Source organism: Cataglyphis hispanica, chromosome 18, assembly GCF_021464435.1.
Source record: "Cataglyphis hispanica isolate Lineage 1 chromosome 18, ULB_Chis1_1.0, whole genome shotgun sequence".
In the NCBI taxonomy this organism is placed as follows: Eukaryota; Metazoa; Arthropoda; class Insecta; order Hymenoptera; family Formicidae; genus Cataglyphis; species Cataglyphis hispanica.
The window spans coordinates 208,606-268,972 of record NC_065971.1 but is presented as its reverse complement, the minus strand read 5'-3'; the positions used below and the strand labels follow the sequence as shown (position 1 = coordinate 268,972).

At 30.5% G+C, this 60,367-nt stretch overlaps 5 protein-coding genes and 1 non-coding gene across 23 annotated transcripts; 5 read left to right on the top strand and 1 right to left on the bottom strand.

Moving 5' to 3' along the window:
- Positions 1-4,695: 4,695 nt before the first annotated feature.
- On the bottom strand, positions 4,696-11,112 carry LOC126856421 (nuclear anchorage protein 1-like). Its single transcript, XM_050604890.1, has 8 exons — positions 10,851-11,112; positions 10,212-10,521; positions 7,850-9,881; positions 6,331-7,777; positions 6,019-6,105; positions 5,444-5,691; positions 5,216-5,299; positions 4,696-5,019 (listed from the first exon to the last, which is right to left on the bottom strand). Exons 1-8 carry the CDS (start codon positions 11,110-11,112, stop codon positions 4,696-4,698), a joined length of 4,794 nt encoding a protein of 1,597 aa, XP_050460847.1.
- A 1,633-nt stretch (positions 11,113-12,745) lies between these two features.
- Positions 12,746-16,783, top strand: LOC126856420 (paramyosin-like). The gene has a single exon (XM_050604889.1). It carries the CDS (start codon positions 12,746-12,748, stop codon positions 16,781-16,783), a length of 4,038 nt encoding a protein of 1,345 aa, XP_050460846.1.
- A 3,121-nt stretch (positions 16,784-19,904) lies between these two features.
- LOC126856437 (importin-5) lies at positions 19,905-28,339 on the top strand. The gene is made up of 14 exons (XM_050604916.1): positions 19,905-20,052; positions 21,321-21,470; positions 21,577-21,803; positions 21,885-21,981; positions 22,374-22,939; positions 23,347-23,455; positions 23,830-24,129; positions 24,259-24,441; positions 24,515-24,641; positions 24,791-25,156; positions 25,294-25,547; positions 25,620-26,140; positions 26,222-26,441; positions 26,522-28,339. The coding sequence occupies exons 1-14, from the start codon at positions 19,972-19,974 to the stop codon at positions 26,609-26,611; spliced, it is 3,291 nt and encodes a 1,096-aa protein (XP_050460873.1). The 5' UTR covers positions 19,905-19,971; the 3' UTR covers positions 26,612-28,339.
- LOC126856460 (small Cajal body-specific RNA 8) lies at positions 22,018-22,155 on the top strand. The gene has a single exon (XR_007688362.1). It is a non-coding gene; the product is annotated as a small Cajal body-specific RNA 8 (non-coding RNA).
- Positions 28,340-29,863: 1,524 nt separating the features above from the next.
- Positions 29,864-35,069, top strand: LOC126856449 (choline-phosphate cytidylyltransferase A-like). 12 transcript variants are annotated; one of them, XM_050604964.1, is made up of 10 exons: positions 29,864-30,310; positions 32,436-32,538; positions 33,056-33,089; positions 33,295-33,403; positions 33,551-33,667; positions 33,832-33,983; positions 34,100-34,321; positions 34,488-34,655; positions 34,718-34,839; positions 34,920-35,069. In XM_050604964.1, exons 2-10 carry the CDS (start codon positions 32,492-32,494, stop codon positions 35,023-35,025), a joined length of 1,077 nt encoding a protein of 358 aa, XP_050460921.1. In that variant the 5' UTR covers positions 29,864-30,310; positions 32,436-32,491; the 3' UTR covers positions 35,026-35,069. The 12 variants fall into 12 exon arrangements, with proteins under 12 accessions (XP_050460921.1, XP_050460913.1, XP_050460917.1 ...); XM_050604956.1 differs by having other exon boundaries at positions 29,866-30,310; positions 32,385-32,538; XM_050604962.1 differs by lacking the exon at positions 29,864-30,310 and adding an exon at positions 30,351-30,785 and having other exon boundaries at positions 32,385-32,538.
- Positions 35,070-37,736: 2,667 nt separating this feature from the next.
- Positions 37,737-54,170, top strand: LOC126856435 (protein ECT2). 7 transcript variants are annotated; one of them, XM_050604907.1, is made up of 18 exons: positions 37,737-37,794; positions 37,873-38,019; positions 38,124-38,501; positions 40,450-40,660; positions 40,820-40,958; positions 41,054-41,263; positions 41,513-41,659; positions 41,771-43,000; positions 43,569-43,703; positions 43,765-43,966; positions 44,171-44,307; positions 44,402-44,801; positions 44,890-45,330; positions 45,410-45,564; positions 45,734-45,819; positions 47,561-47,653; positions 49,058-49,232; positions 50,114-54,170. In XM_050604907.1, exons 3-18 carry the CDS (start codon positions 38,441-38,443, stop codon positions 50,225-50,227), a joined length of 3,936 nt encoding a protein of 1,311 aa, XP_050460864.1. In that variant the 5' UTR covers positions 37,737-37,794; positions 37,873-38,019; positions 38,124-38,440; the 3' UTR covers positions 50,228-54,170. The 7 variants fall into 7 exon arrangements, 6 of the variants coding, with proteins under 6 accessions (XP_050460864.1, XP_050460863.1, XP_050460862.1 ...); XM_050604906.1 differs by having other exon boundaries at positions 37,743-38,019; positions 38,272-38,501; XM_050604905.1 differs by having other exon boundaries at positions 37,743-38,019.
- Positions 54,171-60,367: the final 6,197 nt, after the last annotated feature.

Below are 60,367 nucleotides of genomic sequence, written 5' to 3'. Positions count from 1 at the left end.
AACAATACAGAACAAAGAAACTCGAGGCGTTTTAGCTTGCGTAGCTCGACCATGTGAGAAAAAAAGATTATTTCGAAGGTGTAACTCTCGTCTCTCAGCGCGATCAACGAATGAAGATCTGTGATATATGATTATGTAAAAAAAGACTATAATTTTAATTTTTTTTTAAATATAACTTTGATATATTTTTTTCTTCTTTTTTCTATCAATATTCAGAGTTGTGAATCGATGTCCTCTCTAAAAGTGATATCTGATTAATCTCCGAAGATAATATATGTGAGTGAATTTTTTTGTTACTTAATGTTAAAAAAAAAGTTATTGCGAAACACATGTAGATATGAATATATACTGCATAAAATACAAAAATTATTTTAAAAGTATTTTTTAAAGTTTCTTGCGTTTTACATAAAATGATATGAATTGTTAGTACCTTCAAAATGACGCAATTTTCTAGTATCTGATCAACTATATCCATAATTACTTTGCGGCTTATCGTCTCTATTTCCCTATCACTTTTTGGTTTTTTTCCGTTTCCTCTTTTTTTCTTTCTCTTTTTTTTCTCAATCGACTAAAATTGTACGACGAAAATTTCAAAAAGAAGAAAATATTAAAAGGAAATACTAAAGAGAGATGCGTTTTCCGCGTTATAACTAACTTATAACAAATCAATATAAAATAAAACATGTATGTGCTTTATGTGATATATATATTTCAATTTTTTAATTAATTGCCATAAAAATTTGTAAATATATATATATATATATATATATATATATATGTATATATATGAACACATCTTGTTTTTCAATTTTCCTAGCAATTAATCCTTCATATCCACGCATCCCGACATACCGAGCGCAGCTTTTTACATGCGCTTTGTGTTGCAACGAAATACAACAATTCAAGAAAAATGACAACTGCCAATGCATAAAAGCGCGAATATTAAAAGCTAAAAATTGAATTACAGAACAAGCCGGATTTAATTCGCGCACCCCGCGGGCAGTGAAAGTGATTTACGTGTACGCTGGCTAACCAAAAAAATCACACATGTGTACACGCCGGAAACGCATTCCATCGACATGGACATTTCAAATTTGAGAATATAACTGGAAAAATATAAAATGTTAACTCCTCTTCAGCTGCCTCTCTTTCAGCTTTATTTAAAAATTTCATAAAATATATATCACACTGAAAACAATTCTAAAATATTTTAACTGGAAACTTTTGGAAAAGGTTTTGCAGTGAGATTTCTCAAGATGTACCTTTTTCTATAATGATTCTATGTAATTTTTCAACTCGGCACATTATTATTTATATAATCAATCTTGTACATTACTTATACGAAATGCATATCGAATAAACGTGCTAGCATCGCATTTATTACAATTATGATGTATTTGCTAAAAGCGCAGGTGCGCAATAAGTTACTCTAGACGAAAGTTTATTGCTTCCGCAGCAAGTTTCTAGAGGATCACATTGTAAAGGGATGATGTTCGAAGAAATATTACACTTACTACATTACTCGAATAAGAAATACCCGAATGTCATTTTAATATTACAATCTTGTCATTTATCTCATATATGCATATAACTCTCAAAACGTGAATGATTAAAAACAGTTTAAAATTATTTCACTGAGTGAAACAGTGTCGTAAAAGATAGAAGAAAAAAAATATAAACACTGCATATTAATGACAGAGACATATTAATATTATAAATAAAACTTATAAAATGTTATCCATATAGAACAGATAAATATATAACAGATAAATATATCTCTGTATGTTGATCAATCTTGATTAATTTTTGTAAATTCTAGATTTGTGCTGTTATAGAAAGATAAGCAGAAATAAATTGATTGACGTGTTTATAAACAATTTTCTTGCATACAACTATTTACTAATTTTTTAATATTCCCACGATGCCAATCTCAGTCTTGTATGCTTCAAAACAAACATTTCGTCCTTTGAATACTGAGCTATGACAGCGCTGCTATTTAAACGTTATGATGCTTATTTGTATAGCATTCATATATTCAGCCTCTCTTTATATTTGCAAATATTAAATTTCTTGAAAGAAGGTCTTCTCTAACTTATATATGTACATACATGAAAATGAGATGTATAATTGTTTCAAGCGAAAAATATCTTGAAACAAAATAGAGAATTTTGCTATATATTTACTAATGCATTCCTTAAGTCATGTCCAAAGATATAGATAGTGTGTCAGGTTCACTAGCTTAATATCATTCTTTCTTAATTGCTCAGAATCGAAGACTTTTAGATCAGGATAGAGATAAACTGGATTCCCCCAAATTCATATATTAATATTTGTTGTTTTTTCGAGAAATATATTCTGGTGTTTTTTTTCTTTCCCTCTCTCTCTCTCTCTCTCTCTCTCTCTCTCTCTCTCTCATTCTATGCAAACAATTGCATTAAAATACTAATAAAAATTAAATATTTATAAAAAATAATTTATATTATTAATAATTACGCACATATATGATTTTCGTACATAAATTTTGTGTATGTGTGAAATTTTTCACAAATAATATTCTTCTACTGCTAATGCCCAGCTTTGCGGGATAAGATTTATAAGTACATCAACAATAATCGTGTCGTCACAGATTGTTTTACTTTCTGAATTCTATAAAACTCTATATAATGTCCATTTTAAACTTGACTGCGTCATGATCATTATTAAACATCCAAAAATACTTAACGAACCGCGGTATCTCTTTGATTATGTTTTTAATCATAGTTTTCAAATCGAAACGGAAGACCTTACGATTTCATTTATAAAATTGTTCTCCTCTTTTAAGGTATTCATTTCAATGTGTGGCGGAAATGCACAATTAGATTACGTCGATAGCGAATTTAGACGTCAGATCTCGATACTTGACGATCCCATCTTTGAGCACTATTTCGTTCAGATACCTCTCGAAGTGTTCGGAACAGTTCAGCAACAAGTGAAACATGTCCTTCAACTTCCCGGACGTGAAGATGGGCGAGAACCGCGTTCTTAATGGTCGTCATCTAACAGAGTCGATCTTGAAGAGGTGCAATGGACAGGGGTTCGGCCTATAAATTATGCATCAGTATATCAGAAAACGGGAATTACGTTAGAAAGTTTCTTCTCAAAGTTTCCGTGTGATCAACGCCTGCCCGGAAACTTATACGCCAATCCAACTTCATGTTAGAGAAGAAGAAGAAGGAGAGGTAAGTAGAGATATATAGAGTAAAGCAAAGGAAAAAAAGAGAGAGATATTCCCTCTTTTTAATTATTTAAAAGATACAATTATTGTGATTAATATACATAGCATAAAGAAGAAAACTATTATTAAAAATAACTATTTTTAATATTAATTATAAACTATATTTTTATGGAATTTTATCACACTTTACTTTATTTTATTTTATTTTTAATACTTTTTATTAAATAATTTAAATAAATTAAAGTAATTTCAAAATAAATGTACTGTAAATATACATTTTGACACAGTCCTTTGTGAGAAACAATATTTTTTAATCATAATTAATTAAATATTATTCGTCTATTTGCTATAATATTCTACTAATTGCCAAAAACTTATCTTTTCATAATTTTCTCATTGTCTCTCATCTTTGTGTCAGCGATTGAAATAAAAATGTCGCTAAAATTATATTCGTTTGTTATATCACAAAAGATTATGCAACATAATATCGATTATGCATCATAAATAGAATTCTGTAAAACATAAAATAGTTCAAGATGCAAAATTTTGAAATAACGGGACAAATATAACTTATAAATTGAATGTAAATAATTTGATTATCCATTTTAAACTAAAAAAAAAAAATAAATAAAAAGATATATCACAATATCTTCTGCGAGATGCGTTAATAAAAAATCTTCGCCGGTTTTTTGTCCCTCTCTCTCTCTCTCTCTTTCTTCTTTTTGTCTCTCGCAATGTATCTCTCTTTGGCATTTTACGAGTTTATTTCAATTCTGTGCGGTAGATACACATATTAAATGGATTTTGAAAATTCATTTACCGTTTGATCTAGCCGCGCATTTCAATTATATGTTTACTCTTTGTCGACAGCATTCGCCTTCCTATTGAACCCCGCGCGCGCATTCGACGAACCTGGTAAAGTCGTGGGAACGGATGCGGTACGCGGTACAATTGAATTAATCTCGATCGAACAACGCGACCTCCGAAATGAAACAGGAAATCACGTTATCGCACGTGCAGTGCGCACAAGCGTGTGCCGCGAAACAAGAGGCTCTCATTAGTTGTTATTGTTCGTTCGTGATTAGCAACAAAACCGTTGTTGCTGAATATGGGGCGTTATCGCAATTATATTGCCTACAAAATCATCGTAATCATTCGGATCGTGCAATAGGAGAGCACGGGAACAAATGAGGTCAGTTGAAAGCGTCATTTTATCTGACTCCTTTCGTTTTTCCCGGCACGCGTTACTTTAATTACGACACTACAACGTGTCAAAAAGATCAAACACTTTTAAAATTACTAAATTATTCTGAATCACATATAGTCCTTTGAATATTTTTCAAATCAAATTCCTGTATTGTCTTTTACTTCATACACTGGAATCGATGCGATAGAAATGAATATGATATATATCACCTCGTTGCTGCACAATAACTTGCTCGACGCAAGCATAATTATATATTAATCAAGCACAGAAAGCTTCAATCACTCATGAGATGGAGAGCCAAATTGCGTCTTCTTTCGAGATTCATCCGGTCGGAGATTTGAATCAGGTTAACCTGCTCGAAACGGAGAGATTGTCTTAATTCCTGCAGCTTCCACCCCGCTTCAATCTGCTTCTCGGCTATTTGCTTCTGCAAGGCGGCGATCCGCTGGTTTAAAGCGTCGTAATCCGCTTGCAGTGGATCGCCGCTGTAGTCCCAATTAATCGCCGATCGATCGGGACCGCTGTCTTGCTGCACCATGTTTGAAGTCAATAAACAAATCTTGTCGTGCAGCTCGGCCAATTGCGTCAGCGTTAAAGACTGAAAAATGCAAAACGAATCGTTCGCGTTTCAGAAAATTATATCCTAAGAATGTTCTCATATATCTATATACTTATTTGTCGTGTACGGTGTTTATATACATAGAAAAGAATCAACATGAGATTTAATAGATGTTTTAAAAGAAGAGAATGCTGGGAGATTAGCAAAATGAACTCTTATCACTATACGCACGTACCTTCAACCAAGATTCAGGGTCAAAAGCTGCAAGCTCATCGCCATTATCCACACCTGCAACCTTGGTAACTTCTACATCAAGCTCCTAGAAACGATTCATTTTCCACGTTAATATGCGCAAGTCAGAAATTTCGAATTATCCTCTTGATAAATTATCAAATAGAACCGCATATTAAACTAATGCTTTTATTATTCTAATCGATAGTTGTTTTGCTTTTATTATTCTAACCGATATATAATTCTTATTATCTTTTTTCCATTCGCTAAGCACTTCCAATAATTTATCAATGCTTTGCAATTCGATTTCCGCCTGATAAATGTTCTCGGACAGTTTTTGAGATTCTTTTAATAACTCTACGATGGATGGCACCCTCCAATGCAGGATGTCGAAGTCATCGTCCAGAGTCGTCGCCATTGCGGGTTTCGTCGAAATTTTACCGTCTATATAGTGTATGTAATCACGCATACGTTGCACAGCTATTAAAAGAAATACGAAACATCTTGTAGAAATTGTGTAATAAGATTTTGTTTTTGTTTCACGCTTCTTATCTCATACAAAATGTATTTGAATATGCCGTTTGATAATTATACAATGTAAAATTAACATCATATAATTAATAAAGGAGATATAATAATTTAATATTGCAAAATGTTGTTTTCAAATATTACAAATTTATAGAAATGTTAAATTTATTAAGATATTAATCTGACTCTCTAATTAAGAGCTATGAATAAGCAAATATGCAATGCGATAAAAACTGTCGAGGTGGCAAAACAGTTGGAAAGTTTTTATGCAACTTTTACCGTCATATTGCTTTTCAATCTGCTTCTTTAGTAATTCATTCGCCTTAACGAAGTCGCCGCATTCATCCGGTTTAATCACGCCAGCCTCTGGAATTATAAAGATGTCTTCTTTTTAAATGCGAGCGCGGCCAACGAATTCAATGGCGAGAAAAAGGCTCGTCGAAAACCGCGAATGAATAAAACGCATTACGCGACTAAATTATGCTCATTGATTTAAATAGCTACGCGATAAAAATGCTGAATATTTAATTATCTATAAACATGCAGTATATATAATATTAATCAATAAAAAAAATCCATATAGACACAAACCTTCAACAGAAGAAATAGAAGATTTTAGTAATCGAATGTTTTCATTCTGCAAATTGTCAAGCTGTTCGTTCAAATGCTTAATCTCTGCTTGACAACGATCCAATTCGGATTTAAGGTCTGCATTTTTGGTTTTCAAAATATTATTTTCAATTGTTAATTTCTTTAATTCGTCTCTTAGCTTATCGATGTCGTCTATATCGTCTATATGTTTTGTAAAATCGTCTTTCTCAATATCTTTTCTTAATATATCGCTTTGCACTCTAATCAGATCATTTTGCAACTCCTCTTTTTCTATCGTTAATTTTTTTAAATCTTGCTGCACTTCATCATGTTTTATCGATGGTCTCTCATCGAAGGTATCTTTCACTTTATCCAATTCGTTTTCAATCTCGGATTTTTTCAAATCTGTCTGTAACGCCAACATTTGATCTTCCAAAGTGGTTGACTTGATCGTTAGCCGCTCGTTCTCCTCTCGGCATATATTTAAATCATCCCGCAAATGAGCCAAAACATCTTTTAAGGCATCCAATTCCTTCAAGGCGGCGTTCCTACCTGTTTTCTCTGCATTAAGATCCTTAACTAAGTCATCGATTTGTGCTCGTGCGTCAGCCACTTCCTTTCGTAAACCATCCAACTCGCTCAAAAGCGCATTTTTCTCTTCTAGTAATGCATAATCCTCGTGATATTGTAACTTGTTCGTTTTGTCCGCATCAATCGATGCTTCCCTTAAATTATTTACTTCATCGTTCAGCTTATCATATGTTAGTTTAAATGCATCCAAATTTTTCTGCAGCTTTTCTAAATCCGCTCTCAATCTATCGTTTTCTGATTGACTAATAGATAATTCTGATCTAATTTGTTCCGATAATTTCTGTTCAGCTATCAGATTTGATGTCAAACTTTTAATTTCAGCTTTCTGTTTATCATCTTCGCCTTTTTGCTTACTATATTCCTCCTCAAATTTCTGTTGCTCTTTTGCGAAATTTATGTTTTTCAATTTTAAATCATCAATTTCGGATATTAGTTTTGTCGATTCATTTCTCAATTCATTGTTCTCAATTATTAATGCATTTGCTTTTGACTTTAATGCGTCATTATCAGCTCTCAAAGCTAATATCTCATTTTTCGTATTTTCAAGTTCTATTTTTAACGTTGATACTTGATATGACAGATTATCTTCTTTGTCTCTCATCTTATCGTTCTCCGTCCTTAATTTAGTCAATTCATCTTTCAATGCTTCAAGTTCTTCTTTCAATGCAATGATCTCATTGCTGACTTTCGCTAATTCTCCCACAGCCTTTTCTTTAGCAAATTTTTCGGCTAATAAAGTCTGGTTTAATTTTTCCAGTTGATTTTTAAGCTCTGTAATTTCTCCTTCAAGCTTAATCTTTTCTTCATTCTCAATCCTAAGTCTAATTATCTCCTTCTCTAATGATTGTCGCTCAACCTATGAATTTCAAAATGATTATTATCAAAAATAAACAATTAAACGCGAGGAATACGAATTAATTATCTCTACCTTACAGATGTTTAAATCTTCTTTTGCCTTTTCATTCGCAATGGACAACTTATCCACCTCTATCTTGATTTTGCAATTCTCTATTTTCCAATAATCTGCATCTTCTTCCAATTTAGATAACTGCGAGTGAAGTTCAGATATAACCGTTTTTAAATTATTAACCTCGCTCGCCATCTCAGCATTCGTAACTTTTAAATTCGACAATTTCTCGTTCATACTTAATAATTCTTTCTTGAGGGCATCTTTCTCTTCTTGTAGGTCATGATTTTGCACTTTCAATTCATCGATCCTCGAAATCAAATTTTTCATTTCATTCTTCAATGCTGTTAACTCTTGCTGAATGCCTCGTTTAGCAGCAGTTTCTGCACCAAGATCTAGTTTTAGTTTGCTGATCTCATTTTGCAAAACGTTGATCTCATTTTGTACCCTGTCCTTATCAGTCTGTAATCTAGCGATCTGAGGCTCGAGCAACTTAACCCGATTCTCGGCATCCTCAAGTTGTTTTCTTAATTTATTTATTTCATCTGTCGATAAGTTTGCTTGTTCCTTCATTTCGCTTATCTTTGTCTTTAGCTTATCATTTTCATCTTTATAATTATTCGATTCTGTTTTAGTAGCTTTGCTGTCTACTGTCATTCGGTTAACGTCTGCCCTTAGTTGTTCATTTATATCTTTCGCCTCCTTTAGTTCATTACTTAATCCAGCTGTTTTCTTACGCAAATCTTCAACTTCATTATTTACTCTTATTAATTCGTTACCTGAATTATCTAACTCCTTCCTCAGATTTTCTATTTTGGATAATAATTTCGTTAACTCTTCTTTCCCATCATCCACCTCTTGTAGTAATTTTTTATTCTCCAACTTTAACTTTGCCATTTCGCTTTGCAGAGCATTAAAATCTGAGAATAACTTATTATTATTTACACTAGCCTCCTCCAATTCTTTTGTAAAAACTCCATTCTTCATTTTGAACTCTTCCAATTCTTTTTCTGCGTCATTTAATGCTGAATCTGTCTTAGACAAATTGTCTTTAAGAAGAATATTCTCAGATTTTAAATTGTCTCTTTCGGCTTTAATAACAACATTTTCATCCTTTAGTTTGTCGTTATCGTTCTTCAATCTATTTATTTCTTCCAGTAATTTATCGAAACCGTCCTTTAATGCAGGTCTTTCGGATTTTAACCGATCCATCTCTACCACTCGCTTCTCTAATTCATTTCGTAGATGCTTATTATCAGATAATAATTGATCAACCTCCGTTTTAATATTATTATTTTCGTTTTTCGCAGATTCCAATTCCTTAATCATATTATCAAGATTATTTTTTAAGACAACATTTTCTTCTTTAAGTTCATTAATTTTCAATTGAGCATTTTCCAATGCCTTCTTCAAGAATTCATTCTCAGTCCCAAGACTATGCAAATTGTCTCTCGCACCCTTCAACTCCTCTTGCGCCACTTGAAATTTTTCTTCCTGGAGACGCAGGTTAACATTCAACTTATCGATCTCGTTTCTCAATTCGTTATTTTCATCTTTCATTCTCTCCAGTTCTTTTTGTGTATCTTTGACCGTCTCTATACGCCTGACGGTCACCTGATCCATATCTAATGCCAATTCGGCGGAAACTTTCTGCTCTTCAAGTTCGCTCTTTAAAGCCTCCGCGTAAGCCGTTTTCTCTTCTAAATGCGTTTTCAATTCAGCCAGAAGCTGTTTGCAATTCTGAAGACGGCTTTGTAATATCGACGTATCTATCTCTTCCTCATCTATAGATGGAGGAACGACATCGTCTTTTAAGATCGGTACAGCAACATCCTTGATCGAACGAATTTGCATTAACTCGGCTTGCGGACGCTCTGAGAGATCTGACATCTGCATTGATCTCTCGGCAACCACGGACACCTGTTGATCGGCTTTCTGACCATCTTTCATTAACTCGCGAAGCTTTGCCTTCAAACGGTTTATTGTCGCGTAGGAAGTATCCTCCTCGGCTTCCGCCAGTTTCATCTTAAAATGTGATATCGTATCTCGCATTCTGTCGAAACATTAACAGTTTACACGTAATTATATTAATGTCCTGCTTTTGAGAATGAAGATTGATAGTTTTCAAGGAAATATGAAGCGAGCAAGTGAACTGTGATTAATCCTTTTTCAAAGCTATATAACTTTGCAAAGTATAAAACAAAAAAAAAAGCCTTTTAATCATTAATTTCTAAACTATTAAGTTCATAATAAATTTATAGAGTACGGTCTTTTTTTCTACTTATTGTGTAAATACTTTTCTGCTTATTAAAACAAGAGTTAATGCGAAAAGAGAGACGCATTGCTGTCTTGACGAAATCTCATATTCAATTAGCAGTAGTACTGTTTCTTTTCGGCAGTGAAACGATCTCTCAGTGCTGCTATTTTTTCCTTCATGTATTTAACTTTCTTGCAAGGATCGTCGCAGCAATCTCGTTCGGCGAGGCTCTCCTCGAGGTTGTAAACTTTTTCTGCCAGTTCCTCATTTGCATTCTGCAGCCTTTCGTTTTCCTCGCGATAATGCACGAGCAGGGGATCGGGAGCAAGTATTTCGTCGAGCTTCGTACCTACATGAAAATTATTTGACCGCTCGAAATATATTCGTAATCCTCTTTTATGAGGCTTAAAAGGAGCAGAGTCTCTCTTGCGGTGCGCTGTGCATACCAATTCCACAGAATTAAAAGAATAGGATTTATAATATATATATATATATATATATAGTAGGATACACTGTCCACATCAAATTATATATTTAAATTAAAAAATTATTTTATCTCGATCAAAGTATGCAAAACTGATTGATATGAGAACGAATATTTTATTACAAAAGCTGTTATAGTAAAATTTATTATAATTTCATAAACGGAATATGACCGATTTAGTATTCTTAGTATGATTTGAACGATATATAAGAAACGTAATAATATATTAAAAGCAAAAGAGCGAAAAGTTTGGCAATATATATAGAGTGGAATATCGATACCGCATGATTGTAGGGATTGTTTCAGAGATCTATTTTCGCTCTCGAATTGCAATCGTTCCATGCGCCATTTCTTCATCTGGCACTTCATTATCGTCAGTTTTCGCAAGGCAAACGGCAAATCGTAGATCTCTGATTCTTTTGAATTGTCGCTGAAAGGATTGTATTCGCAGCAACACAGTTCGTGCGGCGGTTCGATCAATTTCAGCGGCCGTGGTAAATGGCATCCACATGAACAAAACGATGGTGCACATCGATCCTCCATGACCTCTGCATAATTTTGAGGACCACGTTTAACCTCCCAGCATGTAATGTGACGAAACGTAAATTTATTCTTAGAATGTCTGCGTTTCTGCAATCATTACGATGTGTAAAAACGCATCATACAAAAAAATTTAAAGATTACCTATTGTTAGCATCCAATTCCAAATTTATATTATATTTCTTCCAGCATTATCGGAAAACGAATTTATTTAGCTGAATCAATTCATGGATAATTCACAGTTATCGAGTGATCTAACATTGTTTGCAAAAAAGCTTCGCTGATTCTTTACACATAAAAATTACACAAAAAAATTCGTAAGACATCGGTCATATTTTTGGAATAGGTCAAAATTTTATTCTCGACGAGTTCAACACTGACAAGATCGATATAACTCGACTTATTAATATCGCTTTTTAATTAAACTTCAAATGATTTAATTACGAAATAACAATCAAATAACAACAAATAATTTGACGCGCTAAATCAACTGATTAATTTCTTCCACATTCCATGTCACGATATTTAAGAATATATCAAGAATTTTGTGTCACATGTCGAAAATCCCGCGTGAGATCCTATCGGTGTGGCTCTTGGCAGCTTTTGGATGGAGACATTAAGACACGCGCATTATTCACTAAGTTTCCTCTCGCGAAGTTCGCACATCGAGAAACCGGAAGTACCGGTTATGTACGACCCACATAATTAAGCGGTCGCTATAATTAAATTGCGCGCACAGTATACCCGGCGAGTCCTCGTTAGAACAGTCTTATTAGGTGTTCCGATATTGGGGGGAGTCGGCGCAGCGATACTGAACGCTTCTTAAGTTTCGAGAGTTTCGAGAGCGCTTGAACCACGGTTCGGTTCTGTTCAAGAACTTATCGAGAGGTCCCGTCATCAATTAAATCTGCGCGGTAATTGCAAAGAAAAGGGGAAAATACGGCGGTATACGGGATTCTGAACTTCACGAAACTTTGCGCCCCTTTTTGCTCGCCGTTGCTCATGCAAAATCATTATTTCGTTAATCGAATTGGCGAAACAATGGATCGAGACTGTTACAAGATGTATTATGAATATAAATATGTTGTACAAATGACATACTGCCACGTGACACGTTGTCACATTCTGACAAATTTTGAAACAGATTGAAGATATCTCTGTTTATATTTTTCTGTCACGCCGATGTAAAAATCGATTTCTTGCCTTCGGATGCCTTCGCTCTGATTCGCTCCTTCTCTCACAGCATTTCAATATACTTACAAAAATTTTCAAGTATTAATATTTCAAATATTGACAAAACGTTTATAGAAGTTTTCAACATTTCTGTAATAAAGTTCGCATACACGTTACAATGAAAAATACTTAACGATATTTATGCCAACGATAATCACGATGCTTATATTAAATTTGTAGACAAGCAACGTTAACCTCAATAAAATTAATTAATATTATTTCAATAAAACTAATATATAAAAAAGGTAATTGTCTAAATTTACTAAACATATATATTTAAAAAATTCTAATTTTTGAAAACTTTTTCTGACATTAAAGTTCAGCGAAATTATGTTATATTACATGTTACGTTTATTATGTTATTTACATGTTACATAATCCCCAGAAAATTTAAGAACCGACAATGAGTGACGGATACTTCGACGATTACTTGCCAGTAATCGCGATTGACATCGCCATCGAAGAGAAGACAAGAATCGCCAAGATGGCTGTTGCAGCTTTGCATAAGCTTCACAACATGATGCGGCAGATAAAAGATTGGCGAGACGATAGCGCAAAACTGAAGAGCAATATCTGGCAAATGAAAATGGCTTTGCGCGACGATGACAAGAATGAGAATGATAATCAGCAGATCGACCCTTTGATCGTACATCAGAAGGCAGAGATTATCCGATTGGAGCAAGCAAACGACACTTTAGAGAATGAAGTAACGAGTTTGAAAGACACCCTGATGAAAGCTGAAGAGAATATCACGCGTGTCGCCGTCTGCGAGATAAGCGATAAGATCGCTAGGATCGAAGACGCGTTCTCAAACGAGAATGGACGTCTGAACAACGAAATTCTGCACCTGAGGAAACAACTAAAGGAAGCCGAAAAGGGTGAGACGAGTGTTGTGCTCAAGCAACTCAGGGAGAAGCTGAACGAGTACGAGAGAGGCGATCGAACGATAGAAGCGGTGTTCGCGAACGCGATTAGCAAAATCGTCGAGACGGTCGTCGGTCTCTCGGAGGAGCTCGTGAATGTTAGCGGGAATCTGTATCGATTTAAGACAAAAAATAGAAACTTGCATCTCAAGCTGGACAAATTGAAGGCTATGCTAAGGTTGAGATGCGGTGGCAACGCGGAATACTGCAAGAGAATCGGCGAATTGAACAATCTTGCGGAACAATTGATGGGAGAAATTGGCCGATTGAAAGTTATTCGCGAGAATGCGAACTGTGGCGAAAGTTCAAACGCCACGGATATTCCAGGCGTTGTTAGACACGTGGAACGCTTGATGAACGACTTGAAGGACAATCTGAGGAGCGATCGTGAGGCGATCATTGCCGCTGGCGATCCAGATTGTTTGAAATACATGAAGAAAGTGGTTAATCTGAAAATAAACCTAAAAGTGTTGTCTGTAGAACTTAGACGATCGAACGTGCCGATACATAAACGATCGTGTCAGAATGCTCAGTATAAGAAATATTTAGAAACAGCTTCATCATTAAATGATTTCTTAAAGGAAATAGATGTTGAGATTGGGAAATTAAGAATAAATCCGATGGACAAACATTGCAGAATCGGTGGCATTAGCGGCTCGCAATATATGACAAAAGTCGTGGAACTTGAAAATTTAGTTAAAAAATCGTCTGCGTTAACGGCGATTATAAAACAGAGTCCGTTAGAAATTATAAACACTAATGGAAAAATACTGGAAGAACTCGAAGACTTGATCGATCGATTGTGTTGCAAAATAAAAGATCTCGAAATTCTCGACGATCGCGCGAGCTTATGCGAAAGAATCGTACAACTTGAAACTTTGATCATAGATCTGAAATTGAAACTGGTGGAGGGAAGTGAGCGTATAAATGCACTCAACAATGAATATGTAAGCGTTAAATTATCATTAGAGAGAAATGGTAAAAAATACGAGAGGATCATCAATGACATACGGGACGAGAACGAAAGTTTTCGAAAAGATATAAAGAATAAAAAACAAGAAATATTGGAACTGTCGCGTGAACGCGAACACTCCGAGCAGCGCATTGTGGAAATGCAACTGATGAAGGTTGAAATTGACGAGGTAAGAAAAAAATTGCAGACTCTTCACGATGACAAAGAGGCGCTATTAGGGGAAACAGAAAAGATGCGTAATATTCTCCGAGAGAGGGACAAGGAAATTGAGGATATTATTATTCAACGGAATGCGCTAAAAGGGATCCCCGGGGCCGAGGTGGAAGACCTGAAGATGAAACTTGGGATCGCTTCCGACGAAAATGTAAAATTGAGACGTATAATTGAGGGACTTGGGAAACAGGAGAAACGCGAGCGACTAGACAAATTGAAAAGTTCCGTGGAGGAGAGCGAGAACAAAGACAATGGCGAATATTCGCGAGAGCGTGCGCGAAACCTCAGGGATGAAGTAGAGCGCTTGAAAACCGAATCAAATGAGTCTGAAATAAGCCTGAACGAGGCAAAGGAGCGAATCGACTATCTGAAATGCGCGCTGGATATAGCAGTCGACGACAAAGCAAGACTGGAAAATGAAATTTCTGATTTAAAATCTAATGAGCAATTGTTGATGTATCGATTGAACATCCAGACAAGCGCCGACAAGGAAACACTGGGAGAATTCGATAATGCGATGGCGGAGAACAAAGCGTTAGAGAGTAAAGTCAAACAGCTTCAGAACGAGAAAGAACAACTTGAGACGAAGTTGTCGAAGTTGAGATCCGAAAAAGGATTACTAGATAGGTTGATGGCCGATGCCAATAACAAGTGCGCCGCGTTGCAGGATCGAGTTAACAAATTTAAGTCCGAGCGTAACGGCCTGCGGGAGAAGATAAGCGAGCACGAAACTGCCGCGGAGAATTTAAAGTTTGAGTTGAAGAAGGCACGAAAGGATCTCGAAGACGCGGCTGTTAAAACAGCGCAACTGCAATCGGAGAACTCGAGAATCGTCGGCGATTTGGATGCGCTGTCTGTCCGAACTGCCGAGACCGAGGACCGCGTACGAGTGGTGTTGACAGAAAAGAACGAGCTGGCGACGCGTATTAACGAGCTCGACGATGAGAATGTCGCCCTACGAGAGCGCTTGAATAAGGCGAAAGAGGAGAATGAATATTTTTCCGTGGAATTGAATAAATCAAGAATCGAATATGACAAAGCGAAGGCAAAGAATGCTCTCCTGCAGGTTACCTGCGACGAGAGGAAGAAGGATAACGATGAACTGACGAGAGAAAGGAATGACGCGAGGGAGAGGCTTAATAAAATTGATAACGAGTACAAAACACTCGGTAATCAATTGAGAATCCAGCGAACAAAGTATGAGGCGCTGCGTTTTGCCACAGCTGCGTTACATCACAAAAATCGCAATCACTTAAATGAGATCGATTTGCTGTATCCGTTTGCAATGGATCACGAGGGAGGATTCGCGGACATTTATAACAAGGTTAAACACAGACAGGATTACTCGGATGCCACACGTACAAGCATAAAGATCGAAAGTGGCGAGCAGAGGCACGAGGAAACAGAATTCAAAGTAAAATCTGATACATATACAGGCCATGATGACAAAGCAAAGATCAAAGACAAGCCCAATAGTGAATTAAAGAGACTGAGAACCGAGAATAAGGCTTTGAAAGTGGAGCAGGCAAATTTGAGATTCGAAAACTCCGAGATTACGATGGAACTGGCTCGCACAAAAGATGAATTCGAGAGTTCGCTGAAAACGTGGCCGAAAGAATTTAACGATAAAGAAATTATCGATTCTATTTTGAGGAAATTTGACATGGTAAATATCTGGTATAAAAAAGAGATAAGCAATTATTTGGACGATTCAAAGATGTTCGATGATAAAGACAAGTCTACGGTAGCTATCGATCAGCTCGAAATCGAGAATAGAGCGCTGAAGATGAAAGCAGATATTCTGCGTGATAGTCTCAACTTCAGCCTGATGAACGGCGAGAAAACGAAGACTGACTTTAGTAGAGCTACGGAGGAGATCCAGGCTTTGAAATTCGAGCTGATGAATCTAAGAGACGAGAAAGCAGCCTTGAGGTCACAGCTCGAGATGTTTGAGAAAGAATTAAATGCATTAAAATCCGAGAAGATGGCTTTAAAGGATGAACTCACTGCTTCGAGAAAGTCGAACTTCGATCTTAGACTCAAAGTGAACGGCTTACTAAATGTTAACGAAAAGTTAAAGGAAACAAATGTAAGATTAGAGAATTGTCTGCGGGACACATTGAGAGAAATGAATGAGCACACCGCAGTGTTGGTAGCACCGGAAAAAAGCTCAAAGAATAATTTTGAAAGCACATTAAATGATGATCTAAAGATATACAACTTTCCAAAAAGAAATTCACGTACGATCAATCGACTCGACTATGCTTTCTCCAAAAATCCTGAACTACAATCCATTGAAGAATACCTACGGCATATAGAAGGACAAAAATGAAAAAGTTAAATCTTTAAATTGATAGATACATGATATATGATTTATCGAATTTTATCCGCATAATTATTTAATTTACATTATGAAATTATGATAATTAATCAAAAAAGCAAGTTTGATCGTGAAATTATTTGTATCTCAGAATAAAAATATATAGCTTGTAACGTGTTAGATTAAAGGATGTACAAGTACAGTTTTATTAACGCTCTGATAACTTGTCTTGCTTTGAATATCTTTGTATACTTTATTTACTCCTTTACTTGATAAAGATTTTACGTAAACTATCGTAAACGACAGTTCTTCTAAAATTCATAAAGGTAACTCGTATTCTCTTAGCAAGCACCAAAGAATCATTTTAAAAGCGACTAACAAAACCTCCTGAAAGCGCGCAGCTACTTAATCTTCAGCGCTTTTAGGACGACGAGTAGTTAAAGCCAAACAGGACAATGACAACAGCGGCGTGACGACGATAAGGACGAAGTGCGGTGTCGGTGGAGCGCGTAATAATGCATTTTAATCGCGTGCGCATGTCGAGCCATTATCGCATACTCTACGACCACGGCATCACGTTGAAAATTCTCATCTGAGATTATTTCAGCAAAAAGCTGAAGCTCGCTCTGCGGCATAGTTGCTCTGCTCATCTATCATTCTCCTAGACTGCTAGAGTGCAATGTGGCACTTGCAAATAAGTGCGGAGCATTCCTGCACACGTACCTATCCTTTTTTATACCTCTCTTTAACTTCCAATTTTGATCTCTATGAGAGAGAGAGAGAGAGAGAGAGAAATGTTATAATAATTAGATTACAATTAAATATTCACCAAAAACAATAATGCTTCCTTTTTTACTGAGTTGACGAAACATATCGATCTTATTTTATCACAATATTTAATTTGTTCATATTCTTTTTTAATGTTTGTTTGTTTAGAAACCGTATTTTTTATAACACCGTATTTATTGCGCAAACTGTGTATATGATTTTTATTCAAACTCAAATGCTGAAATTTCATCGCAAGAATTGAATATTTTATCTCATCCTTTGAAACATCCCTGGTGTCTACTGTGGTTACTCAAAAGTGTTCTCGTACGTAAAATATCGTATTATTGCTTTTTGTGGATTCTTTCGTTAAATTCTTCCTTTCGTATCCAATAAAAATTTCACACTGCATATTCGCTTAAACGGTACAAGAAATAAAATAATAAATTTTAGTATACTGCACTTATATAGGTATTCGGCTGTTAAATTTTCGTCAAATTACATGTATAGTTATATAAATTGTATTATTTTACTAATTCAATATAAAAAATATATATTTTTAATCAAAACTTTTCATTATTTTCGCTTATTTATATAATATTTATACCAATATACCAATATTAAAATGAAAATTACATACGGATAAGTTTCAATGCAAAGGAAATAATACTATTACTTTATGTAATAATACTATATATACTGTATATAATTGGATATAATTGTATCTTATCATATTTATATCTTCTTTTGTTTTTATCTGAGTATACTTATAAAATAGATCTTGAATTCAAATACCTGATAAAATACCTAATCTGATAAAAATTAAAAACTACAAATTGTTTTTATTTTTTATTAAGTAAAAAAAATGACATCTTATTCTCCATTGGTGCACAGTTGTGATAAAATTAGTTTATGAAATAAACATTTCTTAACACCTTTAATTCAACTTTGCACAAACAAAAAAAAAGACATTCAGCTAGACAATTTATCCAAATCTTTACATAAAAAAGATGTTTTTCTCAGAATTTATCACACAAATCTCAGAGAATGTGAGTTTCGTTCTTCTAATCCTTTTCAATTGGCATGTCTTTGAAATTATTTTTATTATAATCATTCGTAACACGTCGTAGGCACACAATGAGCAGGTCGTTGCAAATAAAGCGCAATGCGTCGAGTTGCACAGTCAGATTGCGTTTCGCAAACGCGGTCCACGACAAACAGACTTTAATTGTGGAAAATCACCGTAATCACGAAACGTGCTAGCGTAAGCTCGTTTTTTTCTCACCCTAATCTCATCCTCAATGTCAACGAGAGCGACTATAGTAAATTAAGGCTAAAAGAAAAAGATAGAGAGTAATTTCGCAAAAAAGTGTACATAATTGTGTACATAATTATGCAATATTTATAATAAAACACTATACATACATATTGATTGAAACATCAATGTTACGATATAATAATCAATTCGTACATTAGACATACTTTACGCCAAACGCATAATTTTGATTATAATTTATGAGCAAATAAAATATTAAATTCAATTTGGCGATAAAATATATACAAATGTTGAATTATCTTTGGCATACAAAAAAAAAAAACATAAATAAACTAATATTTGTTATAGTTATAATTATAATATATAGAATTAAACTTTACAAATATAAAAATATATATATTTACACCTACTTTTATATCAAATTAAATATAAAAAAATAACAAAAACTTGAAAATATTTTTAGTAATAAAAATATATATTTGAGGTCTGTCAGATCGCAAGTGAAAAATCTACTTGGGGTTTGACAGACCCCAAATGCAAAACTTGTATTTTGCTTTTACCGGTTTATTAACATATACCTATAAATTTTATTAACTGATTTATATATAAATTTTATTTTATATAAATTTTATTTTATAAATTTAAATATAAATACACATTTAAAAATAATATATATAAATTTTTTTATTTAAATAAAAAATGAAGTTTATGTCAAATCAAAAATTTAAAAAAATTATCTAAACATCTTACATTAATTAGAGTTAATAAAAGTTAAATGAGCCTAAAATTACATTACTCCCGAGATGTATGGAACAGCACATTTTTATGTACAAATTCTATACAAACTTATTGCCGAAGAGAAAATCTGAGAGCGATAATCTCTATGTCAGAAGCCCGCAAAAATTTCTTGATCCTGATTGGTCAATCACCTACTTTACCCAACGAGTAAACAGTAAACTTCTTCTATTTATCGATACTCCATCTAGTAAACTTTCCAACAAATTGTCCAATTTTCAAACGATAAATAGTCAGCAATGTTGGCAACATTGCGATCAGTAGAGATATTGTCGCGTCTTGCGTCAATGTTGGCAGCACCAAATGACGATCTCGACTCGGACTCTCGGGCAAGTGTGCGCTTGACTTCATTCGTTCGGCGACAATGGCGGCAGACCTCGATCAGTTTCAACAGCTTTTAAATACACTCCTCAGCACAGATAACGATGCCCGGACGCAAGCGGAGGTATGTAAAACATTGGCGTGTCTCGTGGCCGTACACACAAGACGTCAATCGCATCGCCAGGAACGCGAGTATAACCGCAGCATGCGTTGCGGCACATTCAGTGGCGAGCACGTTGTTGCCGACGTGTTGTCAGAGCTCGCATGTGGGTGCTGTAACGGCACGGTTAGCGCGATACGCGATCCTTCGATCGGTTCGTCAATCATTCGCGCCACGTTAATTTGAAGCAGATTCATCGCGAAGCAACCTGAAGGATTTCGACGCGCAGACAAGTATATCCGCGCGCGATCGGTCGACAAATCCAAAATGGTGTCTTGCATGCGAGTAGCGCGCGCGCGCGTGTGCTACCCGTCATCGGTCCCGCGTGTTCCGGCAAGCGTGTTCGCCGACGACGGATGTCGCGGATATCGGGCGGATATGCTTCAGCGAATTCGATTACGTGGAGTATCTTCGTAATAATTCGTATGTTAAAAATACCGTTACATGTGCATGTAACATCTCACGCGGTTTACTAATGAGTCGCATGCGATTTCGCGTGTTTCATCTCGCTTTCCCGCCTACGCAGGATTCCCGCGATTTCCGGCGATCGTTTCGGCGGAGTAAGCCCTAACGCTGTTCTTTGCAATCTATCTGATATGAATAATCGAGGAGTCGTAACTTTGATTCGGTTGAGTCTGATTTTATTCGCGATATATCTTCTATATACGTACACGTTTTACCTTGACTCATTCGCTCGATCACGTGTCAAGCATTCACCGAATATTCATATATGCGCGTTGATATAGTATGCATTTGGCGTAAAATGAGTCAGATTCAGCTTGGTAAATTTAATTTTGGAGCGAGCTTTCATTTTAGTGTCTCTACAGATATATTCGCACACACATACATACATTACATATATTTTTTTATATGTCATGTAACATTTTGTGTACATATATATAAAATAACAGGAAAGAGAGACACCTGTTTTTGAACATAACACTCTGATATATTTATATAATTTTTGATATTCTTGTAAGTGTGTGTGACACTATTTTAAAAATTCATATGATATACTTTTGTAAAATTTAATTCATAAAAAACAAAATATAAAGTATAAAAAATTTGTAATGTTTCTAAAGCATCAAGAAATGAATGCTATATATTTTCAAAACAATTTTTAAAGAAAAAGATTGTGTGAATAAAAAGCCATTTATTGTTACATATATTATTCTCTACTAAAAAGAGAATTTTGGCTAATTAATATTTTTAAACGAAAAATTATCATTTAGGAGGCGTATGGTAATCTTCCAGTGGAAAGTAAGGTGACATTTCTTTTAACTACTATTTGCAATGGCACACTTGCTGAAGAAATTCGGTCCATGGCTGCAGTATTGTTGCGTCGATTATTCGCCTCAGAATTCATGGACTTCTATCCTAAGGTAGATTATTACATTATTTTTTTCTAATGTTTAGTTATTAAAATATTTTTTTGTTAAAATATATTTTTTCAATCTTGTATTATTAATTGGTATATAATTATTTCAGATTCCACCAGAGGCGCAAGTTCAATTGAAGGAACAAATTTTATTATCAGTTCAAAATGAACAGACAGATACTATACGACGTAAAGTCTGTGATGTTGCAGCCGAAATTGCTAGGAGTTTAATAGATGAAGATGGCAATAATCAATGGCCAGAATTTCTTCAGTTCCTATTTCAATGTGCAAACAGTCCATTGCCAGCGTTAAAGGAAAGTGCACTTCGAATGTTTACGTAAGTTTTTTTAAAATCTATTTTATAAAATAAATAGTATATTAAAAAAGGAAAAATAAACATTATATTGTATATATATAGATCCGTCCCAGGTGTATTTGGAAGTCAACAAGCAAATTATCTTGATCTTATAAAACAAATGTTACAGCAATCTGTTCTAGATGCAGCAAATTATGAGGTAACATGCAATTTATATATGTTTTATTTGTTCTAACGGAAGAATAGATACACGAGTTTTTACAAGAAAAGATTACTCGTCACTTAATCCTTCCAAAAAAAATATTAAAAAATGCCTTCTGATGACTGTAATTTGTGAAGTATTAATTTATAGACAGATACGGGGCATACACTTACTATGAAATAGAAATTTATACACACACACACACATACATACATACACACACACACACACACACACACACATATATATATATATATATATATATATATATATATATATACACAAAGCTAAAGAAAAATAAAAAAAATCTTAAAATTATCAGAATGTTTTTTATTTTTAAGAAGAGCAATTATAATAGTTGCAATTTTTTTGTGTGATTTTACTCACAGGTCAGATTTCAAGCAGTAAGAGCAATTGGAGCATTTATAACATTACATGAGAAAGAAGATAATATACACAAGCATTTCTCAGAACTAGTTCCAGCATTAGTACAAGTAACCGCTCAATCTATAGAAAAGCAAGATGATGATGCTCTTTTAAAAGTGTTGATAGATCTTGCTGAAACTACGCCAAAATTTCTTAGGGGGCAATTGGATAATATTATGCAAATGTGCATGAATGTATTCTCCAATGAAGAGATGCTTGACAGTTGGAGGCAATTGGCACTAGAAGTTTTGGTAACTTTGGCAGAAACTGCACCAGCTATGGTACGGAAAGTTGGTGGAAAATATATTGCATCTTTAGTACCATTGGTACTGGAGATGATGACTGATTTAGATGACGATGAAAAGTGGAGTTTTTCCGATGAAATTATCGAAGAAGATAACGATAGTAATAATGTAGTTGCTGAAAGTGCATTAGATAGATTGGCATGTGGTTTAGGAGGAAAAACGATGCTACCACAAATTGTGCAAAACATCCCTACTATGTTAAATAACAGTGACTGGAAGTATAGGTGAATAAAATTTTTATTATTATATTTAATTACCATAACTATATTATATATCCAACATCTAATATTGTGTTTGGAATATATAAATAAATAAAATGTCATAGAAAAGTCAGCAATTGCATATATTTATATACGTAATTGCGTTACATCTGTGATAGAATAATCAACGAGATAATTCTCTTTTCTAGCTGCTGTTTTGGTAGTTGGTATTTGAGATTCTCGTGAATGTTTAAAAAAAAAGTTGGCAGTTATATGTGTGTGTGTCTATGACTGTTGTAGTTTTGAAACATACAATTCTTTTAATATTTATTAAATCAAATTTTGTTTTATAAAATTTTTTTAGTTTTTTAGTTCTATTGTACATATATAAATTATATAAAATTAGAAAATTTGTACTTTTTATTATTTAGGCATGCAGCACTTATGGCTATTTCAGCTATTGGTGAAGGGTGTCATAAACAAATGGAATGTCTTTTACCACAAATAATGGAAGGTGTCATACAATATCTGCAGGATCCAGTAAGTATAATAAATGTGTTTCATGATTCTACCTGTGTAAATAATATTCACAAATTACTAGTTTGATTATTAAGTTATTTGTTTCTGTGTCAGCCCATTTATACAATTTATTAGAATAAGCCATAAATCGAGTCAGCAGTTATATTCATTGTTTGAATATGATGGCGTTACATTTGTGGCAAATTAAACAAAGGAGACATTCTTGCTGTATTATCGTTTTGGTAATATAGATCCCAAGATGGATCCTTTGTAGTTCCTGAGAGTTGATTGTTTACTAATAAGCAGTCATAGTTTTGGAACATACAATTTCTATTGAAAATTTTTTTATATAAATGCAAGAATCTTTGGAAATATAGAGCAATATTATTTTCTAGCATCCTCGTGTAAGATACGCTGCCTGCAATGCAGTAGGTCAAATGTCTACAGATTTTTCGCCTATATTTGAAAAAAAATTTCATGATAAAGTTATCCCTGGATTATTGATGGTATTGGACGATAATGCAAACCCCAGAGTTCAAGCTCATGCTGGTGCAGCTCTAGTAAACTTTAGTGAAGATTGTCCAAAAACTATCCTAACACCCTATCTGGATGCTATAATGGCTAAACTCGAATCAATATTAACTGCTAAATTTCATGAATTAGTTGAAAAGGGAACTAAACTTGTGCTTGAACAAGTAAGTTGAATAAATCGTAAAATATAATACAAATAGTATAACAATAATTTTAATTTTAATAATATAAAATTTTATAAAAAAATAGAATTTTTTGCAAATCTATAATTTTTGTCATTTTGTTATATATAGGTTGTCACAACAATTGCTTCTGTTGCTGATACTTGCGAAGAACAGTTTGTAACGTATTATGATAGATTAATGCCTTGTTTGAAGTATATCATCCAAAATGCAAATCAACAGGAACATAAAATGTTACGGGGTAAAACCATTGAATGTGTTAGTCTTATAGGTCTAGCTGTTGGTCCGGAAAAGGTAATTAATTGTTTTAATTTCTTGTATAATTTTATAAAAAAAGCTTATCAATTATATTGTTGAATCTTAACAGTTTATTGTGGACGCTAGTGAAGTTATGGATATGTTACTAAAAACGCATTCAGAAGGTGATCTTCCAGATGATGATCCACAAACCAGTTATCTTATATCTGCTTGGGCCAGAATTTGTAAAATTCTTGGTAAGACATATATAATTCTAAATATATAACAAGTTCTGTTTACACACTGCAAAAACTTTTGGTAACTGATTTATACAATTATTAATTACAATATATTTACAATTATTTTTTTATTACAATTTCTTAAAACCGTTTATATTTTTTGTTAGGAAAACAATTCGAACAGTATCTACCATTAGTAATGGGACCTGTATTACGAACAGCTGCTATGAAACCTGAGGTTGCATTGTTGGATAATGAAGACATGGAAGGTATTGAGAGCGATCTTGATTGGCAATTTGTTCAATTAGGAGAGCAACAGAACTTTGGTATTAAAACAGCTGGTTTAGAAGATAAGGCTTCAGCATGCGAAATGTTGGTTTGTTATGCACGAGAATTAAAAGAAGGTTTCGCGGATTATGCCGAGGAAGTAGTACGATTAATGGTACCGATGTTGAAATTTTATTTCCATGACGGTGTCAGAACTGCAGCTGCGGCAAGTTTGCCGTATCTCCTTGATTGTGCTAAAATAAAAGGTTAAATAATATTTTTACTAAAGAAATAATTATATACATTAATTATATATATATATATATATATATATATATATATATATATATATATATAATTATACATATATAAGATAATAATATATGATAACGTTTTTACACAGGTCCACAATATTTAGAAGGCATGTGGGCATATATCTGTCCCGATTTGTTGAAATCTATCGATACAGAACCGGAATCTGAAGTATTGTTGGAACTATTGTCCTCCTTAGCAAAATGTATCGAGACACTGGGCGCAGGCTGTTTAAGCGCACCGCATATGACTGAACTTTTACGGCTCATAGATAAATTACTTAATGAACATTTTGAAAGAGCAGTTGCTAGATTAGAAAAACGAAAAGACGAAGATTATGACGAGGTATTAACAGATCTCAATTATATATAAAATTTTTTAGAAATCTCTGTATATTAATTTTCTATTTAAATTTAGGTTGTTGAAGAACAACTTGCTGATGAAGACAATGAGGACATATATATCCTCAGCAAAATCGCTGATATTTTACATGCCTTATTTACAACTTATAAGTCTTCATTCTTCCCATACTTTGATCAAATATGCGGACATTTTGTAAAATTATTAAGCCCCGAAAGATCATGGTCGGATCATCAATGGGCCTTGTGTGTCTTTGATGATGTAATAGAATTTGGAGGACCCGAATGTGCAAAATATCAAGATATTTTTTTGCGACCTATGATTCAATACGTTTCTGATAAATCTGCAGAAGTTAGGCAAGCAGCAGCTTATGGTTGTGGAGTTTTAGGCCAATTTGGTGGAGAAGGATTTGCACAAGCATGTGCAGAAGCTTTACCAAAATTAATGGAAGTTATTAGCGATCCTGAATCTAGATCGCCGGAGAATGTAAACCCTACTGAAAATGCTATTTCGGCAGTAACTAAAATTCTTAAATATAATAATAAAGCAATCAACGTCGATGAAATTCTTCCACACTGGTGAGCTTTCATATTAGAAGCACAATTCGTTATATTTAATAAATACAATTAAATTTTACTAAACGCTCCTTTCTATGGTAGGTTAACTTGGCTACCAGTTGTTGAAGATGAAGATGAAGCACCTCATGTTTATGGATACTTGTGTGATTTGATCGAAGCAAATCATACAGTAGTTTTAGGAACAAATAATGCGCATTTGCCTCGACTTATAAGTTTCTTTGCTGAAGCATTGTTCAGAGAAGCTGTGCCTACTGACCATCCTGTTATGTCAAGAATTCTCGGTATTGTTAGAGAAATACAGGTAGGCGTAAACGAAATATTTCTTATATTTATATTTATTGTTATAGTCTTCAAAAATAAAATAATTTTATTTCTTTTCAGAACAACGAGACGATATTCCAGGCAACCATAATGCAATTAACAACAGATCAGCAACAAGCGCTTCATGAGGCACTTAGCACATTAAGTTGAATTTTTAACATCGTAACAAAGTAAAAAAATAATGTTAAATGCCCGCGTTAATTAATCTCCCGGGAAAAAATCAGAGATTTTAGGTAATTAGATTATACCTATAAACCGTTCGCTCCAGCCTAGCTATACATACATGCAAATATATTTAAGGGTTTCATATATTATTATCCATATGTAACTTGTTGAGCATATAATTCTGAATTTATTATCAGATTCAATATTATCAGTTTTCTATTGTCAAGGATTGTTGCAAAACATTCGAAGTAAAATTTGTATTTAATATTGTTTCATTTATGATACTGTTGTAAATGAAAATAAGTCAAAAGAAATTTTATTAACTCTGAATGAATTCACAGAATTGACAGAATTTGGAGAAATGTAGTTTATATATTCCTAAAAGGTTTTAAACTTAATATTTGTTTACGTGATGTATATACATTTACTCTTTTTTTGCTACTTTTTTTTTCATTAGATTGGTTAACATTGAAAAATTTATAAATGATGACGTCGACTTAGCTGAATTTTCAAGCGATTCTCCGCCATTGAGAGCCGAATGATGCTAAATTTAAAAACGGAAAAAATGGCTTTGTAAAAATTGCATAGTGCAGTGTACACATCATAGCTTTGTTGTGTGAACATAACGTTAAGAAATTATAATTTTCTGATCTTTCGCATTATATTTACATTCTCAATTTATCCTTTGTTTTGGCAAAGCTATAAAATAGACTGGAAACTTATTGTAGCCATGAAGTAAATGCATGACATTCTAATTTAGGTATTTTTATTATTAAATTTAGATGCAGTTACTGTTATTTAATAATATCGCTAATATTGCAATGTTGAGGTCTATGTATACGAATGCCTTTTGAATGAAACGTAATGAAATTTTTAGAACTTTTAGATACACTTTTAGATTCATTATAAATTTGTGGCATATAAATAGATACATCTCTTTTATAGAATTACATAAAAGATGTATATATTTAAACACTGTAAATTACAATTTTTCTTGTAATTTTACAGCTAATTTTTATTGAATTATATTTAGCTGTAATTTTACAATATGTTTGTCATATATCTAATGTTATTCGAAAATAAGAAAGAATAATGAAACATACCATAGTTGATTAAATTTATATAAAATTGACCAATTCAATGCATTACGTTTCCTTCAATTGATATAATACAAGAATATCTATGTTAAATGAAAAGAACTGAGTGAAATAATTTGTTTAAACAACCTGTGCTATTTATTTATGTGTACTCTGATACACTTGCAATTATATTAAAATTTCACTAATGGAAAAATTAATTATAGTGAAGCTCTTTGTGGCTACTTTCAATATAAAAGCTTCAAATAGACTTTTTTTTACTACGATGTCTAGAGGAGTAAAAATGAAAAATAAACATTTATTTGTACATACAACATCAAAGTATAAATATCGAACAAGTATAAAGAATTGAATTACTTGATTGTAAGTATCCTTGATATAAGGCAGACACTGCCTCGACATTGTTTCAACAAAAATCAACACCACAATCTTGTAAGATGCACACATACTATTGCATATGATAGATATAAAATCAATGTTGGACTATTTACGCGATACGTATCTGTGAGAAAGGAAGAATATAAACATCATTACGGAAGAAAAAATTATGAATCTTACAATTATATAGAGATTATTTTAAAGTTATTATTAATTAAAATAAATCTCAGCTTTGTAACTCATTGTTTTGCTCTTCGCACCTACGACATACATATTAATATAATTTTAATAACTTATATATAATTCTCCTAGTATATATTATAATGGTCATATATTTAAAAAAAATGTATATTCATTCAAATTTTTGCAAAAGTTATTAAGCCATAAATAATCATAAGTTAATTTGCTTGTCATGATTTTGATTTCTATTTTATACCACAGCAACTATCTAAAATTTAATACTAGATGATAATTATTCTATAAACAGTTTCTATAAAAATTAATGTGTGTGATAAAAACAAAACCTATTATTATTCGGAACGTAATTTATAAGCATATAACTGAAACTGAAATGAAATAATTAAAAATATTGCATATCGGTTTATTGATTATTATTTTATCAGCACTACAAAAGATAAAAATATTGTGTAGACATCCTATACAATTTTTAAAGCAGAAACACAAAACGTGTATACTAAAGATATATGTATAATGGTTGCAAAGTATTATATATCAGCATATTGTAAATATGGTTATTTATAGTACTCGTATTTTGCTGTTTCATTTATGACTAATTCACGTTTCAAATATTGCATCAAGGGTGATAAGGTCAATGTTGAAAGTACAAAAATATTGGCCATTCATTTGATATCAAGTATTTTATATATAATATAAATTTTATATATATAGATTAATTTTATCCATAGATTTATAATTAGACAGTCAGGATAATTGAGAAATAATTATAATCAATTTTATTTACATTTTACATGCGTCAAAAATAAATGAAACCTCTGTAGAGAGAAGATTTTTCCTCTCTTCTTTTTCAATTTCAAACAATAAGAGCTCAGAAATATTTAATGCTGAAAAGTTATCGATATAAATGCGTCTTTTAAAAAAATATAAATTCGTTATATATATGCCTAATATATTGTGATGTAATTATGATATATTCAACAACTTCTGTTGTCATATGAAAATATGCTACAAAATAACGGAGCAAACCTAATTAGAGAGCGTCATTTACCCAATGGTATTTTGCATATATATATATATATATATGTGTGTGTGTGTGTGTGTGTGTGTGTGTGTGTGTGTGTGTGTGTGTGTGTGTGTGTGTGTGTGTGTGTGTGTGTGTGTGTAAAGCGAAGTACATACTATATTTTCTGTAGCTGTATGTATTAATAAGATACACATATGTGTACATAATTGTGTCTATTCTTCTCGCTATATTTTTTTATAAATCTTTAATTTTAGTATAGCGCGCAGTAAAAGAAAATGTGAATTATTATTACTAATCGCAAGAGCAATCTTTAACATTTCGAAATAAAATCATTTTCAGTTGCGAGCTATTGACACATATATGTGTGCGATTTGCATAAAATTATCGTATTTATGTCTTGTCACATAAACATCGGAATTATATCGGACTATGCTAGGTCAATGTAGGGAAATCTCAAATTAGCGATAAGTAATCGCCTCGAGTGTGAAAAACAATGGAAAAAATTTCTTGGTGAATATCTTATATTCTAATCGTTATCTTTTTTGCAGGCTATTCTCTACATACGCGTCCCTATATATATGTATGTACGCGTATGACAGATCTCGCGCGCCGGTATGCGGAACGCAGCCGGCACACATGACGCCGGCGATCATCCGATATTACGTCATCGCCATCCTCTCGCCTGTCGCGATGGAGCGCTCGCGACCGCGCATTAACACGTATGTCATACAGTACATTGCATCGCGTGGACGCAAACGTCAAACGTAGCAAATAGTGTAAAATCGCGTGTATTCGATTCGATCTATGCATCGGGATTTATTGATCCAACGCGAAAATCAGGAATTCCGCATTATCACGCGTTATTTTCGATCCTTCCTTTCTTGAAATTATATCGACACACCCTGTCGTTAGAACACGTTGCGGCGCCCGGCAAATTTCGAAGAGTGCTCTGTGTTTGTGTATACACGCGCGCGGCTATTTGATACGGTAAGAATTCACATCTATATTTTACTCAGAATCCCGTCAAATCCTGTTTGGTAGTGTGGCTAAAGTATCGAATAGAGAATCTATTATTATAGGGAGAATTCCTGAATTCATACAGTATGTAATTAATTGTCGATATATCGCTCTCGTATGTCACATTTGAGAGTGATACATGATGATACGAAATGATTAATGCGAATACCGATGCAAAAAATTATTTTTCTCCAGTGATATATTATTATCACTTGTTAATATAATGTTTTTGCACATGTAGGACATCATATGTGAAACATGAATATTACATTTTGCGAAGATTTGCCGAAATTAACTTTTTCTCCGAGAACTAACCAATGATTCATCGATGTTAATTAAAACGGAACATTCGAATTGTTATCGTCAATTGTCGATCGAACCTTATATACTATACATTTGTAACGGTAAAAGCATTATAAATGAGAAAAACAGCGGAAGAGAGCCGGTAGGTATGTTGATACGGTCGAACGATCGTAAAGATATATTTGACGCATAAAATCGGGCGTTGTTTTTCCATTTTCTCGGGGAAATTACAAATTTTTGAAAACACGTTTCGAGATTTTATTTTTTATAGGGAGAATACTCTCGTTACACGAATTCCATGCGAAAGATAAATTTTATCTTTTACATTTCAAAAGAATTTGTTTTTTCCTCAATTTCCAAAATTCTTAAAATATCGATAACTTAACCTAATGAGAAAAAAAAAGCTTTTCTGTGACATAGCCCAATCTCTCCAATAGAGAGATTCTCTCTCCTTGCCTTTTATGTGTGTTTCTCTTTCACTCTTGCCAAGATAAATAATATATATACATATGTTTGGTTTAAATATATATACACGTGTAAATAAACATTTCAAATTTAGACAAAGAGATCGACCAATCACACATTTAATATATAAAATGTAAAAAACATGATATTTTTCATATTAAAAATGTGATTGGTCAGCTTCTCTGTATATGTATACGTTTTTATGTGACTATATGCAAATTCGCCGAACTAATCTTAACGTTCCAACAAGTTTTAGATCTATTCTTTGTAGTTGTGCACTATGATTACATTCCCTGCACTTAAATTGAAACAGAGCTACAATTAAATAAAGGTTAGAGAGAGAAAAAAAAGATAAATGAGTTATTGTAGTAGGGAAGGTGCAGTTACAAAGAATTGACCTATCGTAACGGGCGTCTGCTAGGTCAGCTGTTTGCATAGCATGGTTGTGTGGTCATAAACCCTATGGAAAACTCCCTCGCATGTTGCATCACGTTGCATTTAACATTCAGTTTTTTTTGAAGTCACGTTACGAAAATCCGTTACGATCTCGATCTTTGTTAACCTAACTCTACGAAACGACTGTGCGCTATTAGAGTCTGAGGAAAACTTGAACGCTACTGAGAACCGTTTTTGACCCAGCTGTTTCTCGTTGCTTTTCTCGCATGAGGAGGAACGTCGCGAATCGCGACCAACAGATTCGATCGCCCGTGACCGTAAGTGCTAACAAATTCTACAAACAACGATTCTCGCATATTGCACGTATCGATGAACGGCGAATCTCGTTTGTCACACGATTTTTACGGTGTGAAATTTCCTTCAACGGAACACTGACGGCAGGAGACAGGACGACACCACGGCACGTCGCCGGACGTGCGTGGCACGCGACTCGACGTCGTGTGACGTCGACCGTAAATCGCGAATCTTTAAAGTTCGATTTTTAAAGCTTATCTATCTATCAAGCAAAACGATTATGCTGTCGTGGATTATACGTTTCCTCTTTATCCGCGATAGTGTAATTTCGATTACAATTCCTCCCCAAATATATGGATGTTAATATATATTTATCAGTATAATTTTGTTTCTGTAAACGCAAATATGTGACACCACTAACTCAGAAGTAACTAGTAACAATTATTCAATCATATTATTCAATCAATAATATACTTGTCATTTATGTAACATTGATAGCCACAAATATTGAGATATAGATGCCTTTTTTTATTTCATCATCAGAATTATACTGCATAATTTGATGGTGACATCCATACATTTACAGTTAAACGAAAGCTGTATGGCAACAGCATTGCAAAAATAAGAAAATGTCCAGGAAGCGTCCCAGAGAAGAAACTATGCTGACTACTGTGTCCCATCAGAACAACATTAATGGAGAAAGTGCGTCCTGCTCAAGGGAAGAATCTCCTGTTCATGCTGTAAGTAATTTATATCATTAGCATTAGCCAATAAACAATGAGTCACAGTATTGTACATCTGATCTAAAACTATACCATTGTAAAATTACAAAATGAATTATATATATATCTATATTCTTTACAAATTTGACAATTTGATTAATTGATATTTATAATGATAAATATCAATTAATATATATAATTGATATTTATATAATTTATCTAAAAAGATAATTTATCTAAAAAGCTAAATGTAATTGTACTATTTTTATTAAACTTTAATATTTTTAATTTAATACTTAATATTTTTAATTTTTATTAAAATCAAGTATTTTATGTGTTTTTAATATAAGAGTTAATTATAATATTTAACATAAAGCTAATATAAGATATAATATATAAGTTTTATCTTCATTATAAATATCAATTAATCAAATTGTCAAATTTGTAAAGAATTGTTAAAAGCAATGACTTGGGGTTCTAAACAGAATTATACTGAAAATAACAGTGGAAATTTATTGTTTATAAAAAATTATAGTAATCAAGTTTCCATATATCATGAAAAATTTCAAGTAAGTGTTATTTACTTTATCACTTTTTAATATAATATAATAAAATAAAAATGTGTGATATATTATTATACAATTTAGTAAATTAAAATGAGATAATGTTAAATACAATCAATATTTAAATACATAAACTCAAGAGAGAATTTTTTTCATTTAACTTTATATTTATGTGCAAAATATCAACAATTCAATTTCTCATTTATTCTAGTCTATTTGTAAAGAAGCACCTTTCAGCGATGAGTTAGAGGCTATTATAGAGAGAAATGCATGTGATTACAACACAAGAATTACCTTAAAACAAGCAAGAAGTGGTAAAGGTATATTTCAATTTATTTTTGTTAATAATATTAAATATCATGGATTATTTTTTTATTTCTATATACATATATTTATTATTCTATATATATATATATATATATATATATATATGTGTGTGTGTGTGTATTGTTTAAATTCTTTTGCAGTTCCTAGAAAAATTAGAGTTTATGCCGATGGTATTTATGATCTTTTCCATCAAGGACATGCACGACAACTTTTACAAGCAAAGAATATTTTTCCAAATGTTTATCTCATTGTTGGAGGTGATTGCAAAACTACTTTAAAAAATTGATTTTTCCACTATTTACATGTTATAAATCACTTATTGTTATAATTATGTTATAATTTATTACTTTACTTATATTTCTAAATTATGATAATCCTAAAAATATTTATAGTATATCAACCATAATTATTTATTATATAGTGTGTAATGATGAATTGACACATAGCAAAAAAGGAAGAACTGTAATGACAGATTCGGAAAGATATGATGCTGTTAGGCATTGTAGATATGTAGATGAAGTTGTCCGAGATGCACCCTGGGAACTCGATGATGAGTTTATTAAAAAGCATAAGGTATAATCATCAAAGCATAATTCATGTTTTTATATTTTAAAATCTATTTACTAAAACGCTACACTTTACAATAATTTTATAAAAAAATTAAATGTTGAATGAATATTATGTTACAGATTGATTTTGTTGCTCATGATGATATACCATACATGACAGATGATGTATCAGATGTTTATGCTAATCTAAAAGCTAAAGGCATGTTTGTAGCTACACAGAGAACAGAAGGCGTTTCCACTTCGGATATAGTTGCAAGAATAGTCAAAGATTATGATATATATGTTAGAAGAAATCTTGCACGAGGTTATAGTGCAAAGGAACTTAATGTTTCTTTTCTCAATGTAAGTTTTTGTTAATTGTTGCATAATGATCTCTATATATCACATTCAGATTGTTGGATGCAAAAAGATATCGCAATCATATATATTGAAAAAGAAAAATACAATATAATTACAAAAAGATTGTTATAACAAATTAAATATAGTTATAATAAAAGAAACTTTACAGGAGAAAAAGTTTCGCCTACAAAACAAATTTGATGACCTGAAAGATAAAGGAAAAAGAGTAATGGAAAATATCGGTGAGAAACGAATGGATATGATAAGTAAATGGGAAGAGAAATCTCGGGACTTTATCGATGCGTTTCTTTTGCTATTTGGAAGAGAAGGCAGATTGGTATATATACATATACATGTATGTATATTGTATACAGATATATTAAAAGTTTTCATTTGTAGTCAACAATTTGGAACGAAAGTAAAGGCCGTTTGATGCAAGCGTTATCTCCACCAGCAAGCCCAAAAAGGGATGGCAGTCCAAATAGCAGTAATAGCAGTCACAATGATGAAGATCAGACAAGGTACATTTTTGAATATATATTATAAGATTCATATATATTTTTATGATACTAAATTATTTTATACATCTTATATTATATAGTCCACCACCAAACAAGACAGGACGCTATGAGTTTTCACATCAAAACAATCATTATTTAAGCGATGATTATAGTGATGATGAAGAGGAAAATTTACACTCCAAATGATAATTGATTACATTAAAAAGGCATATATATTCTTTTTGACCAAACTATCGTGCAATTTTTATTTATTACCTTGAAAATTTAGATGTATTTTCATACAATTGCATGAATTGCTGATATAGAATATAATGCTATGCTTGATGAATTTTGTATGATATGAGCTGATATTATGTATTAAACATATTGCCTATTGTGATGTGAAAGTTTAATGTGATCTTGCAAATTTTATTATTTACATCATAATATATACATGATGGTATAGATGATACATGTAGACTGTTTAAAATAATGCAATATTCAATGTTTTTTTATTGTTATTGTTTCAGAGACACTTGCACTCAGTTCCTATATTCTTTAATGCAAATGCAATCGTTATTTATATCTTTAATTTTATACTTTATTATAAAGTTTGATTGTGTGACATACAATGACTTCTAGTTATAAGCATAATTTTTTATCTGATTGTAAGCACACAAGTCATCCTCTAATCGTTAATCAAATTGATCTAAAAATTTATTTGATATCTAAAGTTAATATTTTAGAATATTTAAGCTTTATTTTTAATAAATTTTCCAAAAGATTTACATCTGTGAAAACAGATTGTTGAATAAATAAAATACATAAATCTCCTATTCCAAAATACAATTTTGTGGTGATCCCAATAATGTGCTTGTAATCAAAGATCTCTGTATATTCATATTTTTAAGAGTAAGAGTAAATATTGATAATATAATTGTATTTATATCGTAAAATATTGATTATTAATTAGGTGCTATAGATTATTTCATAATAAATTTTTGTGTTCAGAAATTTTTATAAAATAGTCTTGCATAGTAATTGCATAAATAATCTCTTTCATATTTATGCATATAAGTCCAATTCTAATTTTGCTTAAAGAAAACATTTATAATATATTTCGAATTAATGTTTATTTTAAATAGCACAATTTGATATGTAATATTATTTATAAGTAATAAGAGAGAGAGAGAAATATAAATACATTCAAGTTTCTAGATTACAAAATTCTGTCGTATTCCATATTATGAATAAAAAATAAACACAAACATTTAGAGTCAGATATTTATAAAGGAAGAAAATTTGTTTTAATATATTAAACATTTAATAAAAATTTGTGGAACAAATTACTCTTTCTTCTGTAATTATATATTATTAGTTAACGTTTTTTATATGATAATTGAAATAAGCATTTTAAAAAAATCTTTGATTGCATTGCAAATGGAATCAGTCAAGGAATAACATAATATTTCTTAGTAAAAAATCAAGCAAATTATAAAATTGAAATTATTAATTACACCACTAAAAAATATATTCTCCCTTTAGAAGTACAGTTTCAATGTTAATATGTATTAGCAAAATAAGATCAAATCAATGAGTTAAAATAAATGAATACTATACTTATATATGAAACAAATGTATGCCTACAATAATTTTTCATAATATACCAACGCTGCTGCAATTTGATATATGTATGTAGCTTGCATTTAATATTTATTGTTGTACGATCTCATTTCTAATCTCTAAAATATTTTATGAATAATGTTTTTTTTCTTACTTAGAAAAGAAAGCGTACGATATATAATATACATTTTATAATCATGTATACATTCTTATACTTTTTAGATAAATGAAATTGCAGATAGTTTCTCATATGTATAAAATTAATTTTATAGTTTTGAAAGTATATTTAATAGTATGTTTTGTGTGTGTATTAAAAGTCACGCATATATAGTTTTACTTGTAATAGTTGAAAATAAACATATCTAATAAACAAAATTGGAATTTTTGAAATTACAATGTTCTTGAAATTGTCCTCATTTGCTTTCTTTACTTGTTTATTCTTTAATGTCTTTTTGATTGTAATTTTTCAAAGAAACTTTAATTAGTATATTATTTATTATGTTCACACTTAATGAATTATACTTTTTTTAGATATTTTTATACAAGATTTTCAGATATTATCTGAATGCTTTGCTCTTCCATTTTAACATATACATTATAGCACATTTCTAGTAAATTGCTAAAATCTATGATATGTCTATATATATATATATATATATATATATATATATATATATATATATACATATATATATATATGCTCCTTTTTTATTAATTTAATAATTTCATTTAAAATTTAATAATTTTTTGAAGACTGTTTATATCAAGCGTATAGTAATAATTAATAGATCGGGTATTTCAGGTTTGCTAAGTCTATACTCACGATGTAAATACCTGAGCGATTCTTTGTAAATTTCATTTTTACAAGTAATAACAAATCTTAATAAATTTACAATTTTAACAAATCTAAAATAATTCATAATAATGCAATTAGAAGAAAATAATTTTGAATTTTCTCAACCAATAGATTTTATGCATAGAAAATATATGGCTGCTTCAGAATCTTCAGATATGCACACGTCAAGTTTAAAACTCCCTAGTTTGCTAAAGTAATGCGACATGCGACTATCATTTATATATTCATGAAAACAAAAATATTCATTAGATGCATCTATTGGATAGAGAATTCCTAGAATATCTAGAAGCTCCAGAAATTCTCTGTCTGACATCCAATCAATACGTTTGATAAATATTTTGTCATATAATTGTATTTTAGTGAAGCGTCTTTGGCGTTGGTATTCATATCACGAATCTCGCGTACTTGTAGAAAAAGCACGAGTGCAAGAGAGAGAGAGAAAGAAACTCGATCAACGAAAAGAAGTATATGGCGAGGCGGAAATATAGTAAAATCATGTTAGTGCAGTTCTATTAGTCGTGCATCGCCGTCAACATTTCTTAACCGCAATCATTAATCATTAAAATTATTCGCAGTGAGTGAGTGCAAATTTGGTGACGTTTACGTGTTGAATTGGAAATTCGGAAAAGGGAATGAATTGGAACCGCCGTTGTGTCGCTTCCGCCATAATATATATGCATACAATATAGTGCAACTGTCGGCAGTGTCGGCGCGTCTTTGATGTTAGTATCGCTAAAATGAATACGCATGCGCGAAATAAATATCTGAATTTTATTTCATTTTTCTTTCTTTTTTCATATTTCTTTGGTACAATTTATATGCAAAGCCCGACGTGAACGAAGATTGCCGCCAAATATAAATAGCCATTTAAATGATATTGAAAAAGAAGGAAAAAAGAGAGAGAAAGTGAGAGGAAAGGTTAGATGGCGTTACTGAGTAACTTACCTATTTCGCGCATGCGAACTTCATTTTAGCCAACATAAAATCAAAAGAGTCGCGCTGCTGTATATACTATACTGTGCCTCCGCGACGACGGGACAGACACGGACGGGAGCGTCGTTACGCGTCGAAGACGGAACACGCTCGGGAAGAGTAGAAAGGGGAGGAAGGGGAACGGACCAATGTTGTAACGTACGTGCCAAAATGGAAGAGCCAAGCATTCACGGCAGTATCGGCGATATAAATAGTGCGGAGACAACCAAAAGTAAGTGCGAATCTGTCAACATTAAATTATTCTCGATATCATCCTTCGAACGTAGAATGACGTCGCTACGCAATCTCTCGCACGGTCGCTACGCGACGATGAGGACTTGCCTGTGCTTGCTCCTATATTGTTTTGAATTTATATTAAAGACCTTTTTGCATATTTACGATGAAAATACTTGTAGATACATATCTGCTGGGGAGGTTAAAAACCCTTGTCAATTTCTCTTGAATTCTTTTCTATACAAAGAGACTGTCTTATTTTTCAAGGTTCAAGGTTTCTCTCGATTTTCGCGATTTGTCCCAAACTTTATTCGCTACACTACACTCCCATTTAACATGACGATATCCTTCGATCTATTTTTTTTTGGATTACGCGTCAGAAATGATCAGCCAAAAAGCCAAAAGAAAAAAAAATGTATCTTCGTCTCGATATCTTCTTTTCGTAAACTCGGCCTTGATTTCCTCAAAACGGCGTCAAAAACAAACCGTTTCTTTGCGGCAAATACCCGTAGGAAATTTCTTAAAAATGACAATGTTTTCGCAGTAATTCACTCACAATCTTGCAATGTTCGTTTATGACTCTGTTTGCTTTCCTTTCCTCTTTCTTTTTCTATGTCTCTCTCTTTCCCTTTCGTGTTTTTCGCAAGTTAATTATCTTACGCCGAGCACGTGAATCGCGTATACCAGATGTGTACATATACATACACGCGACTTCCCGTTGTCTATGATAGAGTCAATGAGAGATAGAGCCTACTTTGTGTATCAACGTTTAAATTTTACATAGCAACGTTGAAATGATTAAAAATAGCACATGCTATTGATACATTTTTCTATTAAGAGAAAATTTACTTTATCTTATAATTATAATTATTATAATTATTATGCAATTATTATTATTACATCTATTATAATATATCAATATATAACATTTATATACATTTTTTTTATATTATTTATAATATTAATTTATATAATATTAATTACGTATATATTAAGGAGTCAATGCATTTGATTAGAAAATGTTTGATATTTTTTCTTTTTCATTTTCTCGAAACAATAACGTGGCTATATATATAAATTGATGTATTAACTAGAAATTTTTTTTTTGGGCAAAATATTCAAATATATCAATTTGGATAATGATGGAAATGTTCTTAGAATGAGCCGAAATCTTAAAAGCATTTGTCACATAAGTATATTCGGTTATCTATAATTTCGAATACATTTTTGTTTACGTATTTAATGACAAGTTATTTTCGAGATTTATCTCAATCCCAATCATCACTATATGTTGACTGCTTTATCAAGTGTCCGAAAAAATTATGAACACGATATGTATATTTATGACAAGAAACAAATCTAATTATACCTGGCACACTCTATACTCAATATTTAAAAAAAAAACTAATATTTATATGCATATATAAATATTAGTTTTTATAAATAAATAAATAAATAAGTGTATATATATATATATATATATATATATATATATATATATATATATATGTGTGTTTGATTCATTTAAAAATAAATGTTTTATTAATAAGATGAAAGTAAAGAAGGCTTATTTTTTGATAAATGACTTATTTAAAATAGTTTATTTATCTCTCAAAACAGAGAAAAAGATTCTAATCGAAGTCAAATATATATCTAGATTATTAGAATTTTATGATAAAAATCTAACAAAGACTGATTTAATTACTTCTTGTTTGTTATTGTTTGTCAATTTTTGGTTTACATAATATGTGCCTAAAAAACTATTTGTATGGTATTTTTTTTATCTATCCTATATATTTAAAAAATAAAATTGGAAAATATAAATATATAAATCTTTGTCCTATGAGAAGTACTCCGTAAATTTATTAAATATTGGTTCTACAATAATTATCATAATATAGCAATATAAAAAAGAGATCAATGATAAGAAAATTTATGTTTCCCAGACTATGTAATACCACGTAAGAAGAGAATATGTTTAGTTGGTGCGGCTTGCAATGATCCTGCACTTAATGCTGCTGCTCAGCAGTTTAAAGTCCCTGTACTTAAGTCTGAAACTGGCACAGAATATGTCGAAGACACTACCTACTATACTTACTTTGTATTCAAACAATTCGAAGGACCTGAATATCATACTTTATGCAAAACTCCTCATAGGTTAGTAAATATAATAATATATTATATTCTTATGATAAGACATTTGAAAAGTATCATATTTATAATTTTAATAGAGAAATTGAAGTTATATCTGTCTTGATTATCTGTCTTGATTATATTATCTCTCTTGATTTTTTAAAATTTTTTTTTTATTTTTAGAATACTGGGATCAACAGCTTTGTTGCAATTGGCAGAGAAAAAAGAATTTTTGCCTAGTATTAAAAGACCAATGTTCACTCAAGCTATGATAGGTACAGTAGTGGTGTTTAGCGGCTTTCGAGCCAGAGAAGATGAACTGGTCAGTGCACTATTTATACTTATAAATTTTATGACATTATTCATTTTGATTGCTAATATGTGTTTATATTCTTATAACATAATATTTCTTAACAGCGCAAGTTAGCTAATATGGTTCTAATTATGGGAGGTAGCATTCGAAAAGAAATGGGCATTAAAGTAACGCATCTTATTGCAAACCATTGCAGCGGAGACAAGTATAGATACGCTGACACATTTGGATTGCCTATTATGTCAGTAGAATGGGTAATAGCATTATGGAATGCCAAAGATGATATCTCCAGTTACGCGGACAATGAGGAACTAGTGAGTGAATCTTCTAAATGTTAGCAAATAATATCAAAATATGGCTATATTCAGTACTGCGTAGAAAAATATCATGCATTGAATAAAAAATATCACATTTTTTATATCAATTTGCAATAATATTTATAATTATTTTATGAAAATAGTCTATTAATAATAAGCCTATTAATAATAATAATAATAATAATAATAATAATTTATGATTCAAGATTTTTTTTTTATTGAAAATGCATTTGATTTTGAATACAGATTGCAACTTATAAATTGAAGCCATTTTATGGGGCAAAAGTATGTTTCTCTGGTTTTCCCGAAGAAGAAAAAAAACATATGTGTGAAGTTCTGGAGCAGCAGGGTGGCGAATCTACCGAGATTAATGATCCGAAATGTACTCATGTTGTGAGTTGATAATTTTAATATTCCAAATATTTTTATATATAAATAATTTAATTACATTAAAAAATTACATTAAAAAATATTTATTTACTATGCAAATGACACATGCTCTAGGTGATAGATGTACCTGGCTCTTTCTATCAGAAATTTAACATTGCAAAGTTAAATCTTAAAAATTCATCGAATCATAATCCATCCTCCTTAAAGTACTTTAAACCAATTTCCTCTTCTCTTTATAATCCTAATTTAAACGCGGTTTGTGATACAATAAAAACTAGTAATTATAATTACAATAATATATCAATCAATATTGACAATGCAAATTTTGTAAAAAGTCAGGATAACTGTTCTTCATCAAAAAATATTGCATCTGATATGCACACACATAACATAGAACATAATATATGGAATGATCTCATTTCTAGTAATGTCAGTCAAGGTTCTGCTATTAGTATGGATGATCAGTGTTCTAATCTACAAAGCTCAAATATTAAATCTGGCAATATATATAATTCCCTTGAGCTAAATGATTCTGGTGTAGACATAACAAAATCATCTAATTTATCTGCTACATTTTCTATATCGAATAAATGTTCCATTCCAGCAACATCAACAATGATGAGCAATAAAAATGTTAAATTCAATATTTCTGAAGATTCTTTATTTAATGATGAATATTCTCTATGTGAAAACATGATGTCAAATCTTCCAGCAAAATCAAATGATTTAAAATTATCTACATCTTATGAAAAGAATAATAAACACATAGTTTGTACATCACCAATAAGTAACAATGCATTATCTTTGAAATATCTTAAGAATATTCATTACATACAAAATAATACTTCAAGAGTTAAAATAATTCCTAAACGATATATAAAATGGAAAAAAACTACTTCTTGCACATCTGTTCATAAAATGGCGACATATGAAAAATTTAAATTTATGAAAACACACTCGTATCCAAACATATTGAATTCGCAAGAACAGTGTAATGATACGTTTTTGTATAATACATTAGATGAAAAAAATGAACATTTGTCTAAATCACACACATCAATTTTTTCAAAAATTAGTCATTTTAATTTTTGTCCAACATTTTTTGATAATGAACAAGACACTTTTGCCAATTCATATTATTCTCCTCCTGAAAAAAACCTCTTTAAAAAGAAATATACATCCTTATCTAAATCTTTTCCAATACCTACAAAGATTTCAAACACTAAACATAATTCAAGAAATACTTTTAACTTTAATGGAAAAAGTTGCGGTATACAGTCTGCATCACACGACATAAAAACCAAATGTACAGATTTGAAGACTCAGAAGGATAAAGCATTCGTGGTATTTTGATTTCAGTTTTTTTTTTGTGTTTTGTTTGTTGAAGTATTATGAAGTGTAGTCCAATTAATTTATTATTTATTTTTATTTAAATAAAATATAACAATACGTTATATGATAAAAAGGTTATATAGAATATTGAAAAAAAATTTTAGGACTTAACAAGTAGATTATTAATCTGGCTAAAAAATATTTAACATAAGTTAGAAAATTGATCTTTTTAAAATTAGAAAAAATTTTCAGTTTTGGTAATATATATAAATGATTCTTATTTTTATTTATAGTTTTTAGAGTATTCTGTGTTTTGTTACCTAGAAATTACTTGTGTATATGAGATGTTAATATTTGCAAATATATCAGACTATTAGATATTTATAGGTGGAAGATAATATGTGATGTTTAGCTGTGATGTTCTCTTGAAAATTTCTTATTGTATATTATTGTAAATTAAGCCAATGTTATGATTAACTCTATCTATTGTTTATTTCTGTAATGAATATTGTAATAATAATGTAATAAATGAGATATAATAAAATAATAATGAAATAATTAAGTTGTTTTTTTATTACAGGTTGTAGATGAGTCTAATGTAAATGTACTACCAAATCTGGTCTCAGTATCAGCTTTTATAGTTAAAACTGGATGGTTTTGGACATCTGTACAAAATGAGGCAGCAGCAGATGAGAAAGAATATTTATTTGAACATGTAAGTTGGTAATAATAATAATAATAATAATAATTTTTGTTCTAATCTTATTGTTTTTTAGTATCTAGAAACAGTTTTGTCTCCTACCACATCTAGTAGACGAAATAGTCAACAGATTGTGGCATCAAATGTAACATTACCAAAACATCCTTATTGGTTGGGTGGTCCATTATCTAATATATTACAAAATGGAGCGGACTCACCAGCCAGTGTTAGCGGAAGTTTTCTCGACTGCACAGCGAGTCCAGATAAACAATTGGATGGTATGTATTTAGATGATAATATTATTAATAGTTTAATATATATTAACTTTTTAATTAAATATCTTTGAGTATAACATAATCAAAAAATTTAAATCTCAGATTGTTAAAATTATTATTCAGCATAAAAAAAATACATTTGTTATAATTATTAAACTCATAAAGCAAATTGTAAGAGAGAGAATTATATCGATTATTATTTGTTAGGTATTCCAGAGATAGAAACTGTTGATACAGAAAATTTACAGAAAGTTAGAGAAAATTTGTCCAAGCGCCATCAAGTATTTCTTGAGTTAGTGGAGACTGAAGCCAATTATGTTGGTATTCTCAACACAATTATGACGGTAAATATTCTCTTCTTATATATCAAATCATAGTAAAACAAATTGATTCACCTACTTTAAATATTTTAACAATCTGTATTTATGCACTTTACAGCTATTCAAATTACCATTGGAAAATCTTATAGGGAAAAGTGGAAAAGAATTGTTAAATAGCACAGAAGTAAAGATTATATTTGGTAATTTTCCACCCATCTATGACGTTCATAAGCAGTTATTGGAAGCACTACGTTGCAGTGCCGCTAATTGGACAGAAGATATTAGTATTGGAAAAATATTTTTAAAATATGAACCAGATTTAGTTAAAGCATATCCCCCATATGTCAATTTCTTTGAAAATACAAAACAAATGTTGGAAGAATGTGATCAAAATAAACCACGATTTCATGCCTTTTTGAAAAATTGTCAGACAATACCAGAATGTGGTAGACAAAGCTTAAAAGAGCTGTTAATTAAACCAATACAAAGATTACCCAGTATTAATTTATTATTAAGCGGTAAAATTATTTTCAAATGTCGATTTTTAATTTTTTTTATAGTTTAAACAAAATTCCTCAGATATTATCAAAATTATATTTTTTACAGATATTCTTAAGCGTACTGACAAAAGTAATCCGGACTATAGTGCTCTGGAAGCTTCCATTAGCTGTATTAAGAAAGTTATGACGTACATAAACGAAGATAAAAGAAAAACAGAACGCCAGTTAGCAATGTTTGATATTTTTAATGAGATTGATAATTGCCCACCACATTTAGTTTCTTCACATAGATCATTTATTAGTAAATGTGACGTAATGGAAGTTACAGAAGGTCTTAGTGGACGGGGTGATCATTTGGTACTGTTTCTATTTACTGATACTCTCGAAATATGTAAGAAAAGATCAAAAGCTTTTAACTCGTTAAAAAGTCCTAATACTATAAATGGTTTGCAATCGAATAAATTAAATCAAGGAAAGCCATATAAACATATCAAAATGTTATCACTCAGTGCTATACGAAAAGTTGTGGACATAAGAGAAACTGAAGGTAATAATAAATATTATATATATCCACATAAAAGATTACAACTATTATGAAAAGTTATAATTATTGGTGATTTTTGTAGGATATCACAAACTATTTGCACTTGTAGTACGTGGTACTCAGGAACTAAAGGAAAAGTTGTTTTCATTTATAATTACTGACGAAGAAATAAATAAAGCAAATTATTTACAGACTTTGTGTAGACAGATGGCTCTTGCCGTTCGTGTAGCTGATGCTGTACGTATATCAAATTTGTGACTAGAATGATAAAATTTAATATAAGTAATATAATCCTGAGAATTATTATTATATATAAAATATATCATGAGCAAATATCATTATATAATATATAATCTCTTTGTTTATTCTATTTATCGTTTTATTCAAAGAGTTTTTTATTTTTCAGGATACGTTACTTATCAGATATGATTCGCATCAACTTGAAGTTGGTACTGGTGATGTAGCATCAGGAACTTTAAAAAAAACAATTAAGTGAGTATATCTGTATTTTGATACTGTATAATTTTATTTGTAAATAATGTTTCTAATGCCTACTATACACAAGTGATTTTGCAGCGCGCGGTTATTTTGTAATGGCATAAAAGCTATCAAATCGAAAAAGAATATCGATATATATGAAAATTTATAGAAACGATTATATTATAACATTTAAAAAAAAAACAATATAATCTGTTATCTCAACGGCGTAATAGCCGCGCAAGCATATCAAGCATACATAGGGTGCACACGAGCGGTAAACCGCGCACGCGTTTCAGAACTATAGAAATGGAGAGGTCTTGTACTAAAAATTTATCAGATATCAAATATGTATGCAAACATATAAATAAATAACACGTAAAATAGAAAATTAAAATATTATTTTACTATTTTATAAACTATTAATCATTTTTTGTTTAAAGAATGGTTAAAGAATGATTTTTTTTTTTTTTTTAATATATGATACGAAAAATGATTACTATGAAAAGAATATACATGAAATATATTGCATGCTACTTTGTAGCACATATACTGTAATGGCGCATAGGTTTATAATTATTAATCTGAATATTTTAATTTTGTTAAGAATATATTTTATTTGAAGTATAATAATACTTAAAATATTATCTTTTTAAAAAAAGGTAGAGGAAACGTGACTTGGCGCGAGACACTACCGTGTCTCTTGATTTAATTGTTGATTTTAAATAACTAAAATATAATGATAAATATTACAAAATTATATTTTATTATATATATATGTATATATATGTATATGTATGTATGTATATATATATATATATATATATATATATATATATATATATATATATATAATTTGCATGACGGTTTAACGATATTACTCTTGGAATTATGTTTAGTTTGAAGAAAAATATCAGAAGTTACCTGCAAAAATTATCTGGAAAGACATTTATTTAAAATGAATAAAGGAATAAAGGAAAATATATAATTAAACAAGAGGACATTTAAAACAAAATCAATATGGTCAAACAATCGCGTGGGAAAAAATTCGCTCGTGTGTGCTAAAATCTGCATTTGTAAATATCGAATTAGCAAAGATTTATTCTGTATTACATAGAATTTTGTATCTTTTGAAAAATGTTTGTCAAATGTCATAAAAGGTGTGAGGACTGTTACTTTTCTTTTTCTCCTCCACAATTAGATGATTTATTAGACTATAGATAGAGAAGAGTTTCTGTTTATCTAGATATCTATAAAATATTAGTTTTCAAACATAACTTTTAAATCTTTCGCTCAAGGAACACTTTAAATGAAAAGATTACGATAGATTATTGCAATTTTTACTTAATATAGTAGCAGATAAAAATTTTCAATGGCAATTAAGATCAATAATAATTTAAGCAACAATTAGCATAATAGATTATTAGCACATTTTTTTGCACACTTATTGCAGAGTTAATACATTTTATAACAGCACCCAAGTGTTGCTCGATGAAAATTACAATGTTTTTGATTGAAATAGAATTAATTTGCAGATATATTTAAAAAATTTTAAAAATTTAAACTAACATTGAAGTAGCAATTTATTGGGCGGAAAATTTATAAGTGTCTTTTTTATATTTGAACGACTTTAATATTTAAATGGTATTGGCATATATATTTCTATTGAGCTATGGTCAAAAGATTTACTACTATACATATTCTACTATATTGCATGCTATAAAAAAAATAATGGGGACAACCCGTTTGGTTGCAGGAGTCTATTTCATAATTTTTACCTGGAGTATATGGACCCGTATGTGTTCCTATTCAATAGCATGTGTGAAACCACGTTACATGTCCCACTACCGTCAGTTTTCGCACCAGGCTGATTATATTTTTTTACTTGCTTTTTATCCTTTTACACATACCCTTATTCATTGGCGTAATTATTATTAAGGGCAAACATAATTAAAGCTCCTGGTCTCTTACAGCTATATTAAATCACATGACATCAGAAGAATTTTATTATATCATACTATATATAATTTATATTATCGAACGCGAGTGAAACGAAAAAATTAATTTCCGATATATAATGCAAGAAAAAAAAATATATATAAATGTTTTGTTTTTGATGTCATAATTCAATACGGCTGCAATGAGAGATTAAGTGCTTTTAAGAGCTCGCAATATTAGCAAATTTAAAGATAATTTAAAAAGTAAAGTCTTAAAGAAAGTTAAAAAATGTTTACATTTTTTTATTTTTGATTTTACAAATAAAAAAAACTGGTTATTGTATCATTTTATATAAGGATTTCTAATTACGCCCTTGAAAACTTTTGCTTTTAAAATTATTTTGTGCTGTGAATAGATATAATTATTCAATAATAATTCCAGCTAGCTTCAATCAGTTCAAGTATGATATAATATTGTAAGCTTTTTATTTATTAAAAACTTTCTATTATATCTCTTTTCTTAGTAACATGAGAATTAAGGTAGAAAAAAAATATGTATAATAATATTCATATATATATATATATATATATATATATATATATATATATTATATATACACATACACATACATACATACATACAATTTGTTATGTATTATACATATACAATTCATAATATTCTAATTTCTCATAAATGACATAGATAAATATTATTTTGCATTATGACTTAATATATAAGTTGATTTTTTATTTATAATATAACATGCATAACAAGATTCTATTTTATTATAAAGGAGAGGGAGAATAGAATTATATATATATATATATATATATATATATATATATATATATATTTTTATTAATAACTAAATTATTAATAATTTTATGAATAAATATATTATTTTTTTTAATGTGCAGCCATGGTACAGTTTTCATAATCTCTAATTACTATATATGTAATTTGATGTGTTTTATTATATTGTTATAAAATTTTGCATGTTTATTTAATATTCTCTATACACACAGTAGGAGATATTCTAACTGCTCTAACTGGTTTTTTGAATATTATAACGTTTTTGTGATATTGTTAATGTTCCTCTCTGTTCATATAAAATTTTTTTTCCTTCTAGTAAAAAATAATTTTGATTACATTATTGTGTCAATTGTGTTAATTAAAAAAATACAATTTTATGCATATATACAAAAAAATCTTACAAAAAATTACTAATTTGAAAGGAGGAAAAAAAATTGTTTAATGTTGCATTTGGATATTATATAGATATATTTAAAAATTTTCAAAGCATATTTTCCTCCAGGTTTGCATCTCGTACAAGAGCGCGAGTCGGCCGAGCGTTTAGTTTTAATAAAACGCCAAGCAAATTAAATAGAGCGATGTCTACAATTATGTCGCCATTTGGATCAACACAGAGTCTTCCTCCGACAAATCAACAAATAGCTCAGATGCGGCTAGGTAGCTGCAATAATATCAGCGTTAGTTGATAATTTTTTGGCATGTATTTTTTTTCTTGCGCTTATTTCTTTTTCTTTTTTTCTGCTTACTTTGTTTTATGGCGGCAAGTTGTTATTTTTCTACTAGTTATTTTTTTATACTAACGTATTTTATATATTAAACAGGCTGTAAAACAAAATTAAATTTAGTTTATATATGTAATCTATTTTATAAGATCTTTTCTTCTACATTTTCTTTTTATTGATAAACTAACTTCTCTTTTAAAATGTATTTAAAGAGATTAATTTTATTTATAAAATTATATTTATTTTAAATTTTTGTGCTATTTGCATAATATTTCTATAGTGAATATTTCTATGCGAATATTAATACAATATTGACACAATGTTTTCTACATATTAATTATTTATTTTTCATTTATTCTATTGGGTAATATCTTATATATCATTTGTAAACTGTAATGAAATTTTTTATTTTGTATCTTACACTGCTATTTTTTATTTCCAATATTTATATGCAATATATTTATTTTTATTACTACATTATTTTCATGGAAAAATATATTAATAATTATAAATTTTCATGCACTAACTCAAAATTAGATGGATGAACTATAATAGGGATCATGTAAGTATATTGTAAAAATTAATATGGGGAAGAAAAAACGAAATCAGTTATATTAAAAATATATTTTTATTTTTATTAAAAGAATGAAACTAAATATATGTGAAAGAAATATATGTAATTAATAAATATATTGCAGTTATATTTTATTATGGGGCCGGTTTTTATTTTCTCTATTTTTATTTCTTTTTATCTACAACAATTCCATTTCAGTTTAACGGAAATGGAAGATTGGATGAATGAAGAAATTAAATTTTAAGTTTTTATGTCTTTTCAGGAATTGGATAATGGTGGTTCAAGCTCTCCAAATAAAGATGATGTTTTAGTAGCACCAATGTCGGATCAACCGACTCGAAAAGCTCTCAGTATGGCTTCACTGCGAAGGTTGTAATTAGTATGCACAAGAAGTCGTACTTTCTTTTGCTACAGTATACTTTTAGTATTCTGAACAAAGAGACGTGCATTTTTAACAAACCGCTGTGGTATATTAAACTAATATAGATCATCTATATTGATATTAAGACATTATTTATAGCTAACAAAAAAAAAAAAAAACTCGAGAACGTACCGTTACATTTGTATCCTACACAGTGTTTCGTTCACAAAATAATTACAATTATTTTTACAGCAAAGTTTAGTACGATTTCCTGAATAATGTTTTGTCCCCGAATGCATCATTAATGCAAAAATGATATTACTGTTATTAGTGCCAATAATGCCTGATTATTATTGTTATATTACTATAATTAATATCTTTATTTATTTTATATATTATTTTGTAATTATTGTATATGCCCCTTTTCGTCTGCACTTACTTGCCGATAAAATAACGGACTATCACCTTTTTATACATATATAGTTCATTTTTCGCCGAGCCAGTTTAATTTTCTAGGAGATATATATCATCAAATTATACTGATTCGGGGATATTTGTTTATGAATTTTCTAACGAATTTCATTATTCTAACGATAAACAGCCAAACTGATCAATAGACTGCAAACATGTGCAACAACTTCACAATAAAAATATCAGTAATTCATAAAAAAGAGCATTATATAATCGTGTCGTTAATTAATATATCCTATTATGTGACGCGCAATTTTGATTTAAAATATTTGAAAGTATTTGTTCGTTTAATAATGGTTTAAATAAATATGCTAATATCTAATTATAGCATGAAATAAAATATATTTTGGCATCTAACTATTAAAAAAATAGTTTTTGCTTCTCTTTTACGTGTTTTGGGCATGAGAAAATGTTGTGCAATTTTCACTCACTTTTTTATTTCTGTTTTTCTATTAATTAGAATTTATTCAGCGAGAGTCATACAGAGAAAATCTGATTATTGAGCTATAAAAACTTAATGCGCGACTTCGTTTTACATCGATTGTTTATTAATTTCGCGAATACTACGCGATAATATAGATCTTTTTTATGAAACTTCTAAATCTTATCTAGATTTTTCAAACAAAATTAAATTTAAAAATTTGGTGTATATATAAAATATTAAAAAGTTTGGTAATGAAAATATTATTCTTAATAGTCCAATAACAACCTCCATTATGTGCCAATATAGTTACATATACCTATATAATAAAAGTGTATATCGCCAACCATTATGAATTTAATAGGCTTGCTTATGTAATATTGTATTCAATATGACTTGTGCGATTTAAATTTTTGGAATTTATAAAAATTTTATATAAAGTCTCAAGAAGGCAGCAAAACTTAAAATTTGATAATTAAATAATATACGAAAACGAAAATAGATTCGTGAAATTCATATTATCTCTTAAATATTTATATAGTTTTATATCTTTATGTGCTGCATCATTCACGTCTTAAAAAAATAAATCTGTATTAAAAAAATAAATAATTGTCAATGTTAAAAATATTATTGAAATCAAAAATTTATAAAAATAAACAATTTTTTTTTAATAATGATCACATAATGTGATATAAATACAAATATGATGCAAAAAGGATAATATAAATTAATTACACAATTAATAATATTTTTAAATAATATACAAACTATATATGTGCTTCAGTTCTCTATGTACTCTAAATAATTATTTACTTTAATTATAATTTAATTGTTTCGATAAAAATTTTCTATTCTATTTTTCTATTTATCAAAATTTTGTACAAATTTTGATGTAATTTATACACATGTAAGATTGATGTACTGCCGATAACGTGTTTTCTTTACAAATTTAATTCATATTGATTCTTGGCTTGTAAAATTTATCTAATTGCATATGTCAGTTTAAAAAAAATTTATTGATTATCAATTAATTCAACTAATCAAGTAATTAAAAAAAATATATTGCGAATAAAATTATTATTCATGAAGGATGATTATGATATGTGTAATAGATATATCATAGTCAAAATTATCATGATTGACAAGTTCCTTTTTAATACAAATTCATTATATGATAAATATTAATTCAAGGATTACAGATGTACATTATATGTTGTACTCCTCAAAACTTTCACAGCACTATAAATTAATTTCATTTTTGAATTGTTCTTTTGATATTGATTTCGTGCAACATTAATTATTACATCAAAACTTGCATTGCTTAATACTGCAACTTTTTACTATTGTATTATATATTTTCATAAACTTTAATGCAAATAATTTATGCATAAGATCGATTGTTTTACGAATTCATGCACACATTCATTATCGTATTGTAATAGCGAATATTCTTAAACGCCTTTATTTTGCCTTTATTTTGCCTTGGTTATATATTCTTATGTTCCTTGCATATTTTAAACATTAGCATTTTTTTGATAGTCCGTTATTCGAAGACCAACTAAAGTTTATTTTTGAGCCGTTAGCAGAAAGTTGAAGAAAGATATAAATAAATATTTAGCTGTAGAATAACTGACTATTATAAGTGCACTTATATTATTAGCAGAAAATCTTATAGGCATAAAATTATTTCTATTTTTCTGCAGTCTCACATTGCTTTTATTCAATCAATATATTTTGCATCTCTTACTTATCTCTCTAAAATAATGACAGCTTTTCTAAATTCAATAGGTCGCTGAGAGAATATAATATTTTATAGCTTTATATGAGTGATAGTTAATATTTCATAAGCCTTATCATAAGTATGATAAAGAAAATTGTACAATATAATATTTTGATATATTTTTTTGGACCATTGTATATATTGATTGATTAAAGAAAAATGTAAAAGATTGTAGAGAAAATGTGAAAGGATTTCGGTGATACTGCTCTTGTATGAGTTTTATTATACAAACACCAATACAACTTTCTACAACCGATTATGTTCTCATGATAAATATGATTAGTGCCTTGAGTATGTTAAAGTACGAATAAAATATGTATTACATGAGAAAATGTACTTTGCATATATATGCATGATTTAAAAGAGATAAATTAGTCATGTGTTTTTCTCTTGATTTATCGAGGTCTTTGATGATATTTTGTAGTGCCTCCTAATGTACGACTTATGTTAAACATTATTAAGATTTGACTGCACTGACTGCTTCATTTTATTTCAAACCAGTGACATGGTACTTTACACTCTCTTGTAACGTATCCTAAACAACAAAAAATACTTTTGTGGATGTCATTCACATTACATATGATTCGAAACCATCTATTTATAATATTAATATTATTTTTATAAGCTATTATATATATAAAAAACGGAATAGTAATATGAATTGTGAAAATATAATTTTTACATACATTAATTTGCGTAAAAGAATTAAGTTGGCATAAAATTTTGCGTTATGTTTACACAATTGTAATTTTTCAAAATGAGAATAGAATTTATATTACTATTCCGCCGATCAACTCGAATTATCCTATAAAAATTCGAGCGTTAATTTTGAGTCAACTTTGTGACTTGTAAAAATTTTGAAAGTTTATTTGACACTTATCTCTTTGCGTAAATTTCAATATTTTTTATTAAAAATAGTAATTGGCAGGCCAATCGCGTTTGAACGCATCGATCATCGCGCTTTATATATGATTGTAATTTCCAAATTTCATTTTTTTAATTTTGAAGAGATATTTGACGAAGAGGCGTAAAGTATACGAGAGTATATATGAGAGAGAAGAGAGAGAATGAGTCGTATAGTGATAAGCGAAACAAGTGTCCTTGAATTAAATACATTGTAAATAGTATGATTAAGTACCTCAGAAATTAATGTATTGTAATGTAGACAAATTTTTTACTACACGTATAAGATTATCGTATTATCGTCGTCTAATTATCGCGCAATTATTTATATATGGTACTATAAGTCAATGTAAAAATTTACCCTTTATTATGCAAATCTAAAATATGTTTTTCATTCGTAGAGAACCCCTATTCCCTAATTTATCTAGTTTAATTTGCCGAATCCTTATAAACATGGTAATGATTATATAATATCTGATTCTGTTTTAGTATCAAAAGTTTAATCTAAGAAACAGCAATTTTATTAACTATTAAAATATATTTTTATCTCATGCAATGCGCAATTTTCTATAAACAGTGATGTCGATAAAGCATAATCCGCGTTTATGATGTAATAAATTGGAAAAATCAATTAGAATGTAGGCAACATAATTAGGCACCTAATGCTATCTAAGATGACAAAAATGTCATCTTAGTTAAAAAAAAATAAGATTCATCGGTTTTACAATAAAGATCATATATAAATATTTAAAATATATTGCTTGTCGCAATATAGGATGCGTATCTTTATGACACAAAGAAAAAACGCTCGACAAACCCTCGACAAACTGTTCCTTGTTTCCTCGCATCTCGTTTTTTTGCATCTTTAAGCGCGGATGTTTGCCAGAAACATACGCGACTTACATACCGGAAACAGACGCCGAACAGACTCTGCTCTGTGCCAAGAAAGACAAAAGTATTCCAATTTTAAAAATTACAAAATTGTGCTACGCATGAGATTTCTAAATGTATATAAAGCGCTCTATAAGATTGTTACAAAAATAATTTTTTATTGTAATTACAAATTATTATCTTTAACAATTTTACTTCTCTGTATTTTATGTTGAAATGTTTAGAGTTGACCATATTTTATAAATATTAGCATGCAAATGCAGTACCATAACGCACTGCATAATAGTTATTTGAAATTCGTTATTAATGTTTCAATTACTCTTTTACTAATATTATTCATGAATTACTGTGTTATATAGATAATATTCACGAATTGTCATCATGTGCATATTAAAATATTAACAAGACTTTTAAAATATATATGAATAATGGGAGTTTTTTTATTTATATTTTTCTTTACTTACTCTAATTTGTCGAATTGATACAAAAAAGACGCAAGGAGAAATAAAATATCGATTATGAGAGAAATTAAACTTTTTCTCAATATTTTTTATCGAAAATAGTAAAATATGCGAAATTGTTAATAATAAAGAGAAAAAAAGCATAGGAAAAGTATAAGAAACAAGCAAATGTTTTAAAAATGTTTTATATATATTTAGATAAGAGATATGTATACATCAAGCATTTCTGTTACATAAAAGATTCAAAGTTTTACTATCAGCAATTAATTGATCTTTTATCAATTAGTTTTACTAATTAATTCTTTGTTAACAATTATCTATATCTTAAATAATTGAAATTTGTGAAACACAATGACAATGTATTAAGTCTATAAGCTAAAGCAATATAAAGTCGATTTTTATAGCTTCGGATAAGCGCGGAAACAAATTTGATTATTATCGAAATCAGTAATCGAAGTCGTGTTCGAATATTTGACTTGACAAAAGCAATCGAAATCTTTGGCGCGATATTTTTCTCGCAAAAATAAATTAAAAAAACAGCAAATTTTGTAACAGTGATGCTTATTCTTCTATTCCCCTTAAGATATAAAGTTCAATCCAACAAATAGAAATCGTAGAATCAATATCATACTCTTTCGCTGTTCACAAAAAATGTCCGTTTTGTATTTCTTTGATATTCTTAACTTTTGATTACATACATACATAATGCCATGCTAAAATAAATTTAAATATAATCACAATAAAAGAAGAAGATGGAATCAAAATTTCTAAGAAAATACTAAATTTGCGCAAAAAATCTGCCTCTTTGCTGTGAGACAGAGAAGAATTACATAAATTATTTCTCCTCTTATTTAATTCTAAATAACTCCGAAAACTCCTATCTTGTAATTCCTGAACTACGAAAATTACCGTATGCTTGTCGGAAGAAATTTAATAGATTTCTAAAATACGAAGTTTGAAATTGAGTTTTTCCATGAAGCTTGCGCGATCTCACTAAATAATTATTAAATAATAAACTGCTATAACTCCGTAGAGAGAAACTTAGTTTGGAATTTTGCATTTCAGTAATCTATAAAACTACTTTTACAAAGTATGCAGTTGTTTCCTTTTCAATTTATTGCATTTATTTATTCAACGATATCAAAAATGCAATTTCTCGTCAACGCATACAATTGAATTTAGATGCAAAATTGCATACTTACGTCTGCTTTTCAACAGTTTGCTCTTGTTAAATATCGGTATATATATTCGCTAATTTTCCTGGAACTATTTTTAGCCGGCGCATACCGACATCAACGGTTTGCGACCTCTTAATTAAACGTCTCTGTAATATTAGGTAAATTCCTGAAATTCTCAGAAATAACCGAGCACTTAAATAAAAATGTGCAAGCAAATACAATGATCACTATGCGCGTCAACTCGTTTTTTCTCCTCTCTTTTCGACAAGAATAAAAACGTTTGCTCAGCAAACGCGAAAATGTACGACTTATTGTTAACATTTTTTTTTCAGCGTTTTGGGAAGGTAGATGCGTTTTATTACGGGCCAGTCATTTGCGTGTTTGATAAATATATAACAATGCAATTTTACGAACGTGTAAATAACTCATGCCATGCTTATCATACGTTAATTGTGCATCCCGCGACTGCGTCATCTTGCCGAAATATGTATATCGGTACGTGTGTTTCTTTCCAGCCTATAAAACGGCTATTTTGTTATTTTGGGAATTATGACGAAATTTTTTTTAAGGATACTTTACGAAGAGAAAGAAAAGGCGAATAATGGACATACAGTATTTTATTGCGCGTAACGCATTATGTAAGCGTGGAAAAATTAATGTAATTTTTGCGAGTTTTAGATTAAAGAAAAAAAATTATCGTTAATTAACGGTTGGAAAAGATTTTTTAAATTTTAATTTTGTGCGAAATTGCGTGATAATTAGAATTATAGCAAAGTAAATTTATATCGTTTGATCAGGAAAGCTAAGCTTTTGTTCAGTATCAAAGGGAAATTCGCAAACTAATGAACGTTTAACGCGTATCATTAAAACGCGATAACTTTATACAATACTTAAATTGACAGTTAGATTTATCTCGACTTGAATACTTTTAATAATGTCTCGCGACGCGAAACTGTCGATTTATAGCACGTTGTCATAATTAATTAATTGCTAACGAAGTTACATTATGCTAGTAGTGGAGGTCGGCAATAATTAACTACATTCAATCCATCAATTATACGATCGTATTAGCGAAGTACGATAGATGGCAATTGCATTTACATAGGCCGCAAAGTGTGGTAATTGTGCATAATCGCCAGGTGGATAATGAACATACGATTCGACCAATTTACACTATCGTTACTCCTGATGCTAATACGGAATAGTTGTATACATATTTTACGAAATATAGAAATTTGAATTATATTCTTATATGGAGATGAGATAATCTCTGATATCTCAATCTCGACATTATATATAATTATGTTATATTTATGTGTAGCGTATGTTCTGAACTGTCGACATAATATATGCTTGTATCAGTACCGCGTCTTAAAAGTACTAACTTAAATACTAACAATATATTTGTATTTGTCTAAAACGCGCAGTAAGTTAGTTTATTCGGGACTTCGCGAGATATATCATCTTTTAGACATTTGTGTTATCTAGGATTTTGCGTCATTTGAATGGCTGAAAAAAATTTCGATCATACAAAAAAATAAAGGGACAAAAAAGAAAATTTACTAAATTGTATGATTTATATAAATTCATCATCAATTAAGAATATATAAATATATTGATATAAATATATGTTGATATAAATATATTATCTTTGTTATCTGTATTGTCATATTTATATTTAAAGTATGTACGAGGGAGAGATACGAAACTCCTAGAAAACACTATCTACAAGAATTATTATATTAATCTTGTTTTGTAATTACTGTAAGTTAAATGTGTTTTATATTATTTTTTTTTTATTAAAAATTAAATTTTATTAATTTATTTCTGATCACGTGCAAATTGACAAATTGACCTACAAATTAACAAATACTTTGTTAGCATTTTCATTCCGTATCGATATTTTATGAGAATCTCAATGATATCTCGCGCATATCATTTATGCATAGTGTTCGGAAATTTTCAGAAAATGTTTGATTTTTTCTGTATATAAGATCGCGGCCGTTCGGTGGAACTTTGCGTTCGCTTAAAGAGACATGCGTATTTTTAGATACATGGTGGGACGGGAGGGTGAAGAAGAGTTTTACGTTATCAGAACGGTTAGTAGCGAGACCACAGCGGCTCACATTGATTTTCACAGGGGTTGAGGTTCTTGAAGGCCACAGCTGGAATGGAAGCTGCGGCCTTCAATTCTCACTCATTCACTCGATCCGATCCTTTCCGTTCGCACTTCATGCCGTCTCGACTTATTTTCTGTCTTTCTCCGACGCCCGCCGGGACCGGTTGTGTTTTCTCCTTTCCTTTCCATTCGCCTTTTTTTTTTATCCGCTCCTTCTTTCTTCCGTGCCGTGCGGGCACTCAACTTAAAATCCCATTCATTGATGTTGTAGTTTTTTCTACGTAATTGCATTATTTTGTAAATTTCATAAATAAACTGTAGGTAATGATATCAAGTTTCTAATTTTTGAGTTTTTTATAAAATTTTTAATAATACATTACTCTTTCTTGTGTATGTGATGGTTTCATGGATCGGGTTTTTTCCGATTCGTTGCTTTGCTCAATTATGTGCTCTTATTTATATACGAGCACGCATGTAAATTGACATTTTAATTAATATACACGGTACGCTTTGAGAGTGGACGCGCCAACACGGTTTGATTTATTGAATTCATACGCAATAACATAGCAATTGTCAGGAAATGTTATACCACAGACTGTATATTGTGTTATGCCGTAGTTCTATATGCATATCATAAATATTAACTAAATGTGTGCATCGGTTTCCAATCATTTGAAACTGTTTATTTTCACAAAATGAAATATTGTCATTATAGTTTTTAATAAATTAGATGTAGTATTCATAAAAAATATCACGGTAAGTGAAAAAAAGAAACGTGTTTCTTTATTAAATTATATATGTAAGCTTTAGAATATATTATAACAAAGATAACAAAATTTAATTTTTTTGTTTTTCTCAATTAAATCTTATTATGATTTTTTAATTAGACTTAACTATTTAAACTATTTAATATTTAAAATTGAACAGTGCCAAATTCTGATTCAAGAGGAAATTTCAAAGAATGTAAAATGAAAAGAACGCGATAATAAAATATTTTGTGCATAATACATAGTACATTAATATTTTAATCGTGGCGATTAATTTACTTTTTCTTTTCTTTCTTTTATTTCAACGAGAGAATCTTACCAAAGAATATATTAAATGGCGCTAAAATGTTGGCGTGCAAAATTGTGGAACTGCCATTTTATCGATTTTTCCACGGTTAGACGCTAATTAAAGTTCGCTTATGTTTTCCACCAAACCAATTTCACGTAACATACAGCTCCTAATTAGCGGCTAATGACGTCGCGAACAATGTCGACGAAATTGTGAAAGAATGGATTAAAAAAAAAAAGAGCCAAGAAATGCCGCGAAACAATAGCACGAGCCAACGAAATTTGATGATATCAATAATGTCTTTTATTTTCATTGATTACTGTTTTGCGACGAATAATAATGTTTTTCTCTAGCGTAATGGATCGTGGCCGAGGTACAAATACGGTAACGTGACTTTCATAAAGTAAGTTGCTAAGGCATTTATCGGAGTTACTGGCTAAAACCGGGGACCGCACATTTTCATCAGGTCCGCTTCTGTTTAAGCATCAACAAGAATCGGTGGTGCGCTGTTAATTCCAGACGCCTGCATCGGATCGCGCGTCTCGGTCATGAACGAAACCAGCTTCCACCTTCCTGCTATTTTTTCAAGATTAAACTTTCCAACACCACGATGGTCTTCGTCCGTAATTTTCTCAATATAATGTATGCGCCTGTGCGTATAATTATTTAATAATATTTGCAAAATATGATTATTCTCTAATGAAAGAGAATTTTTTCTTTTAATTTTTTTTTCGTTAAATATCGATTACTGTCCCAAATTGCAAACTGTACATACACTGTGATGGTTACATGGGCGACGAGTGGTGTTAACAGCAGAGCTTTAATTAAAGTTTTAATTTATTTTTAATTTTCTCGCAGAAAATCAGTACATCAAT

Excerpts from the sequence above, each read along its gene's own strand:
- LOC126856421 (XM_050604890.1), bottom strand. The coding sequence starts at position 11,112 with ATGGAGGATCGATGTGCACCATCGTTTTGTTCATGTGGATGCCATTTA. Across the intron at positions 6,106-6,330 it reads TTCTATTTCTTCTGTTGAAG|AGGCTGGCGTGATTAAACCG; the intron begins GTTTGTGTCTAT and ends TTATAATTCCAG. Across the intron at positions 5,692-6,018 it reads GATTGAAAAGCAATATGACG|CTGTGCAACGTATGCGTGAT; the intron begins GTAAAAGTTGCA and ends TTCTTTTAATAG.
- LOC126856420 (XM_050604889.1), top strand. The coding sequence starts at position 12,746 with ATGAGTGACGGATACTTCGACGATTACTTGCCAGTAATCGCGATTGAC.
- LOC126856437 (XM_050604916.1), top strand. The coding sequence starts at position 19,972 with ATGGCGGCAGACCTCGATCAGTTTCAACAGCTTTTAAATACACTCCTC. Across the intron at positions 20,053-21,320 it reads ATGCCCGGACGCAAGCGGAG|GAGGCGTATGGTAATCTTCC; the intron begins GTATGTAAAACA and ends ATTATCATTTAG. Across the intron at positions 25,548-25,619 it reads AAGACGAAGATTATGACGAG|GTTGTTGAAGAACAACTTGC; the intron begins GTATTAACAGAT and ends ATTTAAATTTAG.
- LOC126856449 (XM_050604952.1), top strand. The coding sequence starts at position 32,428 with ATGTCCAGGAAGCGTCCCAGAGAAGAAACTATGCTGACTACTGTGTCC. Across the intron at positions 33,984-34,099 it reads AGTTTATTAAAAAGCATAAG|ATTGATTTTGTTGCTCATGA; the intron begins GTATAATCATCA and ends ATTATGTTACAG. Across the intron at positions 34,656-34,717 it reads TTGGAAGAGAAGGCAGATTG|TCAACAATTTGGAACGAAAG; the intron begins GTATATATACAT and ends TTTCATTTGTAG.
- LOC126856435 (XM_050604907.1), top strand. The coding sequence starts at position 38,441 with ATGGAAGAGCCAAGCATTCACGGCAGTATCGGCGATATAAATAGTGCG. Across the intron at positions 38,502-40,449 it reads TAGTGCGGAGACAACCAAAA|ACTATGTAATACCACGTAAG; the intron begins GTAAGTGCGAAT and ends TATGTTTCCCAG. Across the intron at positions 49,233-50,113 it reads GTAGCTGCAATAATATCAGC|GAATTGGATAATGGTGGTTC; the intron begins GTTAGTTGATAA and ends ATGTCTTTTCAG.